This window comes from Lipophrys pholis (genome assembly GCF_963383615.2).
Source record: "Lipophrys pholis genome assembly, chromosome: 16".
Classification (NCBI taxonomy): domain Eukaryota; kingdom Metazoa; phylum Chordata; class Actinopteri; order Blenniiformes; family Blenniidae; genus Lipophrys; species Lipophrys pholis.
Window position 1 is genome coordinate 14,290,593 of NC_137634.1, and position 69,309 is coordinate 14,359,901.

Genomic DNA, 69,309 nt, shown 5'->3' on the forward strand with positions numbered 1-69,309 from the left:
GAGGCAATGAATGACAACACAGATTGACCTTCACTTGTTTATTTACTTCAGCCATATTTTGCCTGCTGCATCCCAGAGCCAAGTGAGTTTAAATGTGGTTTGCAGAGCATCTCTTTCACAAATGCTATAATAATCAGATGTTCTCAGACTTATGAAAATACATTACAAAAAAAAAAAGCTTTCTCAGTGCGATGCATGGACAGGAAGACTTTTTCCTTTTTTAACAATGTTTATTTCAGATAAACAATAGCCCCAGGACAGTGGGATGTCAATCCATCTTCTTTACTTTTCACACTCACACCTTCATGTAATGTAGAGTGAGCAGTTTAATTCCCTTTTGATTGACTCCCACGGGAAACCTGGCTACCCAGAGAAAAACCACAAATGTACTGGAAGTACATGCTACCTTAAAGAAAGGCCTTTGAACAGGCTCACATTTGGAGCACTAACCACACCACAGGACACTAACCCACAGCCACAATGGGGATTTAAAGGCATTATTAAGCCAAATGCTCCTACATATACCTAACACCAATTTGAGTAAACTTGTCAGTTCTGCGGGACATTATAAAAAAAAAATAACCCACCTGTGCATCTGAGTAAATCTGCTTTCTTCGGCTCACTGGCTGTATTTATATCTGAACACGGTATACAACATAGTACATCTGTATTCAAAGACAAATGAGATGACAAAGATTTTTTTTTCTTTATTTTAGTTTATTTTTCTCCACTATTTGACACACCAAGCGCTTCAACACCAATATTAACATCACAAACATCAAAGTAGTCCAACACAGCAGTGGCTGTTTCCTCGCTGCTCGCCGCCCCACACGTTGGTCCGTGTCGCGTGTCACGTCAACTGAAACTCATCCGATCTTCCCGTGGGGCAAGGCAGTGGGGAATCAGTAAGGGTCGGGGGGTTGACACACGAAAGTCACAGAATATTGACAACTTCACACAACTGAATACAGTAATTACTTGATGTAATTTAAAGCTAATGTTATATTGAGAACAGACACACAAGATGGTTGTTTTTTTCTGCATAATGGTGATGAGGAGCATCAGAACATAAAGATTAAGATGAAACGTGAGGTGTGTGTGGTGGCTTGTTACAGTACAGATTTCTCCAAGTGCTACTGCGGTCTCAAAGTACAACGAGCACTCTGCATTTTCCCTCTAAAACTTCACTATGTTCATCTTGCCATTTGGTCCATTAACAGATGTACTGCTACTGGTAATCGGTTGGTCCCACTGTCGTTGCTGATGTTAGTATAGCATTTTAAAATGAGCCAACACTGTGTTCTGACAGAAGCGAAACACCGACACACACATGCTGACCTAGTCTGCTTTGGAATGGTTCATGGAAGGGAGGAAATCTCATGTTGGGACATGAGAGACATAAAATACTTGACTGATCATCTTGGTGTACCGTTAACTCGTTTTCCAGCCACTAACCTCCAATCTCTCATTCTAATAACAGCGACACTTCTGATTAAACTCACCACTTCAGTCATAAATTGTCGCGAAGCCATTTTGATTGGTTTGATCAGATAGAAAAAGAACAAAAAAAAACCCAAAGCTGGTACCTTTAATACCATCGATTCACATTATGTCCCCCTCAACAAATCTATTGTCAATTAAATAACTAAAGTATAGTAGACAGCACAGGCCTGTGACTGATGGAAGAGTGAGAGGGAATAGCAGAGCAGATATAAGACTATAACTAGGCCATAGTTGCACGTGGCAGATTCATGTTTAGTAGGCATGATTAGCCACATAGAGGGATTTCCCAGCAGCGCCAGCAGTTCCAGAAGACTCGTACTTGCCGAGAGCAGCCAAGCCGTTTGCCTGCAAAAGACAAAAAAAAAAAAAAAAAAAAAAAAGTCTCATGAGTAAATAGCTTTTAATATGTTTTACGATGCGAGGACATGTTTGATGTCTTCTGTGTGTTATTTTCTGACCTCGGCACGCTTGATGAACTCCTCGGTGGCTGCCTTCTCATTGTTCAGATCGCCTCTCCATGCGTTGAGGGCAGAGGCCTGCAGGGCGCGGCCGTAGGAGAAGGTGAGGGCCCAGGGCTTGGCAAGTGGACAGGTGTTAATGGAATTAAGGTTCACGCTGGCCTCTTCTTCAGACTGACCACCTGACAAGAAGGTCACTCCTGAGGAAGGAAAACACAGGTTATCCACCTGCTCAAGTCTAATTCAGACTTTCGAGTAGTGTTTCTCTCCAATGGTCGAAACTATTTCACAGAATATATTGTATAATTGACCACAGCGATCGAGAATAGAACCGAATTAAATATAATAAAAATATTTTAATTCCTTCAGCTGATGGCATTCCAAATTATAAACTCAAGTAACTCTCAGGGAACAATAAACTAATGTTTTAAGTAAACCTCAATAAATAAATAAATAGAAAACCCTTCAATAATCAAGCATGCTATGTTACCGAGTCTGTAGGGTTAAACCATTTACTTTAGTCAATATAATTTTAGACTTGTGTATTAAAAAGTGTATTAGTTTTGGTATGTTCGGTGTGTGTGTTTAAGATTACTATACGATGAACTCTGTTACCCATATTTAGTCTCACAACTGGAATCACTTCTCACCCTCTAAATGAAGCTATTTTAGAAGAAATCTACTTTCAGAGTGCGCTGATACTCCTTCTGTTGGTCATCAATGCGCGTCTGACCTGTGACAGCAGGAGGCACGGTGCGGCGCAGAGCAGTGACGGTAGCCATGGCGATTTCCTCGCTGCCGTACTTGTTGGGGCAGGAGTGTCCGGCTGTAACCATGTTGGGTTTCAGCAGTGTTCCCTCCAAGTACACGTGGTGGTCCGATAGAGCCTTGTACACCGCAGCTAGCACCTGGCAGCAGGAGAGACGGGTGCAGAGGTCAAAATTTAAGCAAGGACCAACTTGGACAAAATCGGAAATGTATAGAGTTGACAGTAGTTTCAGTTAAATATACAACTACAGTACCTTCTCAGTGACGTACTGGCAGCGCTTCAGGTCATGGTCGCCATCGGGAAGAATCTCAGGCTCCACAATTGGTACAATTCCATTCTAAGAGACAAGATAAAAAATGGGAATATAAACTTCTGATTCTTGTAATTTGAGAATAATAAATGAGTTTGCTAAAACAGTGCATCGATCTTCACTTATACAATGTGATGAGTCTTTGTAATTTCACACCAACCTGCTGGCAGATGCTGGCATATCGTGCCAGAACATTAGCGTTCTCATAGATGGCGAGCTCAGATGGCGTGGTGTCGCTGATCTTCAGCACCGAGCGCCACTTGGCGAAGTCCGCGCCGTCCTTCTTGTACTGAGCGCAGCGCTCAGACAGCCCGTCCAGACCTACACACCACACAAACCCAGAACCTCCCTTTAGGAATATAGTAACGGTTTTTGGAGTGTGAAAGACGTTTTCAGAGCGAGGGTGGAGCAGACATTTTTTCTAGAAGGGGCGACATTGTGAAGGACCAAATCAGAGGCTGAGTTTGATTATACTCAATATGACTACATTTCTTATTAAACAATATATTACATGGTTTTGATCAGTTTTTGGAAGTGATTGAAACAGAAATTTGCAAAACTGTTGTATTAAATGCATCACGTACACTAATTTTCGACTGCTGCACATTTTCCCGTTGGGGTGAACTGTATGTGACCAGCAAGTCGTGCAATGCTTTGGCCTGTTTCAGAGAGTGTGATTCATCTGCTTCCTACCCTGAGTGGTGGTCTCTCCATTTGTTCCAGCCAGGGGCACAACGCCCTTATCAACCTGTGAAGAGAGAAAAAAAGGACAAATGTGACCAAACCAGTTGATTCTTGGTAAACGCACCTTTCCTGAACTAATGACCTTTAGCCCAGTTTATCCTTAAAACCTGCACTACTGTTGTGGGTGAGTGGCTCTGTGTTTATCTAAACATGTTGATAGTCCGTTGTTGTTTTGGGGTAGTTTCCAGTTTTACTTGTCAAAATGCCAAAGTTGTTTGTTTTCAAAGACTGATGATGCTCGCAGAACAAGTCATGTGACCAAGCGAAGAATTGAGACTCAAGCATGATGCGATTATCAATCGGAAAGATTATTAAACGCATTAAAACTTTGCTGAAATCTAATTTTTTTTTCCTCAGTAAAGAGATTCTAGTATGACGGAAGTGGTGCACTTGGACATTTGGTACCTTGATGCCCACTACGATGCCGCGGTCTTGGATGAGTTTGGCGAAAGGAGTGCCGTCGTCTGTGTTCTGGTACAGAGTTTCGTGGAAGAAGATGACGCCGCCGATGTAGCTGTCGATGCGCTGGTCAGCGGTGAAGAGCAGCTGGCGGTAGCGGCGCCGGTTCTCCTCTGTGTTCTCAACCCCGATGGGGTTCAAACGTTTCGCCATGCTCCCTGAAGACAACATGAGCGCACACACACACACACACACACCATTCACATCAAGCCTTCACTCATGTGTACAAAATGCATAGTTGTGGACAAATAAAGGCTCAGACATCACTTTCAATTTTAATAGAGCGACAGTTATGTGTTTCATGTCAGTTGTTTAACACCATTAAAGTGGATTTGGGGGTTTCTTTCATTTAAAAGTCAATTTGTCACTCCCAGCTGCCACATAGGAATAAATACAGATTAGAGATGTTTTCGTAATGTATTCATCTTATTACTTCATTTAATATTTGGGCTGAACCATATTGACACATACAATAAAACATTAAGATTGCATTTAGGAGTTTGGGTAATTTTTACCATGTTACAATGCTATAAACAAAACACGACTTATTGATTGACCAATTGTATGTTGACAGATATGCATTGTGCAGACTAATCTAATAACTTCTCTCATACTGGGAATATAGTTTCACATCACACTAGAACTGTAATACGCTGTGAGAGATACTCAATATAAAATGGTTCTGGTTTGGAAAACAACTTTAGTGAGGTTTATGATTGACATCTTTCATCTTTTGGGGAACAGAAATTTCGCATTTACACGTACCGGTGGACTCATCAGCTGCAAGGATGCCTTTCCCTGGAGCTACTATCCTCTGAGCGATGTCCTGCAGCTCCTTCTTCTGCTCAGGAGTCAGAGCGGGGTACTGGTGAGTCATGATGGCTGAAAGAGAGAAACAGAGCCACAGTGTTTCATCATGTGTCGACCTGGACGAACGCCCAGTCCTGGCCTCCCTCCGAGTCCTTCTATTGTTTATACAACATGGCTACCTAAAGGCAGCTATGGGCTCGTCTCAGTGGGGGCAGGAGGAGGGGCAAAAACGGCAAATCACCTGCACGACCCAAAAGTCACGATCCAAGGACGCAGGATGCATATCAGATGTGATAAAAGCGGCCGAGGAGAGGAATTGTTTCCTACTTGCTGAGAGAAAATGAGGAAGACGGCGCGGCTGTTTATGCTCAGTACAATAACTCATTGTGTGACTCACAAAACCAAACAACCTTCCTCATAGCCATTTGGGTGGTTGTACTGGAATAACATCGTCGTTGATATGCGGTGTGGTGTCGGTCACACAGAAACCGTTTGGCGGCAGCATCCGTGCCGACATGATTAAACGCACGCACAAGCTTCAGAGCAGATCACCCTGTCCTTTTCCCCACTCTGCCATAAATAAGCAGTTACATAAGCCCTCCCCTTCCGTCGCCTCCTGAGCCACAGAAGACAGAGAGAGGAAGATTACGTAACAACTATAGACTCAGTGCTCATTCTTGCAGCAGGACTGGATGCAGCGCGGCTCGTTTCCCTCTCCTCAGCAACACTCCGCCTTTCTTTTTTCTTGACTGATACATTACTGGTATTTAATCACACAATGCAGCCGACTGGTGCAGCACTGTGACTATCAATCATTCCGTCTGGGTGAACACACACACAGGGTTCGCAGACTCCCACTCTCACACATCGAAAAAACACATCACGCCCACGAATGTGGAGCGTGCACGGGAACAAGCTGTGATTTGTCCTTCTGGTCGACTGCACTGCTCTCACCGAACCACGTCACTTTTCACAGGCCTTTGTTCACAGCATCCCGGGCACTCTGGTATGTGCCACGATAATGGACCAGCTATAGATGAAACCGTTCAATGGGTGGAAGCTATGGGGTCAGCTCTAGAGGCTCTGAGGGTGCCGCACACAGCCTGACTCAATAGACAATAAACAGATATATTCACATAAACTTTCCAAAAGAAAATTAGTTTGGACTAAACCAGAGGTCAAACTGCAACCTGGAATGGTGAAAAGTGTAAAGTGTATTTCATTTACAAATCTCTTCTAATAAGAGGCCACAGCTCAACAACAGACTTGAAGGACAAGTGCATTCCCGTCCACGGCTGGTTTGTTATGGCAGGACACTGGATGACAGAGTCAGTATCCTCTGGGTTAATCCCCAGCTTAAAGCTGTGAGATAACGACTGTTAGAGAACATGGACGCCTCCCAATGAAAACGGAGTGCGGTTAACACAACACCAGCACGCCTCAGTGCTAAAGCCCACATTTTAGGCACAGGTGAAATTCAAGAGGTCAGGCCAGCGGGGTATAATGCGTCTCGCGAGGAGAACAGTAAGATCATGAGTCTAGACTCTCCAGTGAACAGAGAGAAGTATTTACATTTGATAAAAGGCCAACAGCAGAGCGCACGTATGATGTCTGGGATTTCACTGCGCTTGTGTGTGTTCAGTTCTGCTCCATTGTTAGTCATACAAATAGATCACGCTCAGCAAATACCTGCAATCTTTTGTACGGGACCTGCAGGCTTTAACAGTAGAAGTACTCTGACTTTACTTCCACATGAGGAAGTTTATTTTGGAAAAACCTTGCACAGCCTTTAGATACTCGATAAGAAATATATGATGCAACAATCAGCTAAGCGCATTGGAAAGTTACAAAAACGCATAGTTTTAGGTTTATTTTACAAGAACGTGAACACGTTGATAGATATTGCTCTCAGACTGTGGTTGTGTCCAGACTCGAACTAAACTAATCATACTTTATGAATCCCCTTTCAGCATTGACCAATCCTATTTCTAGGGTGTGGAGGTGTGGCTACATTACAGCGCTTCAGGGAGCCAATTGGGATCAAGGATCTTGCTCAGGGACTCACAGTGGTGACCTGTCCGCAGTGGGAAACGAACCTGCGAAATTCCAATCCCAAGTCCACCTGTCTAAACTCTATAATGAATGCATCATAAAACCATTATAATCTGTGCAGGTACAACATTTAGTTGACAGAATCAGACATATTCGGTTTTCTTGAGTGACCCATTGACGCAAATTGTGGCCACTGTTTGTTAAAACTCAGTAAGAGTATGAATGGCATTGGAGAATACTATTGTGAACATAATATGTATATTGCACCCATTACATCCATCAGAAACACAGTAGAAGACATCTCACATCAGTGAATACGACACTGGATGGCTGGAAGAGATGCTCTAACAGAATGGGTACATTAGTGTTTTTCTATTTTTGTGCCTGCTCCTCATGTGTCTCCAGGAAATGCTCTCTATCCACAGGGGGAACATTAGAACAACACCAACCCCTAGTTGGTGCCTCACATGCAGTTAATAATGAGGATGTTCAGCAGGACAGAGCTCCACTGATGTGAACAATCCAGTGTAGTTGATCATAATGTGCTTATCACAACATCAAAAGCAAATCTGATCAATTGTGCAAGGTTGAACTTGAATTTGCTGATGAATATAAAGCTTGCTCTAATATTAAACCACAACAACTGCATATTTAATGAGATGGACCAAACACTTAACTCCTAATTTAGTACTTGCACTGAGGAAGATCATGAGAAGCTTCAGCTGCAACAAACTGCTTTCCCAGCTGGTCACTTAAAAGTCACACCCATTTCTTTTCTCTGATACGACCAAGTTACTAATCATTAGAGTAAAATTGTGTCTTTCTCTGAATTGGATCTACACTACAAGTAGTAGATCCTAAAAAACAAATAATACCTGCCGCTAAAACATTTGGGCAACATGAATTATTTCTTTTTTCCAGCATCATTCTGGTACCCTGTTAAGCTCATGAATCAAAATGTATTCCTCTGCCTATTGCAATTCACTTCAGCAATAACTTCCTTATCTTATGCCTCAAGAACATCAGAGACGATAGTGTTGGTGAGGCTACTTCATACTCTTTGCACAGTCTACCTTGAAATCAAGGGCATCCCTGTATAATCTGATATATGCACCTTTCAATAGCATGGTATCCATTACAATCCCAATGTCTATGATTGTAGGTCTGTCTTAATTTTGCCTTTGCATTGTTTCTCAATAATTTCCACTTCAGCCTGTTGCTCATTGGTCAGCCAACCAAAGGCAAACACCATTTCTGCACTGCGACATCAAGATCTAACAGCCAACTCCCAACTGCGTCACTCAGAACTGCTTAAAACATGTGTGACGACAGCCCACAGCCATCACACTGTAGAGGAGACCCACTAAACCAAGATGGGCAAATTACCTAAATACCTAACATTTCTAACACCCAGATTTACAAAAAAACACAGAAACATCACTAGTAAACATGCTGGAGCTGGTCATTTGTGAAGCAAGCGATACACTAAAATATCTTTAAAGCTTGCATATTATAGTGCCTAATGTGTTCCAGGCAGCAGGCAGGGACTGAGTATCTACCTAAAGCCTGGCTGGCGTTGCAGTCATGCCACTTATTGATCATTTTATAGAGAGAGAAGCATGAAGGGGAATCTGTTTAAAAAGGATTTTTTGTGTCGTCTTTTTTTTTTTTGCATGGTCATACCATTTACCTGTTTGGCCATCAGGTTGGTTCTCTACATTGCTGCACGAGTAGGTGCAAGATTACTCTTTTGGGGCAGCACTACAGTAAAGAAGTCTGCTCGCTGTGCTGCGTTTTATTACCAGACGGACTGCAGGCCTTGGCACTGGCGCACGCTCCTGTACTGGGACTGCTTCTACCGTCAGGCCTGGATCCAGCAGCACTCGCAGGAGCACTGTTACTCACACAGCTCACTGATACAGCAACAGATGTCAAGGCTGCACACGTATCGCAGTCCAAAAGGACGTTGACACTCGTGAAACTGTGCAGATGACACGACCAGCATCATCAACCCCACATTATAAAACTGATATTTTAGATATGACAGAGATTATCAAGGTGAAAAAAAATAAAGAGTATAAATACAAAACAGCTAGTCTTTTTCCCCATTTAGTTGAGAGAGATACTAGATTACAGCATCAAACAATTCCATCACTCTTCCCCAACATCTAAAATGGCAAAAGGAGTGTTTTGTTCCGTTGCAGCCAATGATCTGCGTCAGTGTGCTTTAACACAAGAAAAACCCACAATCTGATTTATGGATTTTCCATCAATCACGAGAGGAATCAATTATTTCAGCTTTACCAAATTAAAAATTAAAACAGAATTTCGGATTAGGCTTATAAAACCCCGGTCTGGCTGTATGTATTTTGTGAATATATTCTCTGGCTGGATGAATATTGTTGCACCGTGTGTCTGCAGGCTGCCCCGCCCCCCATCACCACATCACTGGTCTACGTGCGCCGGCACAGATACACCCTGACAGGGCTCGAGCTGACGAGCACGACGCCTCATCATCACTAACCGCTGCCGCATGACGAGCACGTGAAAGACGTGCGAAATCAGGGATAAAAATCAACGCAAAATCATGTGAAATCAAATTAAAGAGACAGGAAGGACGCAACAGGCTTGTTTCTCGACTCCCACTTCCATCCGTGAAGGTCACCGTTACTGAACCCTCCCTGCTGTGTCGGTCGAGGAAATGCACATATTTAGAGACATTTCCAAAAAAGGAAACATGTTTACTAGTTTTAATTTTTTTAATTCATTATAACGTAGGCGTGAAGAGACAACTCTAGCAGTCGAATAACGGCTGACTAGCCAGGAAGAAACGGTTAGCTTCAGGTTATCAGCGTCACATCCTCCTCCTCCTCCTCCTCCTCCTCCTCCTCCTCCTCCTCATCATCATTATTATTATTATTATTATTATTTTCAGTAAGAGAAGCGGAGAGACAAAAGGCTGCAAACTCGTCGAGGGGACATTTTTCTTCTTACCTGCGGGGTGGATGTCGGAGCAGACGAGAGAAGACTGAGAGCAGGTGTGCTGCGTGCCGGGAGGATGCGGAGCGGTCTCCTGTTTCACTGCTGCAGCGCAACGTGACCCTTTACAAAACCTCCCCGGAGGGGGCGGGGCCGTAGCGACTGCGTCGGATGATGTAATCACGCCGTCTCGACGCTCATGGTGTGAGGCGCAGCGTGATTCTGCAACTTTTCATGAACGTGTCACCTGCGGATGTGAACCTTCACGAAACCGCAAACTACTGATCACATTTCAGAGCGATTTACACGTATTATTGTGGTATTGAATCTAAAAGCTTGAATTATTTATCATATTTGTTAGAAGGTAAGGCAAGGGAAGGGGAAATTGTTTAAGGCGCCAAACAAATGATGGTGCTTTACCAAGAAATTAAGGAAATATATTGAACCAAGGCAAAGAAGAATTTTAAGCTATAAAGATTATGTAACACATTAAATCAAAGCAATTAAGAAAGCCATTAAAAGGAGAATTAATAAAGCCTAAGCTTTGTTAAGATGAATAAAATAAGAAAAATCTATTGTTGAACTGAAGGCCTGAGCAAATAATAAAGTGTAAAGGCCTGATCTAAAAGAAGAGAGTGCATCACCAGTCCTCAGGTGTTCAAGAAGTTTGTTCCACAGGTGAGGAGTGTAACTAAATGCTGCTTCACCTTGTTTCTTCTGGCTCTGAAACACTGAGTAAACCTCTTCCTGGGGATTTCAGAGCTCTGAAAGTGTCATATTTTACAAGAAAAGTTGAGATGTATTTAGGCTCCAGAACATTCAAAGCTTCACAGACAGGAAGTAACATTTTGAAGTCGATGTTTTGGCGCACATGCAGCCAGTGCAGTGATTTAAGCTCTGGCATCATGAGATCAGCAGACATTTAACTAATATAACTTTCATACACAAACTATTGTAGTGTAAGTTGTATTGTGCCAAATACACCACACCTTTATTTAAATAGTCCTTGATAAGCCATTTTAATGTCAAGTTTTGACTTCACAGCAAAGTCAAAGAAGAATGGGATCAAATAAAATAAAATGCCACTGTTTCGGAAACAAGACAAGAAACAAGAAACTCTAGCGAGCAATGTGAAAAACAATGAATACAAAAATATATCAGAAATAAATTATAGTACAAATCGAATTAAAGGAACTGGGAGGTGATCGCACATCAGGCCTTGTTACTGTTTGATACACAATTAAGTAGTGGAGTAATCAATCTTATAGAATGATCTGTGAGTAATGTATCATTTATTCTCCTATTTGAATGTTTGAGTCAAAAATGAATACACCACCTGATTCACCCAGATTTTTAATATGTGGGAGGGGGATGAAGAGACTTCCCGTGGGCTCACCACCTGCAGGAAGGTTCTTAATGGGTGCAATGTGATCTGGGTGACGGTGCTCAGACTGTCACCCCCCCGACCCGGAATTGGATAAGCAGAAGAAAATGGATGGATGGATGGATGAAGAGACCCCTATCACAGAATTTCACCCAGTGATTACCACAATACTTCACACTAAAACATTTTTTTGGACAATTTGGATTATCATCTTTATATTTATAATGAATCCTGTAAATAAAATCCATCTTACCAAAAAATAATTGAACTAAAAACCTCTGTTCAAAAAAGGAATCCCCCTCACCCCCAGATTTTCCCCGGTAGATTCCACCCAGCCTTTATGACAGCTCCCCAGGGGAAGCCTCAGCCCAGCCCACTCTGGAGAACCACTGCGCAATATTATGTCACCACATGGACGCATGTAAGTAAAGAACAAGGAGCTGAACACACAGTTGTTGAATACAGCATACAGTACAAAATGTTCTTTTGTAATAAACCTGAAATATTGAGTACAGCATATAGTGCAAAATGATATTTCGTAATACACCACGGGCATGTTTCAGAGGAACAAAATGGCAGACACTGATAAGTTCAAAACTATCTGATAAACCCAAGGTGCACAGCACTGTATGGTATGAGTTTAATATTTCATCTGTGCTACATAGCAGTTACAAAAATACACCCGTAACATAGAACATCAAATAGCTTCCAAAATATTTTTTTTTTAATAAACTTTATAAAGAGTATTATTATAAATAAGCATTTCTGTGACAAAAAAAAGCAAGCTCAGGATAACACGTGAGGCATTCAGGGTACACAGATTTACAACTAATAGCCTAAAATAATCCAATCATTAGACAAGTGCATGAAGGTGTGATTGCTTCCTAAACGTATGAGAGCCTCGGACAGTAGAAAAAGCCCTGTATCTATAAAAATGTTAACTGGGGTAAACAATACTGTCGGTCATACAACTCACTGTCCCAGCTTGCGCACAGCTGGGTACTGACATGGAGTAAAAATCAAGGCTGGGAAAAACAGCAAGTCTTCCCCTAAGTCACTGGTTAAAAATTACAAAAAATAAATGAGCTGTTGAAGGCATACACATCTCAGATTGGTATTATGGTGTTTGACTTTTATAATAATGCAGTGGGGAAATGTTTCTGCTGCTACATAATTTAGGCAGCTGAGGTTTAAAGTTGGGAAAAGGTCCATCACAGCATGAATAAAGGGGTAAAGTTTAAAGGTAAAACACCAAAAAACAAATAAAAATCATTTGCTTTTGCCAGAACAGTTTCATCACCACGCCACATGATGATGAATGCAGAAGGTTACAAATCCTCTCACTTTGCTGAAGGGTTTGATTTTAGAGTTCTACCACAAAGAAAAAGATATAATGAGTTTCTACAGGAGGTGAATGTGATCTCATTTGTACAATATTTCCCCAACAGTGACGACCATTTGACATAAAAGGTTTGATGAACTAAAGCCCAGTTGTTTTCTCATAATCATTTAAGCAAAGAGCCTTGGCAAGGAGCTCGAATAAAAAAGGCAAATGAGCAAATGAAAACAAAATGTCTCAAACACATCGGAAAGTAGAATATAATATACTAATATGTGTGAGATGGCTGTGCTGTCTTTAGTTCACATTAATGATTTTCTTTAAAACTGTACTTTCAATTTTATGAGGTCAGTGATTTACTAAGTAAGACAAAGATGCTTCAAATGTATTGGGTTAGGGACCAAACTGTAAACTCAAAGAAAGTCACACAAACACTTCTCTGCGTAGACCTTTTTCCTGAGCAAGCTGCAGTGGAAATGCCGGCCCGGGCAACGGTGCAGCCGTGCGATGGTGTGCCTCTGGATCCAGTTGTGTCTCGGGTGTGGCGGGAGGGCTGAGGAGTGCATCGTAATCGAAGCCTCTGAGGGGCTGCAGAGACAGAGTGAGGCCTCGTCGAGCTTTGGCTGCTCGATCCGGTCTTTCTCTCAGTTCCAGAATCACCTGCAGAGTTACAGCGGTGACACTCAAGTCACTTTGTCTCTCCTTAGAATAGAGGAGACTCCAAAAATGAGTTCAATTAGCTGTATGTAAGTTACCTGAATGGGCTGCCGCTGCAATAGGGAGAGGTCAAAGGTTGTTCCATAGAAGAAAGTTTGCCGTTTGAAACGATCGAGGGTCCTCAGGCGGCGGGAGGGAGTCTTGCATAAAAGCTGGATGCGCAAAAAAGTCTGATTTACTATGACATTTCAAAAAGGCTTCAGATTTAGTAGTTATTTTTACAAGTAAAAAAATAATAATAATAATTATGTCATCCGCACGATTACTCTTCATGGAATTACCTCAGTTATCAGCAAGGCAAAGGGGGGGGTGAAGCCGAGGGGCATCTCATATGGAAAACTCCTCACTTTCCGCAGCATACTGCAATGGTCTGGCTCTGGAGGCACAGGGAACTGAGGAAAGGTGCAAGTATGTGAAGAGGAATAATCCATTATATTAAATGTCTCTCCATGTTTACCCAGAATCGACCCTGAGATAGCGATTGTGACTAACATCCACTGGATCTCACCTTCCCATTAACCAATGAGAAAAGAAGAATTCCAAGAGACCACCAATCAGCGGCGTGGTTGTAAGGTCCACCACTCAGCACCTCTGGGGCTGCAGGACACACAGAGTACGCAATATGTTTTTCACAAAAAGAAATAAACTTCATACCACGGGTTCCTTTGTAGAGACGAGTAAGGATGGATGTTTTTCTCACCCATATATTGGATTGTTCCACAAATGGTAAAGGCTCTTCCTCCTCTCTCGAGGCGGCGGGACAAACCAAAGTCAGCTAATCGAAGGTGTCCTACCAAAAAAACCCCAGAATAAATCGTGTATGAAACATGAAATTCAATGCCCACGGTGCAAAGTCAGAACATAGAAAGACTTTACATCAAGTAAGAGCCAGAAAGAAGACATCAACTTCTTCAAAATTCAAAATTGAATACGAGCGAAGAATGTCCCGGGTCTCTGTTATGTCTGCTAATCTTATCAAAACAGTACAACCCCTTCATCATCATTGTCATCATCAAAAGTTTGCTTCCTCTTGCAAAATGGCATTTCCATTAAATCCAGACATTGACTTTTAATTAGTGAAAATGTGCACGCTGAAGGTTGCAGGAATCCTGTGTTTTGATAACTGTGATGCATTTGCCAAGATTAGTCTCTAAGAAAAATAATTTTGTTGCAGTAAACGTTTGGAAAAAATTTGGAGTTGGAGTTAATTATAGGTTATTATGCTATAATTCTACTGGTCCAGCTCATTTAGATCAAATAGTACATGGCCTCCATGAATGAGGTTGATGTCTCTGTATTAAAATTTGTTTTAATATCATAATGTTTCCTGCTCAGCATTAATGTTGTGGGTGGGGGATGCACGCTGGAAGCCTCTGTGGTATATAGGAGCTATGCTGCTCTCTGCTGGGGACAAGCTTCCACTCACCGTTGTCTGTGAGAAGTATATTTTCCATCTGCGGAAAAAAAAGGGTAAAAAAAAAAAAAAAAAAAGGTAATGAGATTGAAAACTCATTCACCACTGGACAAAATGCTATAGCACAGTTTCTTAACCTGAGATTTTATACTAAACTACACAGTGCTGATAAAGTCCTATTTGACACACAACCTCATAAAGATGATTAAAAAGACTAAACTGGAGCCAATAAAATAATAATCAACTGCACTTATGCTGAATTTATAGATTTAAACAGCATACATATTATGTAATACAATGAACACAATCCATATAAAGACGGTTATTTCACAGAACACAAAGAAGATATTCTGTGAGAAAATAGATTATTGTGAGGGAAAATTAACATTTTTTGCATGAATAAGGTAGCGTTTGAACTACAAACAGGACTTTCTTCATCAATCACCACCAAAGTAAACTGAACAAAATTGAGGGATTTTAATACCTTAATATCTCTGTGGATGATCCCAAAGTCATGTAGAAATTCTGTCAACAACACAAAAAAGAACAAAAACAAAAACCCAATGCAAAGTTGTTTAAAGTCCAAATGTTCTTACTGGCATACTGATAAATAGAGTGGTTACTTGTCGGTCGGGGAAAATCCTCTGAGAGTTTATCTGATTTTAATTAGGCCTCCTTTGACAATTACTCAATATTAAATAACTCATGGAAACATTTGCGTTAACGATTTCATTGAGTTAAGATTTTTTGAGGACAGATGTTAACTCCAGGAGATGTATCATTCTCGATCTTCTTAGTTGTATCTGTGTAGCATACGCACCGAGTGCACATCCCAGCTCTGCGGCGAAAACTTGCACCGTGTCCTCCGTAAACTGACCAATCATCTGCCAGTAGGTGTAGAGGTCTCCAGCACTGCAGTAGTCACACACTGAGGGAGTAAAAGCTGCAATTAAAACCTGCTCCTGTAGTGCAAAAGACACAGGTGAGGGAAGGTGAGGTCAGCGGGAGGTGAAACTAACACACTGGTGAAATTAGGAGAGAGGTGTGTCGTCTGCATTAAACTATTTTCTGGGGAAGATGAAACCCCGTTAAAAATGAATGCCGTAAAGTGGTTGTGGCAATGATGTGTGTGTCTACAATAATGAATCAATAATCATTCATTCTGGATGTTGATGTGTTTAATTTACTGATATACATAACGGATCATAAAAGGTTGATAAAAATAAAACTGCAATTATTGCAGAAAACTGTCAACACTGATTTAGGTTGAGCCCTTAAAAGAATAGTAGAAATGGCCAACATCTTTATAATTATGCATTAAAAGGTACAGTGATGATTCACAGTTTATGTGAACAGTCGCAGTCTCCCTTTAGAAAGGCACAGGCGTTCTCGCTGAGCTGCGGCAGCATTCAACATCTGGTCTCCGGGCGAACACGCTCTCTCTTCACAGGGGGTGGGGAAGCAAACAAAGTGGGTCACATTTTCTGAGTCAGTGGCTAATTTTGAAAAAAAAAAAAAAGGGTAAATGCTCTGGAGGGGAGGGAAAAAGGGCAAAGCAGCGGCACGGTGCAGAGGGAACGGTAGAGAGGGGTGGTGGGGTTGTTCAATAAAGTCTTTAGGCAGTGTAAAATCGTGATCGGCGAGCATTTTGCTTTGGTTCATTGAGTTGTACGTGTTGGGTCGGGGGATTGCGGGTAAATCCTAGAAAAAGCTGCCAGTGTTTAAGTGGGAAAAGGTAACGTGACGGGTTTTGCACAGTGGATCTGGGTTGAATTGGGGCACTGGCAGCTGTCTGACTCACTAATGTAGAGATGGCGCTGTGTCTGCCAGCAGTCCTGCAGGTCATGGACAAATGGGTGGCGGACCTGACGCTGTGGGCAAAGGTCAAAGATCAACCTGGAAACTCTCATTTCTGACGTTTGATCAGAGGACGGTCAACACTTTCTTTTAAGTCTTCCGTGAAACCAGTTCTCAGGAGAAGACCACTTAAAATCTAAAAGACCTTAGATTTTAAAGAAGTTGTTAAACATACCCGAAAAGTTCATTCAGCTCATATTGGTAATCGTGGCAGATGTAAAGAAATATATATTTACATTTTCCTTATATAAATGTGTTTAACCATTTACATCAGCGAATTTATAGAAGAATAACAGGTATTTATAGTAAAATATAAAATACAGATTTTGACAAGTTTCTTGGAAAGCTCCAGTACACTGATGTTTCCAAGCTTTGTAGAGGTTTGAGCTGATGTTTTAAACAGATCTGCACATTCATAAAACCAACATTATGAGAAGGATTCACAAGCTGTACCAACCTGGACAATAACTTCTTCTTTAGATTGCTCTAGGACCCCGAGTCTCAGGATCTCAGATTTCGGTATAACCTGATGGTAAAAAAAAAATGTGAGTTGAAATAAGAAAACTGGTATTAAGTAATTTCTTATATAAATAAGCATATTTGTTATTTTAGTATTGATTCTACACAGAGAGAAAATAGTCCAAAGTATCGACAGTTCTATAAACCAGCTATTTTTATGATGCAATTTGAGAAATATCTATTTTCTATATGGATTTGATTTAACCAGTTCCAGCACTGTGGCTTTGTGAGCTTTGACTAGAGCGAGATCATCACATACACTCACAACTATAGGAAATTTAATGGGCAATCATTTCGCCACACACACGTATGAGTTTATAGTCTAATAGAAATAATGAAATGTATTTTTTATTTTATTTTTGCAGTGGACTCACTTTGACGGCATATGTCTTCTGTTTGGTCTTGTCCTTCACTTTCAGAATAGGTCCAAATGAACCTTTGGCAATGTAGCCAAGCACCTGAAGAGAGAGAGAGAGAGAGAGAGAGAGGGAGAGAGAGATTCACTACCACACAAACAAGAATGCCCAGTCCAGTCATATATCAGATACAATAATTATTATACTACATTCCTATATTGAAGACGAGTTCTACCTGAAAGTGTTCTTGTCCAGGCACAGTTCTGTGGGGGAACTCGGGCAGGAACATGCTAATAAACCCCGGGAGGCTCCACTCGGCTCTCAGTCTTCCGGGGCCGACTCCCGCCAGCCTCAGGACGTGCTCCGGGATCTCGGGGGCCTTGCCTTGGAGCATTCGCCGCTGGCCCAGCTGGAGGGCCTGGGGGGCCAGGCGACACAAGCTTGCTGGGATAGACAGGCCCATGCTTGAGAGGAAGCCGCGCCAGCCGGAGGAGAGGGTCTCATCTTCTTGCACTTCAGGTGACCTCTGTGGAGGAGAAAGACATAAAGGAGCACATTTAGTAGATACTGCCATGGTTCTATTGTGTTGTGGGTCATTTTGACACTAAACCTGCTGATAACCATAGTTTCTTAAAAAAACCAAAAAAAAACTTCCCATGACACAAAGGGAAATTTTGATATTCTCAATAGAATTTATCTTGCCTGGACTGTTTATTCAGGCGCTGTTTTATGAAATCTTCTACTTTTACTTGACCTTTTGAAAGTTCAGAGCTCATTAGGCAAAGTGATGCAAGCTTTTACAGTGCAAAACAATTGCTCAAAACCTTTTTCTTTTAGTGGTTCAAGCAGGGATTGTTGCATAACCATCGCTTTATAATCACACGCAGACACAATTTCTTTGCTGTTTAAAAGTCTGTCGCTGGAGTTATGCAATTCCAGAGATGCAACACAAGAAGATAAAGCATGCCTGCCATATCTACATAAATACTCTGGAGCTTATTCCTGCTGTCAGATGAGATGGAAAACCCTCGGTTTATCCAATCTGCAGTCACTAGGTCACACAACTGTGTCCCCCTGGGCCTTGTGCTGCACTACAGGACAGATCTGGGTGCTCTGCGGCGCAAGATGTGCGCATTGAAGCATACAGGATGTCATTATCATCTGAGCCACGTTAAGGGAGGCATTGGCAGTCACTGTTGGCTGAAATCCATGAAACACAATATATTACAATAGAACAGTGTCGTCCAATTTCATTAGGATTTAAAGTGTCTGATTTATGAGTCGCTCCAGAAAGTGTGCAGTTCTGCCTTCAGAGCAAAGGCGTTAATAATAAAAGCACTTAACGAATTAATTTTTTTAATTGAGGATTTTGAAAGGAGGTGACATTGAGTGTCCAATACAAGCACCGACTTTATCATCACTTAAAATGTCAATTATTTGCATCTTATTCACCAAGCAGATAAATATTACATTGAAGTGACGCGGAGGATTGACGCTGGTAGTCACTGCGTGTGCGCGCACAAGAAAAAAAAAAAAATCATCCCAACGGAGACGGGGAAACCCGAATGTGCGTCACACCTGAGCAAGCACGAGTTCCATTCAAACTCACCTTCCTGTTTTTACTGCCGTCGGCCCCCATTAGTGTGACAGGACATCAGCACTGTAACCCGAGTGCGGCGGCGCTTTCTCATCCAGGCGCTCACATCATCGCACTGCGCGCAACGACCGCGTCCTCTCCAACGCCTCACGCACGGCACGCTGATTCAAGGGTGGGAGAAGCAGAGATGTTGCAACCCGCAGCTGATCACGCTATCCGGTGTTAAATGTGACAGATATGGCGGCATAAAAACAAGTTAATCCCGAGTATGGGCAACGTCAGCGCAAATCCGCCCACATCCCCGCCGTCCAATGAGACGATTACCTGGAGCTCAGCTCCCCCTGCTGCTCAGTGTCCTTTTAATCAGAGCCACAGACATCAGCTCGGCTAAATACATTTTCTTCCACTTACTGCATCGATTGCATAATGTGCTTCTTATTTACAAAAAGGCATTTTCAATGCATGCGTGGAGAATTGTGCTCGTACTGCGCGCACATTGTGAGGCATTTCTCTACACTCGCTTATCTAAAAATAAACCAAAAGCATGCATAATTTCTGCTGCTTCAACATGTTAAGAGAAAGCCCAAAAGACATCATTAAAGGAGAATTCATACATGTATAGTGCATAGAGCTCCGTCTTGTTTGATCTAAAGCTCAGGAATGTTCCGCAGACCAATATGAAGCCGTTTATCAATTAGACACACATTACTTAGAAACTAAAGGATAAAGCTGTTAGAGATTACTAAGAAAAAAAAATACATTCAATACCAGATGACACAGCACAAGTGCTTTTATTTAGGGCTGAGAACATAAAAAGCAAAAACCGATCCATTTGTATGCTTTACTTTGACATATTTCTTTGTTAACCAATGACAGTCAATTCTACAAAATAAACCAAAACAGTTGAGCTTTAAATAAACAAGTAGAAAAAGGTCTGTGAATCATGTGGGGGTGTTCGTGATAAAAGGAGCATCATATTCAGTCATCCTCATCAAAATCCTTCTTGCCCTGGGGAGGTTTGGGTCCCCCTGCTGGTTTGGCCATGATGATCTGGGGGGGAGAAAATAAGAGGAAACAAAGTTTCTAATGTGCAACAAGGAAACACTTTGTTTCATACAACTGGATGGGTTAAAGGTGCAAAACAATCAACTCTACAAAAACACGATTAGATTGTAGGGAAGCTTTGGCAAACTTGAACAACCCAGCTAATTTATAACAAAACAAAACACAAATCGATGCAGACCAGGACTGACCTTATTTGCTCTATCATCACCAGAGTGCTAGATCCTATGCAAGAAATATTCAAATCTCTACATATACAGCAGAAAGCCATATATGGTGATGAAATTTTCATGAACCCACGTGGCAACATGTATGCTTTTAGAGCCACGGTGGAAAATGGAGGCAACACAAGATGTGTGAACACTTGTGATGAAAATTAGACGAATTACAACGATACATTGGAAATCAAGATATCAAAAACAATAAGGAGTTTATAATCCAATTTGTTTCCCAAATTTGTGTTCAACTTTTTTTCCCTCATGTCCACTGCAATACAAAAGGTGAATGAGTCCATGCAGCATGCCATCACACCACACAGTTATCCATTTGGTGCAGGTTTAGAGCGACGAGTCAATATTCTTAAAAACAGTCCTGTGAAACGGTGAATCAAAATGAACACTTCTTCTCAGTGAGTTGTGTTGGGCACTCGGTGTTAGTAGTGACGGGCAAAACAACCAACATCGCAGTGTCCTGCGAGTGCGCCGGTGCAGTTTGGCATTTAAAGCACATTCCAGCACCTACTAACAGAGGGTGTGCGTGTGAGCGCCCTCTACTGATGAGAGTCAAAATGTTCAGGTTCCTCAGTCCAATCGTCCTTGTCCCAATGGCCTCTCTGCTTGGGAGCTTTGGGTCCCCCTGCGGCCTTAGCCATGATGATCTGGATCGCACATACACCATATACATAGCAACATCAACACTGGACGGACAGAGGGAGTTCACAGAGCTTGGATCGCTCTACCGCTAACCAGTAATATTAGTGGAGACTCTAAAATTGATCACAACCCAAGAAAAATTCTGTCGATTTCAAAGCCAGAGACGGAACTCCAATCAAACTGTATTTATTTCTGCTCTATTCAAACACCCCAGTGAGTGATATACGAGTGCGACAGAGGTCATTCTCCAAATATCAAATGTAATTAAAAGCCTTGGTTTGTGAGATACTTCAAAACTCAATATATAACTAACATTAATATGTAACTGTGAGAATTATGGATTCCAAAACCGATCTATTTAAAAATGGAATCTACTTTATTTTAGTTCTTGAATGCTAAATCTATTTATAAAAAAACCTAAACATTTTGGTTTATGTCCAATAAAATTAAAACCCATGAAAGGTTTTACACCACTAGCTTTTACACACATCTGTCTGTTCAGATTTCAGAATTAAAAACATTGATGTAAACCTGTAGCCACACATAACGTTTTAATTATTCTAGTGGAAAACAAGAGTATACAGCGGCTTCTCCATTAAAGTGAGCAAAAAAGATGGAGTAAATCTTTGAAATCCGTCTCGAAATTCCAACATGTATTGGCTGTATGCACCTTTAACAAACATTGGGATTTCAACACTGAGGGGATTCTTGAGACTGTGCAGACCCTTGGGTGTCACTGGGGTTCCTTCACTCACCTGGTCGACCCGCAGGACTGTGATGGCAGCATTGGTGGCCATTTTGATGCCCCAGAACTTCACCAGGTATGGCTCCAAAATGCCAATTTCCAGCATGTCGTTCACAGCGGGACCTTCTCCCTGAGGGTGACAAGACCAGCCGCTGTCACATCCAAACAGGACACACACTTAGGAAATGCATCACGGTTGTTACATTTAGGGGGAAGAAACAAAACAGCAAATGTATAAATGTCTTATTTGAAGTTAATAGAGATTAAATGAAACATAGCAATATTAAACACAAGTATACATTGTTGACTATTGTGATTGTTTACACAATTAGCAGCACGGTGCCTGCAACAAAGGAGACATTGTGACTCTAAAGTCAAACTTGAACAGAGATATATTTCTTTGGAGTTGAATACCTTATTTTGTGGTGTGCGTGTGTTTGAGTTAACAACTTAAGATGAAAGAAAACCTCCAATTGTACCTACACAACCTTCAACCATGGATAATGGCTCTAGTCAGGCAATCATAAAGGCTAAAACGGTTGTTTTTTATTTGGACTATAAATGGGTAATCAAAGGCGAATCCTTTTTGCTTATACTTTAAATCCTTTTATCATATAAGCAGATTGGCAAAAATGACACGGGGAGCAACACATACAAACCTCAATGTCAAAGCCCATGTTTTTGTTTCCGTCATGATGTGCAGAGTACAGTTTTGAAATGAGTTCGCTGCCCTTCACGCCAGAGTTCTCAGCCAGGGCACGTGGCAGCACCTCAAACGCTTCGGCAAACTTTTTAATAGCGTACTGCTCCAGACCAGGGCAGGACTGCAGAACGGGAGAAAGCAGAGGGGTTATATTCCGGCAACAGGAAAATAAAAAAATGAAGTTTGATGTGAACCTGGCGGAGTCCAGTTATTGCACACAAATCTGCATACCTCCCCGTATGAGGTGATATTTTTGGCCAACTCGATCTCAGTGGCTCCAGCTCCAGGGACCAGCCGCTTGTCCTAAAACCAAGTGGGGAGAAAAAACAAACAATTGTGGTTTTTGTGAAGATCAAACTTAGAATTGGACAGTTATATGTACTAGTAAAGTTCATAAATACATCGGTCTTCAAAAAGCTTCTACTCTCCGAGCAACAGAAGAAACATTGATATAGTTTTTGGTACCTACCCTGACCAGGACCTTGAAGGTGTTGACTCCGTCATCGACAGCCCTCTCGATGTCGTCCATCAGGTTGTCGGTGGAGCCTCGGATCACTACCGTTGAGATGGCACCGTCTTCTTTCTCTGTAACACAGACAGCAGCGAGCAGAGTGTTAAGCCTGAAACTTACATGGAGCAAAACATTTGGTTAAAAATAAATAAATCACAATGAATGGTTGGCCTACCGTGTTTGAAGACAACCACCTGAGTGTCTCCCACCTCTGTCAGGTACACATCGTCACAGTGACCCATCTCCTCAGGAGTCGGGGGAGTCTGAGTACACAAAATGCATTTTAGACAACACAATGATTTGAGCAATGATGATTAAAAATAAATAAATCAATGAGTGAAGACTAGTCTCACCATCCTTGGCAGAGCTACAGCTCCCAAAGTCTTACATAACCTCCTCAGGTCGAATTTGCTGTTAAGTCTAAAATGGGAAATAAAAATTTAGAGGCTAAAAGAAGACACACAAAAAAAGTATAATTCTTTAAATATGTAATAATGATGACGACGCAATCCATAATCATATACATCATTTTTCAGGTGTGGATTTAAATTCAAGAGCTCCCACAGGTCTTACCTGACCACCATGAGCTTGTATTTGTTGGCATAGTGCAGCGCCATGTCGGCTACTTTCCCCCCGGTCACCACCACGTTGGCCCCAGCCTCCTTGATAGCCTTCACCTGAGCCTCCATCATATCCTCCTCACCCTTACTGAAGTTCACGAGCTCCTGGGCATTGTTAATCAACACCGTGCCCTGCAAAACAAATGGGATTATAAGTCACACACGCAGCATTGAATGCACTATGCATGACGGAAGCACAAAATCTTCACTGAAATGACTTTTGTGGGTCCTGACAGAAAGCGAAATGATCTTTACCTTGGTCTCTGTCACCATGCAGTCGAAGGGGCAGGAGAAGATGGCCACCTTGGCGTCTTTCACTGATGTGATGTCTCCTTCGGCCTCCTTCTTAAAGACCATGCCGTGGAGCATAGAAGACGCAGTCAACCCGCAACCCTGAAAACGGCAAGCCAGGCACTTAGAGGACATCGGGATAAACAAACAATCAAACAGAAAAATTTAATCTTGCTTACCAAAATCTTGCACACTCTCACGCTGTCAACATTGAAATTGCCAGATTCTGGGAAGATGGAGACTGGAGCCCAAAGTGGGTTGGAAAAGAAAAGAAAAAAATCAAATAGAGAGGTTATCCAAATGTCCAGATAAGCACCACTGACCATTAAAGTCAGTGCTTTGGGTCGATGACTCACCACAGGCCTGTGCGATGAGGTTGGCGAGGAAGTCTTCGTTGCCGTACTGTTTGCTCATCACCGCTGTACGGATGAGAGACGCTGCCTCGTTGACATCGTGGAGGTTCTTAGCTGAGGAGCAAACGCAGTCTGGCAGGATCTCTAAAGCTTTCTTACAGGCTTTCTCATAGCCTTCGATCACCTGTGGCAAGAGGGAAAGATGACACTCGTGAACTGAGAAAGTGGAGAAGCAAAAATCTGACGTTTGGTCCATACGTTTCTGCAATTTCCTGCCTATAAAGATCCTAATAATAATTAATTATACAGGAATAACTTGAAATTCTTTACTCAACCTACCAAATGTAAACAAAGATAAATTACGACCCAAAAATGTAGGATCTACATTAACTTCAGATTGTTTCTCTAAATAAAATAAATCTAGAGGAGTGATAACGGTTCAGTGATTTTGTCTGTTCAAATTGGATGAACGTAATAGAAAGCTTTGCTTAAGTCAAGCAACAGAAGACAAGAATAAGTTTATCTCCAAATGGGGTTTTCTTCTTCTTTTTTTTTTTTTAAAGAGAAGAGATAGCTGGCAAATCCTCACTAGTTCAACCAAACAAAGAGTGAATAAGAACAGTGTGGGCAGATGAAGACATACACAACATGGACATATCAAGTCATAGCATCAGAATTAAGGCTGCTTGCTGATCTGAGTACAGGTTGTATTAACACACTAAGTATGCGGCAGACATCATTTCTTTACCTCAGACACAGACAAGCCCATTCTGAGAAGCTCCTCGGCCTGTTCCAGCAGCGCTCCAGCAAACACCAGGACAAAGTTGGTGCCGTCTCCAACCTCCTGTTCTTGCATGTGAGATGCCATCACAATCATTTTGGCGGCGGGATGCTGGACCTATATAGCAAATGATACAGAAATAATCAAAATTTCACAAATTCAAATAGCAATGAACCTCAAGTCAGTGAGGTGAATAAACAAGTCCTTACCTCAAGCTCTCTGAGGATTGTTGCTGCATCATTGGTGACAAAGAGCTTCTCCAAGTGGTTGATGACCATTTTGTTCATGCCTGAAACACAACAATGCCACAGCGGATGGTTTTACAGTCTATTCAATGAAAGTGTGAATGGTTGTAATAAATCTGACTCCATCTACAATCATATATTGTACACATCTAGATGGGAAGTCAGCTTACCATTAGGCCCATAGGCAGTGCGTGTGGTCCGAGACAGCTCCTTGCAGGCTCTGATGTTACGAAAGATTGCCTCCTCAAGCCCGGAATAGTGCTGCAATGGGCAACATATTTATTCAAGAGTTTCACTTGACAGAGGGAAGGAAGCTCACACCAACGACAGAGGACGCACTAGAAATGCAGTCATTAGCATATGAGCTACATCAAAAACAGAGAAGTCATCCTCATCCAGGCAGACGTGAACAATCAGATCCACAACGATCTGCATGATAACTGGGTGTGACTGCAGTCTGACAGCCGGCCAATGTGACAGCAGACAAACTGCAGACACATGTGGCATGATAAACTGTTAAATCGGATAGGGAGACCTCGAAAAGTAAGCTGTGGCTGCCTCCAACAAGCCCCGGGTGGCGCAGCCACCAGCGGCCTAGCTGCTTTCTAGAACTCTCGCACATGACTGTGAATGAGCGCGAGCATGTGCTAACACGCTAGCAATCAAACACTGCCAGTAAAGTAACACAGAATCACCAACACGCGGCTTTTAACCTCACCTTGGCACCATCCTTTAACATCTGGGCGAATCCCGGCGCTTTGGGAACGTGGAGAGCCATTTTGCGATGGTTAGCAGCCCCGGTGTGTTGAGGAAGGTAGCCGCGGCGTGCTTTCAGCTCTGGGTACAAAGCCGGAGAGACCGAGGAGGAGGCGGGGCCAGCCGGGCGGTAGCTCAATACAGGAGGGGACGAGGGACAAAAAGATGTTCGCTTTGCACGCGCTTTAGCGGTGACCTACCGCATGGTGACGCTCTCGTATCGTGTATACATAATGTTTGTATGTATAGTATATGCAACCTCCCCCTTCATTAACAACTACATCGCATATATTCGTTTACCGTGAGTACCTTTTTGTAAGTTTCGTTCTGCATTGGTTGTAAGGGCACTTGATATGTAAAGAAAACAATTCTGTCAGATCTCATTGTTGTGATATTCATCTTCACATAGGACTGATGCATTAAACAAGTCATCCATCCATCCAGCTCAGGGGTACACTCTGAACAATATTATATGGAAAACATGTCATACCATAATAATATTGAATGAGCATTCTGCCAGGACATGGGAAAAGAACATTGTTTATGTCTATCTCTCAAGATCAGAGGTGGGCAATCTATTCTTCTGAGGGAAGCACATGAAAAACTAGGACTGAGCTTTAGCTTTTATACATTTCTGCTCGATTTAAATAAACCCCTTCATGAAAACAGCAATATGCTACAGTTTCTGCTCTGCATGAGTCATGTTTGTGTATGTATTTGCAGCATTTTGACTGATAATGGTGATTCAAATTATAATCTTCCAAAACAGCAAAATGTACACCCGTAATCACAAACTATCTAAACAGAAATAGATTAAGCTGCCACTTTCAAAGTGAAACAAACATGTTGAATTGCACTTGTCACATAGACTAATTTCCATTCTATTCCCAAGTACTCATTGGCCAGTGGCAATGTAAAGTAAACACAAAAATAATTCCCTGGTCAAGAACAATGTATGAATAATTAATACCACTTTAGGTGTGTGTATGAAAAGTACAACCTTTGGTTGAATAACACAACAGAGAAAACAAAAATGAGATAAACAATGGATTGTTGGAGCTTATAGTTTTTATTATGTAGATTTTTTTCCCCCCCTCAGTCAAACTCAATGTCCTTTTTCAATTTAAAGCCAAAAAAGGAGGTACGAATAAATGAAAAGCAGTGCTTTGCTTCCTCGGAGACCGATAGCTTAACAGTCACTACACTTTATTAAATCATCATCATCGCCCTTCATCTGGTAATGAGCCGGTAAATCTTCACCCCCATCACATTACCAGATGATTTATGTGTACAGTAGAGGTTCATGATTCATCCACAGACCATTAAAAGTGTCGGCCAGCATCCCAAGTAAAGTCCCTATTAAAACACTGCTTAAGTAAACCATATAAATCCCTCCTTTCATAGAAAATATACTTTAAATTTGGTATAATGAAATGTCGTATAAAAACCAAAACAAATGTTAGTAACATTATTGCATACTTTGAAGTCGAGGAAACGGTATCTCCCCCGTCTGTGAATTTAGTTAGTTTAGTGTTATAATTTTGGAATTGTGCAGCATCTCTTTAAAAAACAAACTTCAGAATAGTATAAAACAAGAGTGAAAACACAAACTAATATTAGTATTTTTAAATCTGTGACTAAAACATTTGGTTGTAGCAGCTATGACAGAAAACACAATATAGGAATCCCTTTGGCAGCTACAATGGAGGATATAATACCCATAACTAGCTAACCAGAAACATGTAAACACACAAGAGTCACACCGGTGCTGCCAATTTGCACCACATGGATAAAAAAAAATTAAAAAGAAGGAAGACAAGCTGCCATGTAACAATCTCCCCTGTATCATGACAACACTACATGTAGACGGAACAGTGACGTCACAGTAAAAACAGATGTAAAACATGGACTAGAAAAAGGTCTTGTATTTATCAAACAAACACACACACATGCTCGTGGTTCAGTTCGGTTTGCGAATAGTGTTCACAGCCGTGTTGGCCCAGCCGTCCAATGTGTCCGAAAGCTTCGTGGCTCGACGTGTGAGGTTTGAACGACAGAGTTTACCGCTGGGATCCAACTTTCTCATCACAGCACGACCAGAACGTTGTCCTGCACTGGATCTGCGAAGACGGAGAGATTCAGAAGAGAATTTTAGATTTCTTCCCTTTGTGCAGACCTCACAGTAACATGTTTAAAGTCACACAATACAAATACATTGGAAGTGTCACTTTTGCTTTATACTTCTAATGAGAATAAGTTTATTGGCCCTGTTCTTTGAAAACAATGTTTCTTACTTACAGACAGTGCACCAGATTGATGCAGTTAATTTCAAAATGAGAGCAAAAAACCCCCCAAAGCATTTGATATTCACACAATAAACGATGTCCATCTTCAGATAGTAACTCTCACTTAGAGGGAAATCTTGCAAATATTGGAGGACAGTAGTACACATTCGTGTTTAGGATGTGCCAATTTAATTTAATCTCCAAAAGCATCCCTGTGGATTTCACAGCGTTTCAGATTAATACTATTGGAAAAAAAAGATATTTATATCCATGTTTTCTTTACCTGCCAGAACTAATAAAAGTGCCATCATAACTTTTTTTTTTTTAAAAATGCAAACAATTAATCTAATGGGAATCTAATAAGAACTCACAATTTTCAACCAGCAAAACAAGAATTACACTTTGAGTCAACATATCTTGTCACAAAAAATATTTAAAAACTATTACGACAACAGAGAAAGTCAATATGTAAAGAAAGAGTTGTTAAGTCAGTCAGAAGAGCGAGTGTGACAGAGGAGAGGCACTGTGTACTGGTGCAGTGAGTTACTGGCTGCAGAAGAGAAATTTGTTCATTGTAAGATCATTCACTTTCATAAAACAGTCCATGCAAGGTTTTAGGTGAGCTCTGCCATGTCTTCTCACGCTGCAAAATTAGTTCAAGCAAATGTTTGTAGAACTCCTTGGGATTTAGTGCAACCAATTTGATGCATGTATTTACCTTCTGCTTTACTCCCCAATTAGGGAATAGTTGAACTGCCTGTTATTGGTGGAAAAGAAACACAAACAGTGTTTCACACGGTGTTGAGAGCAACTGGTGGCATGCACATAACAGACAAGGTCACTGGTCTCGTGCATTTGGAATGACACAGAGTGTCACTTTTTTGGACGGCGCATTAACATTTGGAATGTTAACACAGGAAGTGAGGGGAAAAACAAATCCCAACTTTGTCAAGCGCATTTTCGTCATTTCAGCTGGCTTCAATTCCCACACCCAAACGGCCTCCCACTCCCTCCCTACATGTCCAAATACCACAAACCGACCAAGTTTCAAATGGAAGCGGGAAGAATGTGGAAGGGGAGGGGAAGGAAGCCTGGTGACCCACAAGCTGTGATATGAATTCTTGGGGTGGGAGGGATGAGAGGGTCAGAGAGGGGGCAGTCATATGCATCTGTTGCCTCCTCTATGCACGGTACGGCTGACCAACATAACAGCCTGAAGGCTTTCATAATTACACACAATACTCTCATTCATCACCTACATAACATGCTCATTCAAATAACCCAACCCCACATTTTAAAGCATGCAGGCTTACTTTTATCTAGGACAAAATTATCCTTAAAAAAAAGAGCTAACATTACATAAAAAAACAGGCATTGCCTATTAAAACCAATGCATATATATAAATAAATAAAACTCACTTGTCGTCTCTGCCAATAAGATCATCGAAGGCCTTTGACAGATGTTTGAGCTTCCTGAGTCCACTGGAAACAGACTCCAAATCGTGATCAAATTTTCTATCAAAACACAGAAAAGGCATTTTATTAACAATTAAACATAAACAGTCCAAAAAACACTAAGTTAGGTAAGAAAGTATCAGGAATATTACCCTGAAGCATTAGACACTGAAGCTGTATGATGTGAGAAGGCAAATGTACAACCAGAAGTAGGGTATAAGATAAAAACTCTTACAGCCTCTGGTTCTGCGTGTTGGGGGAAGCAAAAGGACTTCGTAACGCAGCCATACGGACCAACTGCCTCCTGCCTCCGCCTGTTTTCACCCCACGTACAGATGCTTCAGGAGTTTTTTTCCTCCTAGATCCTGGAGTACTCCCGGGCCTGGCTGTGGATCTGGGTGTGCGTCTGGGTGTTGTAGTAGCACGGGCAGGTGTACGCCTTGGGGTGCAAGAGGTGGAAGCACCTGCATTTTCTCCATCACGACCTGGAGTCGTAACCAAACAATCCTCACGAGTGAATTCCCTGTTCCTCTGGAACCTCTGAGGGGGGGAAAAAAAAAAAAGAAGAAGAGCAAAACAAAAGCGAGGGAGATGACAAAGATGGAAAGGACATTGGATTTTCAGATATTTCCCCCCACACAAATTCAATCACTTGACATGGAAAGACCTCGAGAGCCAACCAGACCAACTCATGTACCTGATAAACTTCACTGATGGAGTTCCTAGCGCTGCGAGTGAACTTGCGAACCGTGCTGGGTTTTGCTTGCTCCTTGGGGTTTTCCACGGTCGGATTCTCCGGGAGGGAATTGGCCTGGACAGAACGCAGTGGGAGCCGCTTACGCAGAGACATCCGTAAGGAGTTCAGTGATGATGAAGATCGAAGCTTGCGGAAGCGGTCGGGAGCGTCTGGGGAGCATTCTGCCTCGTCGGACTCATCCAGGACAGTGTGTGCCCGCCATACTCCCACCATCACTTTACCAACCCCATCCATCATTGTAGACGCCATATGGACCGAGCTGAGTGAAGGCAACAAAACAGAAACTGCATCACAAACCATTTTTGTACATTGCTTCCAGGTCTCTGATTACAACTTCTGTCTATTTAATTGTTGGATTAGAAGTCAAACATTTTCTGATGCTGTTTAAACTAAAGCAAGTTTTACAGATATTGTTTAGGTGGACACTATGACCTCTTTCCATCAGTCAGGCTGGAAAATAGCTTGTCTTAACTTCTTTATTTGTTAGAGCTGTATATTCAGCTTAAAGAAAATTAGCTTTTTACCTTTTACAAGTGAATCACTGTTGACTTCTTTTTACAGATGATCATAAAACACACAATCAACATGCACAAATGGGACATTTTGTAGATATCAGAGTAAATTATTATAAAAACATTTTTAGGTTTTAACGGTAGTAAAACCTAAGTAAGAAATGACTTCGCAGCCCTGAAGAAATAAAAGGGAGAAATGAAGATGGAAATGACCCGTAACAACTTGCAGCAGCATTAATCATGTTAGTGAGAGCTCCGTGGCTTTTGTTTGAGACAACAATACTTTCCCAGGCTGTTTGACTTTGACCAAAAAACTTCAGACAGAAGGAGGATGGATGTCTCTTTAACAGCATCACCTACTCGTCAAACACCAAATGAAAAGTTAAAACATCTCACCTTTAACAATAAAACATTTCCAACATTAGCACCAGATCGTCCCTGCCTGACATTAACACAACAATAGAGCCGAAATAGGCGACGGGAAGCAAGTCGAGGTGCAGATAACGTCGACATTTAGAACAGAAAACGAGTCAACAGTTAATATTTCAGTAGATACCACGAGACATAGACTATCTCATGTGCGCGTGTATCTTACCTGAGAGTTTAGGTGTGTGAATCGTCGTGTCGTGAGAGTCTGAGTCGCCTGCTGCTCCTTCCTTTCTTCTTTCTGTTTGAATTTGGCGCTGGGGGAAAGGCACGCGGGGCCACGCCCTTTACGCGCGGATCAATAACGTGACCCGTGACGTCATTACGCGACGCCAAATTGCCCGTGACGCACACATTTTAAATAAAGTGTTTTTCATTTTCCGTTTTAAATGTTTCCCGGTACATTAATTTTATGAAATGCATTCTTATATTGAGTAAGAAGTTGTTAATAATTAATTGTCAAATTGCCTTTTTTATTTGATTATATTTTTTTGTTGTTGTTTTTAATAAAACATGGAATGCCGCATTTGTTAAGCTTCAAGTTAAGAAATGTGAAATATCCATATTATTTAACAGATATAATCTGATCTGCATTTTTTCACATTACCTAGTTATTTTATCCTGATTTATCAGTTTTTACTCACATTACCTTATATCCAAGCGGTTTCACAAAGACAAAAAACGACGAATATGAAAAATGGTTAATTCGAATCTGTGGATAAGTTTTCACGTTCTCCAGTGCAATGATAGCTATAAAATGGTATATCAAGCTGTATTAAAAATGGCTCATCTGTCCCATTTCAATGTGGGAGTTTGCATGTTCTCCCTGATTGTCTATCCTACTTCCGTTTCCTTGCACAGCTCCAAAACATTACTGAATGTGGTGCCCACCATGTCTATGGTGCCCACAGTCAGGTTGGATCAGCTCCCTGCAATCTCACTTCGGATCAAGCGGTATGGAAGCTCCATGGCTAAGATTAGGATCTGATGTCCTTGACATCGTAAATTGTGAAGAGATTTCTGGGGGAAGGGTTATAAAAGAACAATAAAATCAGTTTCAAAGTCTGAATTTAAAGGTAAACGTGCTGCGAGATTGCTGTGTCGTAACAGTACAGTATACAGATCCAACCATATTGAAGTGAATTGATTTGAAACAAACTGACCAGCAGATGTCACTACAGACTGTCATGTGGATCTTTCTTGTCTACTTTCTTGTGAGACCTTATTGACGTTGATAATCTGGCTATATGAAACTATTTGGCATTGGCGTCTGTACTGTTATTAAATCTGTTCATTTTCCATGAATCCAGGTATTCAACTGTTGCTGCAAACATATTTAATGGTTATACAAATGGTTCCCTGCCTAACTCACAACTACCACAGACAAAGCAACACACTAAGAAAAGTCTGAGTTATTGACACCAAAACCTGCATGTTTAAATCTTGAATATCAACTAGAAGGTTTATTTGTTGATTTTGGTTTGAAACCTATATTAAAGAAGAATACCCCCTGAACAGCTGTGTGATGAGTTCAAGATATCGCTCCTAAAAACATATTCCATCCCCAGAAATCTACTGAAAAATAAATTGTTAATTTAGCAATCAGAAAGTTTTATGGGGATTAAAAGATGCAAGCACAACCATATGTTTCACCATACATGTCTTAACTCAAAGAGTAAAACGGTCTCAATACACTTGGTCACTTCTTTGAAGTTGATTAGACCCTTGCACATCCTTTCCTTCTCTGTTCAGTATTGCACCATTTTATGTGATGCTGTTACGTGTTTTCTTTCATTGGCAGAAACTCAAACACCTAGTCCTTGAACTTCACAACCTCACAGTTTGTGTGCCTTTTGTCACAAACGGTAAATGTATAACAACTTTTTAACAAGCTTACAATGTATTGTTGAGTCAGGAGTTAAAGTTCAGTCTAAATGTGACAACTAGAAACCAAGACAATGTTTCTGAGGCAGCCCTTTTTATGAGCATTTATTGTGACACTTGCTTATTCTGTTCGTGAAGGAGTCACGTTGTTGAAATGTGTATCTTCTTTATTGATGGAAAGGCTAAGATCACTTAACGAGATAGCGAAAAAGTTTTGTTACTTCCTGCTAAATCAATCATTCGATCAGAATGACAAGAAAAGACAATGCCACTGAAAAGTCAGGACAGGTTTAGGTCTGGTTTATTTCAATGACTAGACATTGACAAGTCAAAGAAAAAAAGACTTTAAAAACCAACTTTTGAATCATTAAAGTCAGAGTACATCATGTCATGGAAAGTTAGAAACTCAGTGTTGAATTGCATGCTTTCAGAGGCCATTAATAATGATGAAATAAATATACAAATATGAACAACAAGAGATAATTTGACATTTTCTTAGAAGGACATTTTGGGGGAAAAAAATGCATATTTGCTTGTTGAGCAGAGAACTCGGTGATAAGTCTGATCCTTGTCTACGTATTAAATACATGCCCAATGAAATAAGGCTTAGCAGCAAGTCTTTCAGCTAAGATTAAAGAGAGAGTGCAGCTTCAACTTTAATATACAGATCAGAGAATGGCATCAACCCTCAGACTCTCACTTCCAAATATATCAAATAAAGCGTCCCTATAAAAGCCAGGAAACCAAAATGGTTTGTTGAACATTAAAGAAAGAGAGGACGTCTTCATGGCTTGTCTCATTTGGTGAAGGGGAGAAACCCTGTTAAGTTGGGAACATTTCACCTGCAGCACTGACAAGAGAGAAATAAAGAATTAGCCGGGCTGCTGGCACGTCCATGGTTAAGGCTTTTTGTGTACAGTTTGTGCGTTACCTTTGTGATTTTTTGCCATCTTGAAACAAAGGCAAGCAGGAGAGTAAAGAACACCACCACCCCAGCTGCTATTATAGGGTACACTGGGAACTTCATTGTGCTTTCTGCAGATGAGTAGAAGATGATTAACTCACCACACACACACACACACACACACGACCAGCTCATCCTTCACATGCACATAACACACATGCCATGAAACATCAAACGACACATGAGGCCTGAGTGACCCTGGACAGGGAAGATTCTGTGAACTGACCTGTTACTGTGACATAGAATAGTTTGCTGTAGTTTCCTTCTGCCAAGCATTTATATGTGCCCTTATGCACACTTTCCTTCACAAGGCTAATTCTTAACTGGCTTGTATAGCCGTCCTCAGAAATGGTGAAGCCGCCGGCTAACAGATCCACTCTGGTGTCATTCAGTGTCCACACCAAGTCCGTGATTGGTGGATTGGCCCAAATGTCACACCGCAGGATCAGTTCCTCCAGCTCCTCAACTGTAATATTCTGAGACCCCGAGAGCTCCGGGGCATCTGAAAAGTATCGGAGAAAATAGTCTTACTGCTTAGGTTTCAGAAGAAAAATTCATGTTTTCCTGCCTTCAAAAAAAAAAGAAAAAAGCAGCTATATCCAAACTGTAAATTTATGTGTTTAATCCATACTTCTTCAGACAAAAGGACGCCAGCAAATTGTGATAAGTTTGTGCAAATATGCAGTGTTTTAAAACTTATAAAAAGCAGTTCATATTTTAGAAAAGAATGTCAATGAAAAGAAACTTTACAATGATAATACAAGATGAAGATGTTTAACTAAAAATGCACATTGCCGAAGGGAAAGGGTTAACAAACTAACACGTTTTGAAAAGTTATTTTCAGTTGTTGGTTATTATGTGCCATTAGTATGATTACATCATTTTGTCATCGGTTCAATTTAGTTTCGAGTCATCACATTCCGCACAGAGCCGACACAGTACTTGTTTTCACAATGGCTGGACGTGTGGAACCTGCTCTTTAAAGAGACTCACGTCTGACATTCAGGGTAACGGAGTCCTCGAGTGTGTTATTCTTGCGAAGGTAACACTTGAATGTGGCACCGTTGTCCTCAGTGATGGCAGGTGAGACGCACACTCGGCTCGTTCCTCTCTTGTTTCCATCCGCAAGCTTAACAGTAGCGCCATTCCTGAGCCACACAATTTCGTCATCCTCAGTCTCAGAGCTGATCTCGTGATGGCAGACCAGAGACACCGTGCTGGTCACATTAACGTCTATGATACCTTCACTGCTGACTGGCTCAGACACGATTTTGATACCTGAAGACAGGGAAAAAAAGTTAAAGTCCTTATGAATTGGCTGCATGAAGGCGTGAAAACAGACAAAGTGTGGTTTAGTTTATTTTAAAATAAAAATTACTGATGAATTGTTGCATTGTTTGGACTCACCAAAAGTCTGAGTGGCACAATAGAAAAGTAAATGTAGAAGAGGGATTCGCCACATCGCCTTCATTTTAGATGAGTCTGGAACAAGTTACAAATTAAACAAAAGAGCACTCACGCCTCGTTGATTTACAACTGCCTTTTCAACCGAATTCACAACCGTGTAAAGATATTTCATCAGGGAAACAGTGAAGCAAAAGACTCAGATGAATAAAGTTTTACGCAGCGGATTTCTTGCTTGTATATTCAGTTGATGTCCTCGACCTTGTCATGCATAACAGTTCTCTGGGACACTTTGTGACTGCCTTCAAACACGTGTTTCGCCTCAGTTTAATTTTCCATTCCAAACCATCTACGTGTGCCTTTACCATCACACCATTGAGCATGTGATCGTGTTAAAATACCAAAGCTTCTAATTCTACTTCTTCGTGTAGTCTTTAAGATACCCAGTTAAAAGTGAATAACCAAAAACAGGATGGATGGCTGTTTTCTTGGGCAGTCTAAACTTTTCAAAAGTTGCCCAAATACTCCTTGGAGATTAAAGATTATCTTATGAAGTAAGGTGAACATTCACCCAGACTAACTTGGGAAATTCACGACCAGAATAATTCTCCCAAGAAAAGGGACCAACTTGTGGCAAATTGTCTCTCTTTGTCAAAACTATAGTTGTGAAAGTCACAAGAAAAGTAATTTTAAACTTATAGTAGCCTGTAAAGTTGTGCATTTTTTAGTAAATATTTGACATGCATGAGGAGAAGGTACTTACCTGAGACTGTTTGTTTCTCTTGCTTTCCTGTATGTTTTAACTAAGTCGTTCCCTGTGTGTGAATATGAGGATGTGAGGGCCTCTGAATCTCCGGTAGCTCTTATATGCTTCACAGGATGCTTTATTACGCCTGTTACTAAATGGCATTCTCATAATTTCATTTATCTGTTCCTGTCAACACCCATCACACCCTCCCACTTCTGCTCTGTTGTCCTCCGTTTCCTTCCATTTTATGCACACTTCGAATGTGCACACACAAGGATTTTTTTTATTGGCTGTAGTCATTGTATTGGTACTAAAACTGCTGGGTGTGGATGTAAAACGTGTTTTTATAGCACCCACTTTTATTTCCTTTTTTAGTTTTTTTCCACCCTCTTCTCAAAACCATAGAATTTATAAACATGTGAACTTTCACACAATTAGTTAATAACGCCAGTTAAAACATGTTAAGTATAATAAAAAATTTGTTTAAAAATTCATCTTTTTTTTTTTACATTCAATTCAACTTTGTAATCTTTCACGGCCGTTATGACACACACACGCACACACACACACACACACACACACACACACACACACACACACACACACACACACACACACACACACACACACACACACAAAGGGTTGAACATTTGAAACAGAAGTTCCTCTGTTAAACACTAGAGAGAGGCACAGACCTAAAAACACACAATTATAAAGAAAAAAACCAAAACCTTTTGCAGATAGTTAATGAAAACTAAAAATTACCACCTTCCTTAGGTTTGTTATCTTGCCCTGGCATGTTATGTTTCTGTGAATTTTACAGTTTCTTTTTGTTCATCTTCTGTCAACCAGAATTGATATTAAGAGCTCTCTAAAAATCACCATTATTCTTAAAAACACATTTCTGTGACAAGAGGATTTATTTCCCCTGTTTTATTCATCAAGGCTCCGTCAAAAGCCATGCTCGGACACTCATGTACTGAGTAGTACATGAGTGTCAGTCTGTGACTTTCTATGAAAGCATGTGCTGGGTTTTCAGTGACAGTTCAAAGGTTGCCTGCAATTGTTACTCGGGGTATGCAGTGCTTTCACAATCAGGTGTTGTTTGAGTTGCATTGCGCAATGAACTAGTTTATTTTATGAATGCTCTGTAAACTGAAACATTAACTCCTCTTTCAAAACAGGTTTGCATGAAAGGCTTGATTTTATGATTTAAATCTGTGATGTTATAAAATGACAAAGCATCTTAATGCACTTAAGGTTTGTTGTTTTGTGTTTTATATATATATATATATATATATATATATATATATATATAGCCTTTGAATCAGTGGTAGAATTCCTGCCTGCCATGTGGTTGGCCTGAGTTTGATTCCCGGCCCACACAAAATAATGTTTAGTTCAGTGCAAGACGCAGTTGTGTGTATCTTTATATTTTTTGGGATCGGCTAGCCCCCAGTGGGTTCTTGAGCACCAGAGCACCCATGGGAAGAACATGCAAACTCCCCACCGAAAGCCCCGGCCAGTATTTAAACCCATGACTTTTTTTGCTGAGAGACAAGAGTACTATAAGAGGCTATAAGAGGACAATTCCAGAGATAAAATCAGGGGTCAAAGTACACCTTTCAGGCAGGCAAGATTAATGAATATCTGTATGAAGTACACAAACGTCTATGAAGGGAAAAAGCAAGCCTGCAGACTTCAGGTCGCCAGAGCTCATTGTGTGTACACCGAGTAAACAGGCATTCCTCATCAGATTAATATAGAACCCTCCAGGCCCTCGCCGCGGCTCACACCACACACACTGAAATAAGTACTGACCCTTATACACTTACTTAATCAGTGGATTCACAATAAAAACACTCAAATGTACTTGACCCACTCTTAGTATATCAGCTAACATTTATCAGTCTTGCTCTGACCCTTGGATACAAACAGACTTTTGCTCTTTCACACCCACCATTCTTACCTGCCCCCCTGACGTTTATTTCTGCTTTCCTCCAAACACTATGAAAAAGTAACCTGGAAGACGAGATGTGCCGGATTAGTTAACGATCTTCTATTCCTTTTTACCCTCTCCCCCCACTCCCTCCTTACCCACCCTCCTCCTTGCCTGTTCTCCCCTCCCTCCGGTGTTCTGTCGCTTCCCCTCCCTCCTCTTTCTCTCTCTTTCTCCCGTCTTTGAATGGAGAAGCTGGGTTCCCCGGAACCTGCACAGCCCTTGCAGGGTGCGGAACCCGATTCCCTTGCCAAGGCAGCAGGGGTTGTGGGAGGCGAGGCGACGGGAGCCGCCCGCTCCAAACTCTCTCAGTGTGCATGCATGAGACGTTGGCTCCCACTGGCCTATAGAGAAGAACTCTACCAAGTCTTGCGACTCACAGGCCCGCTGGTGAGTAGGTTAAAGTTGAAATGCTTGTGTGGGGGGAGGGGGTGTTTTTGTCGCCCAAATAAAGTTGTTGAGGTGCACTTTCTCACTGTATTTGTTTGTTGAGGAATGCCTGGTTAATGTGGTTGTGACATAGTGCAATCCTGACAATGCAATGAGTTGGCTGCTGTGAGCTCCACAGTATGTTCTCCAGTTCAATCCCATGATCACTATATTTATGTTAGTGTACTCTCGCACGTGGTGATTTCACAACACTGCTTTCCAAACCGAGGACCCAGTAGTACTCAGAAATCAGTTGATAACAATGATTTCAGTTTCACAGGATACATGATGGACCCTCATACTTTTTTCTTTTTTTTTGGTCTTTGTTTTTTCAGGTGCTGTCTCGGATACTGAACTTTCTCCTGCCATTTGTTGTAACGATATTCTGCGGTCACATTGGAAATGCAGAACTTGCCGGATACGCTCTGGCCTCAGCGGTATGATCGATTCAAATGAACGCAATTTTATGTATATAGTGCCAAATAAAACACTGTCATCCCGCAGCACTTTCACAGAGAAAAAACAAACAATTCCTCCTGAGCAAACAACAATAAATGTAACACGATTAGGGGAAATCTACTCTCTACTCACCGTACTGCTGCTCCGGCTACCACTACTTTGAATTTCAATTGTGTGTCGAAGTAGTAGCAGCTACTTCTTCAACTCTTCTTCAACTCAACTTTTACTATTATCATGATACAAAGATTTCCTAATTTTCCTAAAACATTGGAAATATAACATGTTGTGACTGAAGTATCGCTTTAAGTTTTTGTGTTTTACTTTTCAGACCATCAATGCGTCAACAACTGCAACAGGTTATGGCTTCGCTCTGGCTTGTGACACGCTCATTTCCCAGGTGGACATACCAGCTTCACTCTCTCGTTTTTTTGTTTGTTTTTTTGCTATTGAGTAAGATTTCCATTTGTAATGGCCCGTTTGTCTTGCAGACGTTCGGCAGTAAAAACTTCAAACGTGTTGGAGTCATTCTGCAAAGGAGCTCGCTGATCCTCTTGCTGGTTTGTATGCCATGTTGGGCTCTTCTCATCAACTCTCAAAACCTGCTCCTCGTCATGCTCCAAGACAGTGAAGTAGCAAGGTAAATCCTTTAATACTGGTATATATGATATATACACACAGTAAAATCTCTGATGTAGGGATGCCCTAAAATCCAAGGGCAAGTGTCCCCTGAAGACAGGTGTCCTACAGTGACGTGTCGGCCCAGTACAGAGCGTCCGCTCTTACCGGGTCCACTTGTCAGAGGTTCTACTGTATTTATATATATTAAGCATGGATACAACAGATAACTGATTTATTTTGATTACATTGTTTTGATACTGGAACAGAACACAAAGTCCTCGTTGTTGAAGTGTTTTCTCCACAAAGTGAATGTACATTTTGACTTCTCCTTAGAATCGCTCAGCTTTACGTGATGGCATTCCTCCCAGCTGTCCCGGTGAGTGTGATGAATTGGAAAATCTCTTTTGAGCCCAAAATAATATTTTGACTGAGACAATACAGTTATGTTGTTAAGGTCAAAAGAGGTGATTGCAAGAAAGTTTAAAATCATTGTGAACTCAACGTATTCTTTGTTGGAAACTGAAAGCATATTCATTCATCTATTAGCGAGATAACCCTCAGGATAACAATCTCGTTTGTAAGGGGGTCCTACAACAAGCATTTCGAAACAATAATCATAAAATAAAAAAAGAAAATGAAACACATAGTATATATATTAAGCTGCACAGCATTATTGTTATGTCCAAGCTATCTTTGTGCTAAAAAACAAAAGTAATTATTATTATTATTATTATTAAATTGAACAAATCTTGGTCTCTTTTTGCCACAGGCCATGTTCCTGCACCGGCTACAGGTTGCGTATCTACAAAACCAAGTAAGTTAGAACAAGAACACTGGTGCACTTTTGCTGATGTCATGATAATGGTGTCACTCGGCTGCTACCTTTTACACACACACACACACACACACACACACACACACACACACACACACACACACACACACACACACACACACACACACACACACACACACACACACACACACACACACACACACACACACACACACACACACACACACACACACACATGATTTAAAGGGCCTAATCCTGAAGTGGTTTAAAAATTTGCGCCACATGAAAACATGCCACACAGAGGCGACCTCAGAAGGGAACAGCTGAAACACGACGGAGAAGACGCTGATTTAATTTTGGGGATATTGAGTGAAATGTTTTCAATTGCTGTAGTACAGACACTTATCTTGACAGAGCAAACATTTTCTAAAACATTCCAGACAAAAACAAACAACCTTCTGTTCAACGGAGCTTTGATTTCTAACCAAAAATCTCGACTCCATCTATGATTAGCTAATTACTTCACGGTATCACCATCAAGCTGATAGCATTACTGCATCACTTTATCCCTGAAGAGTTGCCTTTTAACTACATTTGCGTTGGGGAACAAAATCTAATATAAGCTATATCAATTATTCAGATACATATTACCTCTACAGACTGGATCGCTCACTACTGTATGTCTTATTTGTCAGGGGATCATCCTGCCTCAGATGTACACGGCAGCAGCAGCAAACATCATCAACTTGGGAGTCAACTATGGCTTGATCGTCACCCTTCAACTGGGTGTCATGTAAGTGTGTTTCAACCACCTTTTAATGTTTGTTGTACTTCGAAGCGTTTGATAAGGTGTGTTACACTTGAACGTGCATGATAGATAAAATACACAATTTGAGCATCAACAGCTGTGAATTGATTAACTTTCTTTCTCTCAGATGATCCCGACTGTAATGTTTAAAGAAGAGTGGGTGAGAATACTACTCAGCCAGGTCTTTAGAGGAAAGAGCCAAAGAGTTGATACCACCTCTAATGCGTTTTCCCTGTTGTTCCTTGTGGCACCCCATCATGTAATAATGGTGCAATATGTAATAATGTAATACATTTTCATCTTATTATGTAATAATATCGTGTTTTGTAAGGAGTCTTGAACGCATATTGTAATAACTTGTTACATATTGCAACAGTTAATACAAAATGCGGCTGTTCCATTTTTTTTAATAAAAAAATGTAATAATCCCCGGGAGGTGTTGGGGTTTTGGGGCTGCCCTCCTGCCCCTCTGCCTCGATCTCTTGCCCTCTCGCCCTCTCCTTCTCCCTCCCGCCTCCCGCCCCCCACTACCCTCAACTTTCACCCCTTTTCCCCTTCCCTTGGCGGGCCTGGGGCTCTTCTCGATGCGTGGGGGCGATCCCTGCGGACTGGTGATTGGGTGTTGGCCGGCCCTGTGGGTCCTGGCTGGGAGGGGATCCTTGCTCTGGGGGGATCTGACCTCGATCGGATCCTTCCACAACGGTTTCTTTTCTTGGGGGCGCCCCGGGTGTGTTGAGATTGCGGGGGTGTGTGGGGGACCTGTCACCGGGGTATCCAGTGGCCCTCTGTGTTGGCCTGCCTATGGTGGTGCTGGGGTGGCTGCTGAGGTCAGTGAGCTGGGCTCGGCGTCACGATCTGTGTCGGGGTGGGGGTTTGGGGTGGTCGGTCCTTTAAAAGCAAAACTGCATATTTCAGAGTGGCCTTTTATTGTGACCACCCTAAGGAAAACCTGTGCAATATGTATGCTGTCTTATCAGCATCTCGATATGCCACACCTGTGAGGTGAGGTACAAAGGAGAAGTGCTCACTAACACAGATTTACACAAATCTGTCACCAATATTTGAGAAAAACAGGCCTTTTGCATACATAGTAAAAGTCTTGGATCTTTCAGTGCAGCTCATGAAAAATGGGAGCAAAAACAAAAGTGTTGCGTTTATATTTTTGTTCAGTGTAGATTGGTTGATTTTTTTTTTTATGTAACAAGCCAATCAGTATTGCCAGCAGCCATTTATTTTTTCTTGAGTAAATGAAACCACAATTTAAGTGCCAGTGAGTGCATTTAATCATACTTGTTTCTTCATGTTTTAACATGAAAATGCAAAGAACTGTATGTAAAACTGATTTAGGGCCCTGCATTCGACTATGACAGGACATGAGCGAAGACTGACATATAATGCTAGTCCAAACAGGGAATTTAAATGTATCCTCATTCTTAAACATAGATCCATGGATACGGATAAAGGACAAAGTTTATTACATAATGCACCAAATTATGAAATTTTCTTTAAAAACAAAAATGGAACACCCACATTTTGTAATAAGTGTTGCAATATGTAACAAGTTATTACAAAATGGATTGCTATTACATAATGAGGTGAACATTTATTACATTATTGCATATGGCACCATTATTAAATAATGCGTCGCTTTATTCTTTCTCTGAAGAATGACTTGTTTTTTTAAAGCTGAGGCAGTGCATTGATGTTCATTGTTTTTTTTGTTTTTTTGTAGCTTTTTTCAGCAGATGGGGGCAGCACAGGGCAGAGAAAGAAAAAGAGAGCTCTGACAGGAGTTGATCTTTGTCCAGCTGGACAAACATTTTATCCTAAGTCTTAACAAATTAGGCCTCTGGCTTCAGGTTATCTCTTACTCTCCTTCTCTATTTACTTGGGCCACTGTCAAGAGATAGCAATATGCACAAAACCACTTAGCATCTTGAACTGTCTTGACCCACACCTCCTCCGTGGCCCATCTTTACTCACAGAGCAGGTGAGATCATCGTTAATGGTGGCAGCCATTGCTTCTTTTTCGTAAATAAAAGAAATAAAGATGGGGTGCCATGTGTGTTTGCAGTGGGTCAGCAATTGCGAGCAGCCTTTCTCAGATCACCATCTGCCTGCTCTTGTTTATCTACATCAAATGGAAGAAGCTCTATCAGCAGACATGGGATGGTGAGTCCTACAAACAAATGTCAACATCAAATGCCAAATAACTAAATAAGTATTTTTGCCACTCATGTGGACTCTGCCAGGAAAAATGATATATGCGTTTAAACTTTGTGCAGGCTGGTCCACCGACTGTCTGCAGGAATGGGGCTCTTACATGAAGCTGGCTGTACCCAGTTTGTTCATGGTCTGGTTTGAATGGTGGATCTGGGAGATTGGAAGTTTCCTTGCTGGTCAGTGTTGTGCACACCTGAAAACTGTAACCACACTGATATATTCTGTCCTTACACTGAGCATATACAGTTTGTGAGGCAATGGTCTGCAATAGTATTTCTTTATGAACAATAACAATAATAATGAAAACAAATGTATGGAGCATTTGTTACTCGTTAAATTGAAGAGAACAACAAAATCTACAAACTCAAAATCCAAACAACAAACCATTAATTCCTTGCTGCCCCAGTGAGGTGCATCAGTTTCTGGTCGTTTGTCCAAATGAAATTCAGAGTTTTATTTTATTCCAGTAGTTTATCATGAAAAGAACCGTTGACAACCACATTTTGTGATAAGTTCTGTCTCATTATAAATCTTCTTATTACTGTGTGCAGGTTCTGATGAGTCAATCATCTCTACAATGGTCAAGACAATTAAAAAAAAAAAAAGTCTGTATCTGAACTTGACTTTTTATCAAACCAGGTACACTTGGGGAGGATGATCTTGCTGCCCAGCACATACTGGATGAAATAGGATCCATAGGATATATGGTATTGAAAATGGGTTCATTTATCACATCATTTAAATAGATGTTACCATTTGAATATACATCCAATTTTTTGGGGTGAAGTGATTCTAATCGGCGGACCATGCAGTTTCCTTTAGGTATTCAAGCGGCTGCCTGCGTGCGTGTTGGAAATGCTCTGGGTGCTGGAAATACTAAGAGCGCCTTAATCACCTGCAAAGTGACTCTAGTTCTTGCAGGTATGAGAACACACATGAATATATTGGACTTGTGAACATAAACACAGGTGTTACATAATATGAATATCAAGCATTATAAAGTGTTGACTCCTACAGGATATCAGGTGTAGTCACTCTTACTAAAACACCGACAGAAGTATATTCAATGTGGATGAAATACAGCAACGTGAGACCTAATGTCTGCCACTTTATGTCTCACATAGGATTGTTGGCAGTGATCCAGGCTATTGTCGTCACTAGCTTTAGGACCCTCTTTGGCCATATATTTACGACTGATAAGTGAGTTTTCAGATCAACAAATTTTCATTCTGGTGCCATGAGAAGGTAACTTTGTTCTGATGTTGGTACTCTTACTGTCTGCAGAAATATTTTGGGAATTGTTGCAGAAAACCTCAAAGTCTACATATTTCTACAGTTCTTTGATGCACTTCTGGTATGTTTTTGCGCCAAAGAACACATGTTTGTGTCTTGTCTTACACTGATTGCTTGTGTTCAATAGTACACAAACCTTGTTTTGCTGAATCAATGTCTATTTTCCTTGTTTCACACCGTGTCTTTTCAGTGTGTCTCCTCAGGAATTCTTGTAGGCGCCGGGATGCAGAAAATTGCTGCCTTGTCCAATCTGGTGTGCTACTACTGCATTAGCCTGCCAGTGGGCATAGCTCTGATGTTTAAAGCCAAGCTGAGGATATTAGGTAAGTTGTTCATCCTTTTCTATATATGCTTCTGCAAAAAAAAAAAAGAAGAAGTGTGAAATAAAATTGATTCTAACAAGCAAAGCACTTATTACTGGGACCTTCATAAATGTTTTCCAGCTTAGGATCTTAACATTGTGTGAGAAAATCCTCACTACTCTATCTTATTGTCTGTAGTTGATGACTGATGGTTGAATGGTGTAGTGGTTAGCACATTTGCCTCACAGTTAGTTTTTCCCTGATTTGAGCCCTCTTGTGCAGAGTTTGCTTATGAGTTTGATTAGTGACCCTAAATTGCCCCAAGGTGTGAATGTGAGTGTGTTTGCCTTTGATGGACTGGCCACCTGTCCGAGGTGTATCCTGCCCTCGCTCACAGTAAACTGGGATTGGCTCCAGAGACCCTGAACAGGATAAGCAGTAGAGAAGATTGATGGCTGGATAGATTAATGCTTTGCACTGTCCCCTTGACAGCGTCACCAACCTCTCACAGAAGCCACTACATTAATTATCCATCCATCCATCCGTCCTGTTCAGGGTCGTGGGGCGCTGGAGCCAATCCCAGATTACTATAAGTGAGCTTAGAGTACACTTGGACAGGTGACCAGTCCATTGTTATTGCCTAATGGTCCAGCCAGCTCTGCGTGCAGTAATCTGGTTATCTTATAGAAAATGCATAACTAAAGCTAATTTTGAATTAACATTTACGTCCACACACAGTGACAAATATTGTTTGATTCCTCGTGTGACCACGTCACACTGTGACATGTGTTTTCTGCCTCCATGATTTATTTTACAACAATTTCTTGTTCGAGTATTTCCTTCTAGAAGTTGGACAAAAAGGACCATGACTCCATATTAAAGTCCGGTGTCATTAGTAAAGCCCACATACACACAAGGCTCTGCTGCAGCACCAGCGAACCCTTAATTTCTTTCCCTGCAGTCCGCCATTTACCCCCCGCCAACCTGGAGTTCTTTGCTGTCAACTCAAAGAGCAAGTGTATTGATGAACACACACACACACACACACACACACACACACACACACACACACACACACACACACACACACACACACACACACACACACACACACACACACACACACACACACACACACACACACACACACACACACACATTCAGTGCAAGTCACTCCTCTGACCTTGGGAAGTGTCTGTATTCTTGTGTGAGTCTATATTTCAATTAGTGACCAATGAACAAATGTTCACTAGGCATTCGATTTGTTCATGGAAAGGAATGTGACGAGTGGACCAGAGGATCCCCCAAGGTTGCCCAACCTTAACACCAGATTGTCTGTGTTTCAATTTGTAGATATACAATATGGTTAAGAATAGTTCACTAAATTAGGTAAGACTTGCAGAGAAAAAGAAATGTGAATTGATAGCGGCATGGCACTACGACTGGTGCCGTATTTTTATCATAGCAATATTTATATCCAGACTGAATGATATCGATGAGAACCATGTGGAGTAATGAACATGAATCACGTTTAATAAACTGAAACCTCGAGAAAAAAACAAATCATGTCACTAATTTTGCTCCCATCAGCTGTGCTTTGTGTGTAATGCTAAGATGTTCATACTAACCTGCTGTGGTGAACATGGTGTACGACAGAAGTGCTTCAGTGCAGCCTCAACCACTTATTTGCATTTATGTGCCGTTGTTTTCTCTTAATAGGCTTGTGGTTGGGTATCTTCATATGTGTTGTCCTTGAGACGGGTTTCTTCATTGGACTGATCTTTAAACTCAACTGGAAAAAAGTCACACAAAAGGTGAGATGTCTTTTTCTTTCTTTCAAAGCCTACATCTCATTGAAGCAGGACGACTTAAAAAAAAAAAAAAGAAACTTTCTTTTTTATAACAGATATTTTGTTCTTAATAAACAGTGTATTTCAAGCACGGTTTAAAAATCTGTTTAACTTAAATCTTTTCAAACCAAATTGACTCCAGAGAAATCAATTGCGCTTTGCTTGCATCCAACACTGATTTTAATGCAATGTTGAACTTAATTTCTAGTGGGCTTCTATCTTTATAGTCCAGAACAGAAAGCACTGTGAAATAGTAAATAAGAGTCATTTACTTGACCACACTGAACCACTGTGTGGTGCTCGCGGGACAAAAGTCAACATTTTCAATTTGTGGATACTTCTGGTCCAGCTGGCCTCGTGTGAAACTTGTACCCCCAACTGATGTGCTGAGAAAATGTTTGGATACGAGTAAACAGTGAAGCAATTGACCATGTTCCAAGAGAGAGAGCAAGAAAGAGAAGAGCCTGATCCAAGCAAAGGCTTCAGACTACAGCGAAGCGATCCTCCATGGGAGATCTGACTCTCTGGATCGTAACTGTCAAGGACTCCAAGGGTCTGAGGCACCAACAGAGCTGCCCATGTGCATCGTGGTCGTTACAACTTGAGAATGCTTAGTACCTGTTTCATTTGTAAATTTTTGCCTGTTGAAACCCAATTTGCCATGTTTGCTAGGCCCAACGGCGAGCTGGAAAAAAAAGTCTTATGACACCAAACCGCCCCACTAGTGCATTGTTGAGTGAAGCGATGCCGGACGTCCCTGATGACCCAGTAAGTGGATAAGCAGTGTGAAGTTCAGTCAGTGTGTCCTCGCTTTGTCTCTGTTGTGTTATGACATTGTCGATCAATTAACATGTTCACTGACAACATCATTCCCTCCTGAAGGCTCAGCTGTCAAGTGAGGGGGCTTCTACAGCGGACGGCTACAGTCCCGTCGATACGCAGAATAAGGAACTGAAAGACGCTCATGAGGCCGAAGTCAGCAACGCCAACGCAGGAGAGAGGGACGGGGTTGCTGGGCAGAACACAAACGCTTCAAAGAAGAAACCTGAAGTACCCCTCTCCACCACTCAGCTGATATTGCATCGTGGACTCGCCCTCCTGATTTCAGCTCTTGTTTTGGCCACAGGTGTGATTTTTCATATTGCTTTCCCACCACCAGAGCCCAGATCCAACTTCAACCTGACCTGGGCGAATGACTCCACTCCCACAATGCTCGCTCCGCTCAACATGACCTCTAGCGTTTGAATCATTTTTTGACCTCTTAATGTAAACATCCCACTGGTGTGGGCAGTCCTTCAAAACTGATCGTTTATTCCTTCGAAGCAGCACAACGCCTCGAAATCCGATTTTACATCATAACAGAGCCTAAGCTCAGCTGGTGTGTTGACAAAAAATGTCTCCGTGCCACACTGCTGAAAAATCCACACAAAGCTGGAAAAATTATCAAATGTGACACAAACTGAGAAAGGCCTTGTCGCAAAGATCAGCCTGAGACACTTAAATGGGACAACAAGACAAGTTGGAAGTCTCTCTCGGAAATCATCTGAGCATTGAAGAACAGAAATTTTTACAGTGAAAGCGCTGTCTAACTTGATTTAAACACCACGGAAGAGGAGACTTTCCGATCCAAAATCATTTCCTTGTTTTTAACTAAAGGCTGTAAATATCTGCTGTAAAATGTTCATGTATATATGTAATACAGTGTGATACTAATGGAAGCAGGTGATTTGTCATTCCTGTATGGCTACACTGTGACATTTTCACAATGCCTTGTTATTCGTCAGGACAAAAGTGATTGCTAAATAAACTACTTATTTTCTATCAATACAATGTGCTGTGATTGCACAGTAATCAATACAGAAAACCTTTAAAGCGTCTAACAACTACATTAATCACAGGGAAAATCAAATAGGAAAGACTGCGGTGGCCACATTTCCCAGAAGTCTCTACAAAACACATCAAACATCTGTAATTTCATATGTAAGTGTTGCCACTTCACAACAGTCTACTGTTAAAATAAAGTCAGAAATAAATTCAGTCTTCGCACCGCATTTCCTTTAATCACAGAGATGAGACCATGACTCCGTGGTGCTGGATACATACATTTGTCATGAAACAGGACTAGTCTATTCGAATGTAAAAACACCTGTGAGGAAAGCAGAACATTTTCTTTTCATATTAACATTGCCTGAACGTTTTCTGATCCACCATAGGGACACGATGTAAACACACTAACCTTGCTCAGTTGATGAACAACATAGGACCGTGGGATCGTTTACCAATAGGTTACCTGTTACACAGAAAAAACCTTCTCAATGTGGTACTCAAACGGAAACGGTGAGATTTTGACAACTGATAACACATACTGGTAAAACAAATTGTGATTGTTTTTAACCACATAACCACATAATTTGCTACCTCAAGATCTACCTCCACGATGCAGCCATTCATTAACTTAAGTTACTGGTCCATTAATGTACCGCATGATGACACAACCAAGAAGTTCATGTTAGATTCCTTTCGCCACTATGATAAGTTCCAGTCTAACAGCGCTGACAGCAAACCTCCACACAGTTGCTCGTCACTTGTTAATGATGCCACAGCATGTCACTGATTGCAGTCTCTGGGGGTGAGCGAGCTGAGATTATGGTCTCTGTGAGGAGCCGGCTGCATCTCCGCTGATGAGCAAGACTGAAGCGCAGATGACTTTGTAACCATGCATGAATCAATCCTGATTTACATGTTGAATAACGTCAAATTAATATGCAAGTTTTTATGCCTGTTGCAACAATCAATCTGCTGCAATTGCAGTGGCTTCTGACTGCATTGGCATCACAGAGGCCAGAGCGGAAACTTTCATGGATACCGCTTACGTCAAAGCTCTTTTGAAGTTAGCACCTATGGAAATAAACCAGAATATGCAGTGGTTAGCCTGCTCTCTTCACCCCCCCCCCCCCCCCCCCCCCCCCCCCCCCCCCCCCCCCTCTTGAAGAGAGCCAGAGTGTCCCCTAAATTCACTGGACTATGTGAAATGTTCTTTCTGTTGATGATTGCTTCCGATAAAATTTATGAATAAATTGATTTGTTTTTCAACCAATGTGTGAGAGAATAGATATATTTTCATCAACTTGAGCTGTTCAATTATGAAAAGCATCTACCTTTTTTAGAGTTTCATAACAAAACATTAAAGAGATGATAAGCTAACTTTGTGTCACAGTATGGAGACATGGGTTAGCTTCTTGGTTTGAATTTGCATGTCCTCCTTGTGTCTGCATGGGGTTTTCTCTGGTCTGTCAGCTCTGTGATGAACTGGCACTCTGTCCAGAGTCCATCCTGTCATTTTACCACATTCATACCTGTTACATGTGTTTCAAATCCCTCTGTTGGATGGAAAAAAATCTATCTGAATGCAGTTGAACTGGGAATTTCATCACTAGAAGCTCATAGTCATGGGTCTGATGATGGTTTTCTTGAATGTTGAGAAATAAGCTTAATTTGTGTGGGAATAAGTCACTTTGCCAGTATAAACTATGACACTTACTGACACCACTTCAGACAATAGACTTACCATTTGTAACAGTAAAATTTTATTGGTTGTACTTTGTATGTATCAACAGAAGAAAAAAACAACTATCATATGACGAATAAGTATAGAGCATAAAAAGTCATGTGAAAATAAACTGCAGCATGAGAGTTTCTTTTCTTCCCCCTCTCGGTTCCTGTATGCGATGACAAACTTGTCTATAAACTGGGAAACATGACCTTCCCAATAGACAACTATCCCAGTTTCCAGCAGCATGTAAGCTGGGATAGAGTCCAGCTCCCCAAGACCCATGCACCAATATCCACACTATTGTAAACGTGGCCATAATAATTCTCAGCACTGACAGATGCATAAACACATATAGCTTAACATTTGTGAAAATAAACATTCACATCAAAGCATGTTTTCTGACAAAGCTGATTAATTGGGTACACACATAAGCATGTGAGCCATGGGGTTGTTGATGGTCAGATTCAGCAAACGTTGCTATAATGAGCTCCCGTGTTTCAGATGACATGTAAACGACATATTGACACGAGTGGTGTCTTTTCATGCAGAGCTTCTATTATAACAGCTGTGTAGTACAACCAAACATATGCTGTTAGTTGTTGGCCGTTGACCAGTGTGAACGGTCTGATTTCTGACAGAGTTAGCTGGTTATCTGCTCCTGCAGAGGGAACAGGTGGCTGATTTGCTCAGGTTGACATATCTTCATCCGGCAAGCATGATGCAGTGTGAGCTAACAAACCTTTCATTATCATCAAATTTAGCCACACAGATCAAAGGGAGGAAAAATCCGCTGCAGAAGGAGAGCCGTCTTTGATGATAAAAGCTCACAACCACAAATGCGTCGTGACCTAAATTTAACATTTAATCAAACTATTTCTAATTGTGGAATCCATTCTGGCTAGAAAATGTAGGACGAGAACATATATTATCAGTGTTGTGATTGGAGCCCATCTTACACAGCAGGTTTCTATTTAAAGGTGCCATGTCTATACAGTAGGTTTTTTTTCCAGGTCAGATTTTCATTGGCTGTCTCAAATAAGTTCTGTTTCTTGGTAGATTTTCCAAACAATGACTAATAACTACAAAGATGCCATTTTATGACGTACATAAGAAAGAAGTTTGAGAGATATCAAATACTAAAACAAAAAAACACTTTCTTTCAGAAATGATTAACTTCATGTGATGCCTGATAATGAAGTTAAAAGGATCTCATTAGCCTTCCAGTAGGCTCATCTCATCTCTGGTCAAAGGAGCATAAAAATGATTTAAATTTTGTGAGAAGTTATTTCTTATACCAATCACTGGGTATGGGACCTGTGACCCAGCTGTACTCTCAAAGTTCGACTCACAGAGTCTCATTTTGTGCGCCAAACATGTTCACCTCAGCATGGTCACCCATCTGAGTCAAGCACTCTGCTGAGCATCTCACTAATGACGACCCCAGCAGCCAGGATGACGAACATGAGCACAACAGTGAGTCCACGTCGTACCACCAGTTGTCTGACCGACAGTGCTGCGTCGGCAGCTGTCTGCTGTACTGATCCTGCTGCGTCCGTCCTCTCATCTGTTGGACTGTGAGACGTCTCACTTAAGTCCATGGCTGTGAGGAAAATATTTTTGACATGCAGTTATTCTTGGCTCTTGTGAAGATGACTTCCTAATGTTGATTTAAGTAAAACAGGTACCTTTATTATTCATCTCCACAGAATTGACTCCTGCTCTTTGCAGCGCCTAGCCAAGGACATTCAAACCAGTCACAAATGTTTTTTTCATGTGAGAAAGGTAATGAACTCACACCATTAGTTTATTGAATTGATAATAACAATATAATTAATATTGACAACTCAATGACACAATATCCAAGTGGTATTTCATTGTTCATATTTCTATATTTCCTATAAAAGCCCTTAACTGTTCCAGACCTGATTGGCATTTTCCGTAGCTGATTGTATTGAATATGTGTTGTTCACTCCAACTATTTATAGCTGATGTCTGATGTTGGAGTCACCTCACTAAGCTGGTTATGTATTTCCACTGGATGCAGGATAGGAAAGTGCAGGATGAGTCATCAGACACGTTACACAGATTCATCACAATACTGTTTTTTCAACAATGATTTGGTACAGATCAAGAGATGAACAACCAATAACCTGGTAAACACAAGATAAAACCTTGTAACACTTTCATTTAATGGTCTGAAATTCTTTGAATTTGCCAAGTTATTTCAGTGAGAGGATGTTGCTAAGTGACTCACCTCAACCATGGCTTTCTTCCAGCTGAATTTACACAGGTAAGCTATGAAAACTATTGATTGTAATGAAACGGAAATTAAAAGTCCAATCCAAAACCCTGTGACACAGAGAGGAGAATGGATGATTTAGAACATTTTTGTGAAAGAAATTATGATTCAAACATTTATTTACTAGGTTGAAAGTCTGTCCACACCTGTGACACCCAGTTTGGCAGGGAACATCAGAGCGATTCCAATGGGTAACCCAATGATGTAAAATCCCACAAAGTTACACACGGCACCAATACCTTGTTTTCCTGCTCCCCTGACAATGCTTCCTGTCACCCCCTGTAGAAAAATAGGAATTGTATAAATATTCAGTTTGAAAGTGCAAAAGTGTATAAAGGCACTTTTCATGGGATAAATTCTCACCGCAATGGCCTCAACAATATGAATGAAACAGTACATCCCCATAATATCTGCCACCCGAAGTACAATGTCCCTGAAAGTGAATAGATATAACAAATATTATTAGAAATAGATAGGAAAGTTAAAAAAATATTCATTAGGTTGCAGACTGTGACGGCACAGAAAACTAAAATTCAATGATACCAGCTGTTATGTATTACATTTGACAAGTGTACCCAAAGTAATGATTGTCAAAGAGGCACGGGTCTGTGCTCACTTCTCTGAGGTGAAAATGTAACCAATTACATTCTTAGATACACCAAGACAGGCTCCAATGACACATGAGAAAAAACCTAGAGTGGACACAAGAAACACGTTCTTTAAGTAAAGCAGGACGACACCTTAAAACATGTATCACTAAATGGTCGAGGAGACGTTGTGATCATCATCTCATTCATACATGCAAAGATGCTGGAGACCTTGGCAGACAGCTTGGCAAGCTCTGTGTTTCCAGCACCAAGAGCATTTCCAACACGAACACTGGCACTGACAGAGAAACCCATCGGAAACTGTGGAAGAGCATCATTAAATCAAAACAAACATTTCCAAGCCAAATGTGCTGCAAACGTTTTTGTAAGGTGCTATACCTTACAAAAATGTTTGCAGCACAATGCCAACAACAGGAAAATTGAACTAAAGCAGTTACCATATAAAGAAAAGCTGCCAGTTGATAAGCTACCGACTGAGATGCCAACTCAGTTTCACTGACAACCCCCGCCAAGACCCCCGCAACCTCGTACAGCCACCACTCCAAACAGAACATCAGCATGCTGGGGATGGCCAAGTGGAGGAAAGGGCCCCATTTCTGCAGGCAGTCTAGTGACCAACCTATATAAAACGGAAATGATCAGTATGAAAGATATTTCTTTCGGGAAGGTGTTTACAATTTCCTCTTCTTCAGCAAGGATAAAAATCAGAAATGTTTTCAGCTGAGTATATTTCATGGTGTCTTTAACAGAAAAGAAAAGGGTGCGGAAAATGTGTATTCAGGTAAGACGACAGGCAAATTGCTTCGGTTGTACTCAATTACAAGTGAATGGGAAATGGATTTTTTTTAAAAAGACTACGATATCCTTAGTCTGTTGTTCTTCTCTTTTTATAATTGAAATTAGGTGGCTCTCATATCTGGTGAAATCAGTGATGCTGCATGTGGCCTGCAATCCACCAATTCTTGTTTAGAACAACAGATTTAATAATCCTAAAACACACATTACCAATTTTCGATTGTATTCTTTATTTTGCAGGGATGATTGACGGCTGAAATATTCTGCAGCAGAATACATGTTTTGTTTGTTTTCTTCACACTTGTTTAATTCTCGAAACTTACCATCCCATGTTGCCTTATGCAGTCCTTGATAGCTGATTTGAACCCACAAAAACACGGCCAAGGAATACTGTGAGATGACATTGGCAGCTGCAGATCCACTTTATGAACGTCAAGTGATTCAAGCAAAGGAAACAAAAGAAAAGCAAAGCCCAGTCATTGCCACTTCATCATACTTTGACTAATAATCTGATTAGTGTAATCTAAAAGGTTTAGACAATGAGCAGGTTTAGACAATGAGCAAAAATATGTGCAATACTCATTACTCACGCGAGTCCCAGATCCAGAACACCGAGGAAGATGTAATTGTTTACTGCATTTACAATATTTCCCATGGCTCCACAGATCACCTGGGGCCATATGATACCCTGTGAACACAAACAAGATGTATGAATGGACAAGAAGTTTAAACATTAGTGATTCAGAGGTCTGTCAGTTTCTCACAACACACAGGGTAGTTTTTAATTTGAAAGATTGTAAAGTTATTATGTTACAGTTGTTAAAAGCACCTGATTCTGAAGGTATCTTCCTTGCAGCTGGTACATGAAGGTAGCCTGCAGGATTTCATCCATTAGATGAGATTATGAGTTAGACAAAGATGCACAAAATTCATCATTAAAGTGTACAGTATAAGCATGGACTAATTATAAAATGTCTTTAAAGAAATACACATCAGTCTTTCAATCATAATAAAACTATTGTGCTGCGATCCTCTGCGATTATGTTGAAATCTTCCTGTTGGAAAACTGTTGATTGATGTAAAGCACTATGATGATATCAAATAATGAAGTCCATTTAAGAAACTTGAAACATATCGGTGTTTTGAAGCAATATAGCCTTCCTCTTTGGTGCACACTGTATCCAGACAACACTATGATCAGTCAACTAGTTTAGGACGTTAAACTCACTGGCAATGCTGGCATGAAGATTTTCACATACAGCTGGGCGGCCCTTAAGAGGAAACAGGAAGTGTAAAGAAATATGCATGTGTAATGTAGCACTGGAGACAATTTGTACTATACTGTATGGGTATGATGCAGTTATATTGAGGACTGTAGTGTAGAAGCATTACCTGGCAACTTCTGGACTTTGTTTGACAGCTAGCAAAATGGGCTGAGTGTTGATAAGGATAGCCCAGCAGGGGAAACAGGCTAAGAAAATAATCAAAATTCCTCTTTGCAAAATCACTCCTACACGCTTTAAGTTACCACTTCCATAAATCTGCAAAAAAAAAAAAAAAGGGGCAAAAAACAACAAGAAAAAAGTCAAAACTGAAACTGGCATTGTGTTTTAAAAATAAATATAGAAACACATAAATAAATATGTAAAAATAAAAATCACAATGTCACACAATTGTAAATACTGAAGGCTGATTTCACCACATTTTAGTTTGAATACCTGGGATATGAGAGTATCACATGTTGAGGACAAACCGACACCAATGGAAATTCCTGTGACATTTATCACCTGCACAATATCAAATATGGAAAAGTGGTTCAGGGAGAAGATATATAAAAAAAAAAAGAATACTTTTGCACAGCTACAATACAAGCAGAAGAAAGAAATTGTAACACGATGTCTCACAGCTATCGCCAATGCGCCCCCCGCCAGCTCTGTTTTCCCCAGGTGACCACAGAACACCATGCTGACGAAGCCGATCAGGTAGCTCATCAACTGTGAAATGATCTGAAAAACAAAAGTCAAGCTCCCTCTTTTTCACAACAAAGGAAACATAAATGAACTCCATGAATGAAATATTCTAAATGCAACACATAAAGTAGCTGCTTGAGTTAATATACATAAATCTGAGTTTCGAAAGGCCTTGAGGTAAGAAAAAAAAAGCTCTTATTTGCTCTGGCAGATGACATGTGTCATGCTTTGGATTTTTTTTTTTTTTTTTTTTTTTTGCTGCAGCTCCTTTGTATTTCTAGATGTCTTTTACTACTTCTCTTTTCTTCTTCAGAAAATAGTTCTTGTGATTGCGGGTGGAGGTTTTTGACAGGTTTCTGGCATCAAATGGTTTGTACAATAGGAAACTAAATGCCCTCATCTATCAAGTTCTGGGTTTGTGCAATGAATAGCTCTCAGTGAAAAATGGATACATGTTGGGTTGCTAAACTATTTTTCTCCCCGCAATATAATTTTCTGTTGAGGAAGCTCTTGCTCTTACCTTTTTTTTGAATATTGTCGAACATTCAAAATGTTGTTTGGAAAACATCTTTTCATTCATATGCATACATGTGTAGGTAAAATGATCGCAGATGGATTTCAAGGGATTTTCGAGGTTATCTGAAATCATGATCCATTTACATTCGATTGATATAGATTCACCTCTTGCTGTTACCTCAGCTTCTTTCAAAACAGTGATAAATAAGACACACAACTAACAAATCACAATGTACTTGCGTGTATTTTTTAGAAAAGCATCCATTTAGCTTGGTGAAAGAATCAAATTTGTTTTGCTTTAGTTTCTGGACTCTCCTTTATAAGTTATAAGTCAATTAATTTTCGATCAAATCCTGATGGTGTGGAACCGTCGTCCTGTTAACTGCAGTTGTAACAAGTCAAGTAACAAATTAAAATGTTTAAAAAAAAGTTAGTGGTGTATCACAAACCTCAAGTTAAAGTTTTTTTTTTTTTTACTAATATGAACACAATCTTACCACAGGTCCGGCCAGTTTTAAACACTGAACTGCTTCATTCTTGTAGTCCGCAGGCACTCGGCGCTTGATGCTTTTCAAGCAGGAGCCGCAGCATGAGTCAACACTGTGAGCAGTCGGAGAAGACGACTCGTACTGTTTAGACGGTTCTTGCATTGTGCTTTTCGCTCCTAAATCTTCCATACTACAACGAGATGTGGCATAAAACTAAGCTCAGTCCAAAACTGAATGATGTTCATACAGCAGAATTCCCTTAAGACACAGAGAGGAAGGCTGCGAGTAATCAATAACCAATTACCAGGTTAATAATCAATAACCCTGGCAGTGTCCTCACATCTTGCACGATGAGTGTGAGAATGGACATCTGCAGGCTGCAGGAGGACTGACAAGGTGCTCTCTCCACCCCTGACCCACCAACAAGCTCTGCACGTATCAAGAAAAAAATATGTCAAAATGGAGGTGCTCACAGAGACATTACTAAAACATTACCTTTTTCTTTCTCCAATGCAATTTCAAAATAATTTGCACAATTTAAAAAAAATAAAGTGTGTATTTATAACCATTTTTGAGACCTAATTCTGTTTACAAAAAAAAATTGAAATGGAAAATAATCAGTTTATACCAAGAATAAGTTAAGATCAGGGTTAGGTTTTTAGTAGATATGGCTGGGTTTGGAATAAATATAAATGTGCAGGTAAGGATTAAAAACCAATGCATTGTACCACTGTGTGCATGTATGTTCTTGTTTTCCTGCACTCATGGGGACATCAATCAAATTGCAGAGTGACCCCTGGGGACCATTTCTCTATCTTGGAGGCCCCCTTGAAAAAAACATACTTTTTAGGAGAAAACATTTTGTAAGACTAAATTTAGGCTAATGATGAGAATAGAGTTTGGGTAATGAGGTGGGTTAAGTTTAGAGAGACCCAACAGACAATGTGTGAAAATCAGTGTATTGTCCCATGAAGAGATGTGTGCATGTGTGTACATAGAAAAAGTCTATTCGACTTAAACTGTAAATGAATCTTCACTGGAAAGGAAAGGTAAAGGGTGCAGGTACATGATATGTATGAATGAGAAAATTGAAAGACTGTCATACATAAAACATTGTTGATCTTTTTTTTTTTTTTAAATTCTTGCTTACGTATATGTTCTTAATTACTTCAACGATTCCTGTCAGCTTTAACGGTGCAACAGCTTTGTTGTGACTGAAACCAAAGCAACATATTAAAATATGGCAATGAAATATGAGAATGTGCAGGTTTAGCGTTTAAGTCCCTGAGTATTTGAAACCACAAATGACCACATTTACTTTACATATAGTCTTCTGACTGTTCAGGCTCAGAGACTTTGTGTGGTTCCAGTTGGGGTTAGGAGATAGGAGAAAACAAGGTAGGACAGATTTTTGGGAGGGATTCGAACCTTGGTTCAGATAGTGGGGAGGGTAATGTTAATTTCAAGTCTAAAATGCAGACATGAGCAAGAGATAAACAACATACTTTTAATATGTGATGATTATGAGAGTTATGTATGCATTAAGCAAATAGAATTAGTAAAAATAGATCAAAATGAAGCATGGATGAAAGTTCTTGAGCCTGAAATGATAATATGTCAAGGAAACAACAAATTCAAATCATTAAAAATTCAAAAGCAATAGACAATAACAGCTGCAAAATGTTTGCCTGAATCTAACAAACTCTTTGATTTTGGGGGTCAACACATTTCACTAGATGTGAGAAAGAGCTGCCCCCCCCCCCCCCCCCCCCCCCCCCCCCACACACACACACACACGCACACACCCCACAAGATAAATTGCTGTCAGTCACAGGCACACTTGTATCCTGTCCACTCCTCATGTATTATATTATGTTCTTCCTGCCATAGTAACAACTCACTGTGAGGCGTTACTGTTTCTAGTTGTGGCTATGAGAACCTGCCATCGGGTGGTGCTGTTTTGCTCTATTTGAAACTCAAACATTTTCTCACTGGGACGCTTCACTGAACTTTGAATGGATTTTTGCTCATTAAAACAAATATTATAGACATACTTTTCTCACAGTGCTCATTTAAATTACAAACTACAGTCAAGAAACCATGAAACATAATGTCGAACATATGGTGATACAATTAATTTTTGCAGTTTTAACTGGCTTGGGGGCCGAATTTAAAAAAAAAAAAAAAAAAAAAAAAAAAAAATCAAACAGAAGAAAGGAAGGAAAATTAGCAGAGGCCAACGTAAGAGGAAGGGGGTGACACCGAATGTAGCCTTTCATTCATTTTCCTGGTTCAGTGATGCAGCAAGGCTCATCGGGTCCACCCACCTACCAAATTGTATTCCTCCGTCTCTACCATCCCAACCACACGCACAGAATCACACACGTAAATATGTTCGACCAACCAGCGGGCCCGGCGTCTGCCATGACGTCACACTGCAGTTCTTCTCGGGCTCCGCTGGATGACAGTGGCAAGTCGCCGCTTACACACGATGAGCCGTCATTCTAAATGGCGACCGCTCAAGAGTGTGTGTACGTGAGTGCATTTGTGTACGTGCTGTGTTCGCGTGCATGTGAGTTTGGGTGGGGTTTGTTCTGGATGGGGAGTGATGGGGTATTGAGTAGGTGGAGAGGGTTTATTTGGGGGGGGTGGGTGGGTTGGTGGAAGTGTAGGAGGAGGGGGCGGGCAGTAAAATCGCAAATGAGGGGAAATTGTTTTGAGTCACAGCAGATTTGGTGAAGGGAGATAAGGGCTGATGACGGTGGTGGTGGTGTGATTAGGATTAGGGTGGGTGGGGGACTGAGGGATTGAAGAGAGTAGAAGGTGGTAGATGTTAGGAGGAGGTGGGGGTGAGTGCGTGCATAGAAGAAGGTTTCGGGAGGGGTACGAGTATTTGCACGCATAGCGTGTGTGTGTGTGTGTGTGTGTGTGTGTGTGTGTACGGACGTGCGTTTATCTGTGTGTGTCGGTTGTGAAATTTTTCCTGAGTACGAGAGAGGGGAATTGAGGGAAAGATGAGGAGATGGGTGGTTTAGATAATGGCGGCCGCGGAGAACGAATGAGGGCAGCGGTGTCACGCAGAAAGATAGAGTGCAATGGAACAAGAAAGAGTCGCTGAGACAAAAGAAGTGAATATTACATTGAGAGGTAAAAAAGGAGACAGTGTGCAGAAGGTACACCATGAGGGTGGGGGTGTACAGGCCAAGAAGGAAAGGAGGAACACTGAAAGAGTGCCAGAGTGATTTTTGACGTGTGCCCCCCCCCCCAACCAAAGCCTTTGTTGGTTATGTTGTGGACAGCTTTGGCAGCAAGAGCTTTAGGGGTTTTCAGAGTGAACAATGACGCAGGGGGACCCGCCGTGTCTGCTACAGCTGATAATGATGATCCATAAAAGCGATAGCAATAATAAGTAGCTTCTCATGAAACCCCAAAACCGTCGGCACGTGATGCACACGTCACAGACTGCCACACATGACACCCTGGACACACAGACATGACTATCTCACGTTGGCAGTGTGTGTGAGGGTGGTCAGAGGGAGTGAGCGAGACACAAAGAGAGACAGAGGTGGAAACAGAGACAAAAAGGGGGAGCGGGGAGGAAAACGGATTATGTCTGTCACCTGCATATACTTGACATTCGCATACGGGATGACAGTGTACGAGCTGAAAGTGAAAAACAAAATGAACGCATTTATAGCCGCCCCTTTTGTTTGTGGGCAATCTTGTGTAATTTTGCTTTTATCAGTACAGACAGAGAGAGAAAAGAAAAAATCAAATGCAGCCACTCAGAGAAAAGCTGAACCCCACTGAGAAGCATTATTTTGAACTGTGGTAAAATCTGAATGAGATGGTGGGAGGTGTGAAGCTGGTTTGTCTAACACATTTCTGACTGCATTTTCAGTTTAAATCTACACAATGTCAAGCGCTTCATTTAAATTTTAGACGTTGTCAAAGAAACCAATAATTGAAGCGTGGACTCATCCCACAGAGAAAATGACGATACAGATGAAAAGTAATTCAGCCATGACTAAAGCAGAAGAAAATTTGCTGTCTGCTCCTTTGACGATGTATGAGCCATTGAATTTCTGTGGTGAGTCATATAGAAATGGCTTGAAACGCCGCACTCACATCGTAAAGTAGGTGGCATGCGCATGATGTGATGTTTTTGTATTTAATTAAAACTTTCATCTACAGAGTGAAGGCAACGAAGGATCGCTATTCTTCTACAAAACAAATTACAGCTCTGACTTGTTACTGTCAAGTGTTTCAGGTCATTAGGTTAGCTGATTCATTGATCAATCCCGCGTCTGGTCCGCTAAAACGGGCATCCTGAGAATCCCACTGTTGATTTTGTGGCGGTGGCCTGATGCAATGGACCAGCCTTCTTAAATGCCACCAACCCTGATTTGTCTTCCATGACTCATCCAGACTCCAAAACAATGCAACGTCGTGCAGCTCGGCCCCTCATGACACACTGTCCTTTCCATAGCACCCCCGATGAAGCTGCGGGTTCGTCCGAGGGGGGTAAACACAAACAGACAGCGCCAAAGGGTGTTTCAGGGGCAGCTCGCACAGGAAATGACAAGAAGAGAAAAAAAAAAAAAAAAAATACATGGAAAAGACCAGAAGTAAACAGGTTTTTGAGGTCATAAGTATGAGTCACTCAAAAGTCTCCCATTAAGCTCCTCTGTGACTGTGTGGTAATGTCAGGTGCAGGATGGGGTCGGGGGGGGGGGGGGGTATTATCGATGACAAATTCAAGGTGGGAAGTGAATCCGTGCTTTGTTGTCTCAGTCTGAAGTGGCTCATTGACTGTGGCAGCTGGTTGACCTTGGTGAGAAGGCAACCTGTTTCTCCTCTCTCGGTTTCCGTTTTACCTCCTGGAGATGGTTTTTTTTTTTTTTTTTTCGGTCTTTGTATGAGGAAGTGAAGCGGGAGATGTACGTTTTGACGTGAGAGGCGCAGGAGGAGTGTGGCACCGCGAACAAGCTCCACACGTCACACCTAAACCACAGCAGCAGCTTGTGAGAATTTAAGAGTCTCTCAGCTTTTAAAATCAATTCCTACATGCTGTGAAAAGTGGTGCGGCATCTTGTTTGGAGAACATATTGAGGATAGTTATTGTATCTGCTCATTCTCAATGTTTCGCGCATAAATGGTCTCTGAGCTTGGCAGCCTTTATAACAACACCGGCACAAACCTTTACCTATAGGAACCAGGACATTGAAACACAAATGTTAAAACATTACAAGGCATGTAACAATTCAGCTTTCAGTCCGTGGATAAATCCTATAATAGTTTGCACTGGAATGTTGACCATTTGTGACATAGCGCACATGATCCCAGATCCAGATTCACCTGGAACTGCCTCAGTATTTAAGATGGATTCATTAGCTGGACATGCGTTTCGCTTGCATTTATTTTTCTTAAACTATAACACTAAAGAAACTTTCTGCTTGTGCAGAGACTGATCAGGAAGATATGATCGCATGTTTATGCAGATGTTTTTTCTTATAACACTGCTCATGTAGTGCCACATGCCGACATAGCTCCTTCGGTTGCAAAGAAATCCTATGTATCGTTGACATGGAATCTGATCAGATTATAGACAAGATTACACCACATCCAATAGAGGCAATCTAATCAGGTAGAAATGTTTAAACACTAATCTAATTAAAATCACTTTATGTAATCAGATTGCTCATGCTCCATGTAACCACAGCCACTGAGACACAGAAGGCTGCAATTCTCCAAAACCAAATGCAGTGCTCGAAAAAGAGTTTGAAAAGCTGCTTGAAAAAGAGGATTAACAACAATGTCATACAGTGTGTATGTACTAAAACCAAACCAAATGTAAATAATACTGCAGAATTTTGGTATTTTGAGAAAGCGACAGACAATTTATGAGCAGCACAAAACTAAGGAAAATAAACAGATCTGTCGATTTTCAAATATTTAGAAATGGTCACTGAAACCATGATAGCAGGAAAGTAGTCTATCAGTCAGATGAGACTGGATTAGAATGGGAGGAGACAATGAAGACAGGGAAATCAATTGCTAAAGAAGTGCTCAGCCATTGATGTGGTCAGACTCAGGTCCATTTAGTTTTACTTTCTTCTGTTCCAGTTCCGCCTCCATTCATTTCACATTCCGCAGCCTTCAGTGGACTGAAAATATATCTCAATAGAAAATAAATTAACAAATAAAAAGCTTGATTGTAATGTGCAGTTTGCTGTCGTTCCTGACGGCGCCGTATCTTAACCACAATTTTATGAGAGCAAATAGAGGAGCCTTTAATGCAGAACCACCCATAAAGCCATCTTAAGGTTTATAAGCCGGATTTTGCAATCATAATGATTCTTTAACTATTTAAGGACCTCCTATGGTGAAGCCACAAGTACTGTGTAAAATATCAGTTGTTTCTTGATCCCTCTTTTTTTTTTTTGTGCCCCAATATAGCATTAACGGCCATGTCTGATTATTTTCTGCACATTGTATGAAAAAAACACCATTATAATCACACAGATCGAAATACTTTGATTCTCAAAGAAACCACTCAGTAATTTACATGGTTTTAAACCTCTTTTTACTTCTTTGCACTATTATTTAGAGGGGTAACCAAGGACAGGCATAAAACAGGTAGACTTTTTCACAACCTTCTCCTTTAAACTCCACTGGTTCACCTCCAATGTGTGAGACACTGATGAATCTGTGCAGCTTTCACAAAAAATCGTGCCCAGGCCAGGCCAGGATTTGGCCCAAGGCGGATGTTTGTTCACGTGTTCCCCACCGTGTTTGAACAGAGGATGATCAAATATATGGCCAGACTCTACAGTTAAAGGTCACCATCAAAGAGCATGAAAGACTGTGACCAGGTCAAACACTGATAATGCTTTGCCTCTCCAACAATGTATGGCTTCCAACCTTGTCCGAAATGAAACAATAATAAACAATATGCTTGTCATTGACACTGTTGCCATGGTAACACCGTGATGAAAGCTAATCACCACTCTGTGATCTTTCACACGTCAATGTTTCCGGTTACCTGAAAGTTGCATTTAACGCCGAACAAAGAACTTAATCAAACTAGTGTTTGTGTTCATGGAATCATTTGTTCAAAAGTTGTACAGCTGCATGCATATTCACATGGGAGGAACTAGAGCAAGCGCACACCAGCGAGGCTACACCACGAGAGGAGATGGCTGACAAGAAGCAAGCTCCCCCTGAATTTAGGTATTCACTGCTGGCAGCGGACCTGAAGGAGCACGAGCAGATACTACTATTACAAATGGACAAAATTAGTCTCATTCTGGTTCAGGGACATGAAAGTGGATGGGAGAAATTGGAGAGGGAGGCAAGGTGGTGGTGTGGACAGGCAAGGGAGGGGGAGGGGGAGGGGGGGGGGGGGGGGGGGGGGTTAGTGCTGCATGTTGGTGATGAGGCTTGAAAAGAGATGAAGCTCGACGGGAGGAGGAGGATTGGAGAGTGAGTTAAATGCAGAGAATTCGAATGAATGATGACGAGATATACGCCTTATACTCACTTAAATGCTTAACATCAAATTAATTTTGCAGCTGAAAGCTTACTGGACTTCAGGTCAGGCTGCACTACAACTGCTTATTTTTCTTTTTCAGCAATAATGAGCCAGTTTATCATAACGCTTTGCTAGAAAGTTCTGTGTGAAACACATTTCAGAAGCTGGAAAAAAAACAAAAAACATTTTCATTAATACAAGAAGCAGTATCATTATGATCTTAAATTTCAGAACCCAAAAAGAAAGACAGCTGTCTCGTCAAACTTCACAGTGTAATCTTGATGACTCTTGATGACTTCTTCCCTTCTTCATCTTCCCAGCATTATATCTTTAATACGGGCTGAACATCTTCACGGCTCACGTTGACCACAGTCAAATTCCTGGATTTTTGGGGTGTGACGTTCAAAAAGTTTCTGTGACTTTGCCCGTCAGCCTCTGAGTCTCAACAAACATGTGTGCAAACTGTAAATTTGGCTGGCAGAGATGTGCTCCCATGAGGTGGTGGTTCCAGTTTTCCACACTGACTCACTGTCTGTGTTTAAAAGCACTTTCAGCACTGCGCTGATTACTGTTGAGCCTGATTAGTCAACCATGCAATATGTCCGCATTATGAAAATGGGACTGCTGAATGTGTCTACGGTCCTAAATTGTAGTAAACTGTATATTTTTAGGTTGTGGATGACTGGTCAGGCACCACAGAGCCATGACGACACCCCCCTTTTAGTGCAGGATATTGTAGTGGATTTGTTTTTTTTCCTCACTGCTCTTTCATGTCTTACACAACAAACGATTAATTGAGAAAATAATAAGCCGATTACTTGATGATGAAAACAATAATTAGTTGGAGAGCTAATAGTTTTCTCCTGTGTATCTGTGTGACTGTACATTCGGTTGTGTGAGAAATAAGAATGGCTTAATCGTTCTGATCGCAGCACCACTGATGTAACATTTCATGCACAACCTAAAGAGGAAGCGCAGATGAAGTTATGTATACAGGATACAGATGATTGATTTCATCTGAAGATTTTATTTCAACTAAGCTCAATCCCGACAACACCACACTGGCATTAAACTGTCTAAAGGGTCGTTTCTTTTCTTTCATTCACATCTTATTCAGCAGTTCAGCATGTTAATCATCAAGTGATATCTTGAATTTAACAGAAGGGCTGTAAAAGGTTGAACCATTCAGTGGTTTCTTTTTTTTTTTATAATTTTTTTTTTCTTATTCTATCGTTTGACTTTGAGCCATGCTTTCAGGAGAAGATTGTGGTTCAGACTTGACAATGCAACACTTTCGGTGGAGGCAGTTCATGAGACAATATGGCATTGTGACTACACAGCTGTGGGCTGTGACTGCAAAGCCTGTCTCTTTTGGGTTTCTGCGTATATATGTGTGTGTATGAGAGAGAGAGAGAGAGAGAGAGAGAGAGAGAGAGAGAGAGAGTTGCCTACAGGTGACTCATCGCACTGCAGATGACCACAATGTTTTTCTGCTACTTCTGAGTGTTCATTGCTCACATTCTACCTTTCCCTCTCCCCTGGTTCTCATTGCCTTTCTTCTTTTCTTGCGTTTCTCCACTCATCATGTTGTAAGCATTTCATATCCATGTGTTGTTTTGGTGTAAGAAGTCTGTAACTTCAAATTACAAGTTGCCGTGCCATGTACAACCCAGGCAGGATGCTACAGGGACGAGATGCAGGAAAGAAATTATGGAAAAAAAAAAAAAAAAAAGAGAGACAGATGGAAAATTTACATTTGGAGGACATTTCGTGCTCCCCTTTTTCCTTTTGTGTGTGCTACATTGTGCCAGGAAAGGCTGGCCACCAGCATTAAAGCATGCAGCCCAGGTACAATGAGCCACAATGTCATGTTACAATCTGATTGACATGGTGAGCGTCATGGTGAGGGGAGGGACAAGGGGCTGGTGCAGAGAGAGAAAGAAAGAAAGCAAGAAATAATTACAGTGATGATGATGATGATGATGATGATGATGATGATGATGATGATGATGAGGGGCCATGAGTCGAAACAAAGGCAGAATCTATATCTATATCTATATATCTATATCTATCTTATATATCCTTATATATCTATATCTATATCTATATTTAGATAGATATAAAAAACAGACAAGAGGATGCCATCTAATTTTCTGCTACACCACCTCTTTCTCTTTCTCTCTAAGCATCAAACTCACATCAATCACACATCCATTTACCCCGTCCCTCTTGCCCTCTCAATTATGGGGCTCTCCCCCACTCTGCTGTCCTGTCAACAGCACCCAGATTGCTATTGCCTAACATCACCTTAAATATGGACTCTCTGAGAGAGCAGATGTTATTGAAATTTGGCTTGGAATAAATCTTTAGTTTCTGTGCATTGTGCAAGAAAAAAAGAGAAGATAAACCTTAATTCATAGTAAAAAGTAAAAAACAAGAAAAAAAAAAAAACAAGTGGTGAGGTAAAACAAATCACATGTGCACAAACCAGATATGTGACTGCAGAGATTATTGCAAACAAAAAATGTATAGTTTTTGTGAACATGTGATTGAAACTGTCAATATTTTTGCATGAATTTCCTAGTATAAAAAAATACATAGCTTAATAACACAACACAAGTGTAAATAACAGACTTTATATTAAGGAAAATAACTGTGATAAAGTAACAATGTCCTGCGCAGGTGCATCTATAACAGTGTGTGCTCTTTTTTTATTTCCTGCATAAATAACTTTCATTGAATATTCAATTAGCTATTTGAATCAAAGCTTGCTTGACAAAATGTAAGATTGTAGCTGTGTACACACACACACACACACACACACACACACACACACACACACACACACACACACACACAGCATTTCCATTGTAATTACCCCTGAGCCTCTCGGGAGGTCCCAGAGGGACCTCAGACTGAAGACGGCCTCAGAAGAGTCCCAGTTGTCCCATTGAGGAGATCATTAGCCTGGTTAGAGTAATCCACAACAATCTGTGTGTGTCTGTGTGTGTGTGTGCGCACATGCATGCATGTGTGCGTGTCACTTGGGTGCTCATGCGTTAAGCGGCTGTTAAATGGACTCCGCAGCCTCTCGTGTCCGTCGACATTAGCTTTATTGGTGTGATCTGAAAAGTTATTTAGACACAGCTGGGATTTCCCTCCCTGGGGATGTAGCTCCTGACGACTCATGATAGCAGACATGAATGAGAGGGGAAATGGGCGTTAAATTGAAAGACCTTGCAAACTGCTGGAGAGAAAAACACCTCTGAATTAATTAAAAAAGAAAAAAAATATATACAGATACAATTTTGATACAAAGATTATTAATATCGGAGAAAATTGCTTCATTGCTTCATAAATACACAAAGTGATATTTGCAGTCAACTTTTGCTAACTTTTCTATTTTTTTCTTTAGAAGTTCAATACAAAAACTATTATTTATACATACATGTTGAAACACTCACTAATAAGCTTATGTAGGGACACTGTATATTTTTGTCCAGTTTGTTTCCTCCTCAGTAAGTAAATGTATGTGTATGACATGAATGTGTTTTATCTTCTTGAATTGTATCTCAAAATACAGAAGCTGTGATCTCCATTGGGTTCTTTTGTTGTAGCCTCATTTGCGTATTTGTGAGCATCACAGGCAATGTTTTTGTGTTTTCTGTGTATTTTAGGGATTGGAGAATTTGTGCCAAGGGTTGCACAGCAGCTGTATGTGGGCCCATCTCGGCTTAAGACAGCAAACATCTGCATGCTGCGTTTGTATTTTCAGATGTGTCTCTGGACTCTGAACCGACGTGACCTGACCAACTAACACCCCCCCACCCCCCCACCCCCCCCTTTCTCTTTCTTTATCTCTTCTTGCCTCTCCTTTCTCCTCCCTCTGCCATTCTCCTCCCCAGCGCTGTTGCTGGGAAAAATTATCCTCCCCGCTGGAAAAGAGAGCAGAGTGAAGAGGCACACAGAGGGGGGAGTGCGAGAGAGGCCAACTGATTGCTCCTATTGTTTAAGAGTGAAGCCTGCTGCCTCTTAGAGGATAATTGGTACACAAGGAGGGTAATGTGTTTGGACAGGAAAGGGAAGTTAAAAAAAAAAAAAGAGAGAAATTAAAAGAAAGGTGGTCTT

At 41.0% G+C, this 69,309-nt stretch overlaps 7 protein-coding genes across 10 annotated transcripts; 1 reads left to right on the forward strand and 6 right to left on the reverse strand.

Moving 5' to 3' along the window:
* Positions 1-683: 683 nt before the first annotated feature.
* aldocb (aldolase C, fructose-bisphosphate, b) lies at positions 684-10,213 on the reverse strand. Its single transcript, XM_080483661.1, has 9 exons — positions 10,100-10,213; positions 5,009-5,125; positions 4,190-4,401; positions 3,734-3,788; positions 3,201-3,361; positions 2,984-3,067; positions 2,695-2,869; positions 1,962-2,161; positions 684-1,848 (listed from the first exon to the last, which is right to left on the reverse strand). The coding sequence occupies exons 2-9, from the start codon at positions 5,118-5,120 to the stop codon at positions 1,756-1,758; spliced, it is 1,092 nt and encodes a 363-aa protein (XP_080339787.1). The 5' UTR covers positions 5,121-5,125; positions 10,100-10,213; the 3' UTR covers positions 684-1,755.
* Positions 10,214-12,095: 1,882 nt separating this feature from the next.
* rskrb (ribosomal protein S6 kinase related b) lies at positions 12,096-19,309 on the reverse strand (the record flags this gene model as incomplete). The annotated part of the gene is made up of 13 exons (XM_080483382.1): positions 12,096-13,467; positions 13,563-13,676; positions 13,806-13,916; positions 14,033-14,121; positions 14,225-14,314; positions 14,951-14,978; positions 15,423-15,463; positions 15,759-15,866; positions 16,740-16,809; positions 17,253-17,321; positions 17,689-17,772; positions 17,906-18,196; positions 19,280-19,309. The coding sequence occupies 13 exons, from the start codon at positions 19,307-19,309 to the stop codon at positions 13,231-13,233; spliced, it is 1,362 nt and encodes a 453-aa protein (XP_080339508.1). The 3' UTR covers positions 12,096-13,230.
* A 725-nt stretch (positions 19,310-20,034) lies between these two features.
* Positions 20,035-26,332, reverse strand: cct8 (chaperonin containing TCP1, subunit 8 (theta)). 2 transcript variants are annotated; one of them, XM_080482968.1, is made up of 16 exons: positions 26,169-26,304; positions 25,621-25,711; positions 25,415-25,494; positions 25,173-25,322; positions 24,428-24,608; positions 24,251-24,312; positions 24,036-24,173; positions 23,734-23,912; positions 23,514-23,580; positions 23,336-23,423; positions 23,119-23,234; positions 22,881-22,952; positions 22,606-22,770; positions 21,957-22,076; positions 21,071-21,206; positions 20,035-20,317 (listed from the first exon to the last, which is right to left on the reverse strand). In XM_080482968.1, the coding sequence occupies exons 1-15, from the start codon at positions 26,226-26,228 to the stop codon at positions 21,099-21,101; spliced, it is 1,677 nt and encodes a 558-aa protein (XP_080339094.1). In that variant the 5' UTR covers positions 26,229-26,304; the 3' UTR covers positions 20,035-20,317; positions 21,071-21,098. The 2 variants fall into 2 exon arrangements, with proteins under 2 accessions (XP_080339094.1, XP_080339095.1); XM_080482969.1 differs by lacking the exon at positions 21,071-21,206 and having other exon boundaries at positions 26,169-26,332.
* A 909-nt stretch (positions 26,333-27,241) lies between these two features.
* pimreg (PICALM interacting mitotic regulator) lies at positions 27,242-31,900 on the reverse strand. 2 transcript variants are annotated; one of them, XM_080482660.1, is made up of 6 exons: positions 31,811-31,888; positions 30,644-30,962; positions 30,182-30,486; positions 29,911-30,006; positions 29,210-29,248; positions 27,255-28,326 (listed from the first exon to the last, which is right to left on the reverse strand). In XM_080482660.1, the coding sequence occupies exons 2-5, from the start codon at positions 30,950-30,952 to the stop codon at positions 29,218-29,220; spliced, it is 741 nt and encodes a 246-aa protein (XP_080338786.1). In that variant the 5' UTR covers positions 30,953-30,962; positions 31,811-31,888; the 3' UTR covers positions 27,255-28,326; positions 29,210-29,217. The 2 variants fall into 2 exon arrangements, with proteins under 2 accessions (XP_080338785.1, XP_080338786.1); XM_080482659.1 differs by lacking the exon at positions 29,210-29,248 and having other exon boundaries at positions 27,242-28,326; positions 31,811-31,900.
* Positions 31,901-33,798: 1,898 nt separating this feature from the next.
* On the reverse strand, positions 33,799-38,775 carry tmigd1 (transmembrane and immunoglobulin domain containing 1). Of its 2 annotated transcripts, none has more exons than XM_080483799.1 (6): positions 38,611-38,775; positions 35,897-35,971; positions 35,483-35,767; positions 34,716-34,991; positions 34,457-34,560; positions 33,799-34,375 (listed from the first exon to the last, which is right to left on the reverse strand). In XM_080483799.1, the coding sequence occupies exons 2-6, from the start codon at positions 35,958-35,960 to the stop codon at positions 34,364-34,366; spliced, it is 741 nt and encodes a 246-aa protein (XP_080339925.1). In that variant the 5' UTR covers positions 35,961-35,971; positions 38,611-38,775; the 3' UTR covers positions 33,799-34,363. The 2 variants fall into 2 exon arrangements, with proteins under 2 accessions (XP_080339925.1, XP_080339924.1); XM_080483798.1 differs by lacking the exon at positions 38,611-38,775 and adding an exon at positions 36,657-36,905.
* Positions 38,646-49,463, forward strand: slc47a1 (solute carrier family 47 member 1). Its single transcript, XM_080483797.1, has 17 exons — positions 38,646-39,030; positions 39,405-39,506; positions 39,857-39,925; positions 40,017-40,165; positions 40,480-40,522; positions 40,916-40,960; positions 41,638-41,735; positions 43,825-43,922; positions 44,036-44,149; positions 44,613-44,680; positions 44,786-44,894; positions 45,098-45,173; positions 45,258-45,327; positions 45,457-45,589; positions 47,288-47,382; positions 48,091-48,186; positions 48,301-49,463. The coding sequence occupies exons 1-17, from the start codon at positions 38,827-38,829 to the stop codon at positions 48,661-48,663; spliced, it is 1,932 nt and encodes a 643-aa protein (XP_080339923.1). The 5' UTR covers positions 38,646-38,826; the 3' UTR covers positions 48,664-49,463.
* Positions 49,464-52,362: 2,899 nt separating this feature from the next.
* Positions 52,363-57,779, reverse strand: LOC308121857 (multidrug and toxin extrusion protein 1-like; the record flags this gene model as incomplete). The annotated part of the gene is made up of 14 exons (XM_080483383.1): positions 57,657-57,779; positions 56,578-56,679; positions 56,392-56,460; positions 56,066-56,214; positions 55,902-55,944; positions 55,503-55,547; positions 55,264-55,361; positions 54,997-55,094; positions 54,316-54,497; positions 54,070-54,178; positions 53,887-53,962; positions 53,634-53,703; positions 53,417-53,549; positions 52,363-52,571 (listed from the first exon to the last, which is right to left on the reverse strand). Exons 2-14 carry the CDS (start codon positions 56,662-56,664, stop codon positions 52,363-52,365), a joined length of 1,368 nt encoding a protein of 455 aa, XP_080339509.1. The 5' UTR covers positions 56,665-56,679; positions 57,657-57,779.
* Positions 57,780-69,309: the final 11,530 nt, after the last annotated feature.

What these genes read in the sequence shown, in the direction of transcription:
- aldocb (XM_080483661.1), bottom strand. Translation starts at nt 5,120, where the DNA reads ATGACTCACCAGTACCCCGCTCTGACTCCTGAGCAGAAGAAGGAGCTG. An exon ending in TGCAGCTGATGAGTCCACCG is followed by an intron (nt 4,402 to 5,008) that starts GTACGTGTAAAT and finishes TGTTGTCTTCAG; the next exon opens with GGAGCATGGCGAAACGTTTG. An exon ending in GCATCGTAGTGGGCATCAAG is followed by an intron (nt 3,789 to 4,189) that starts GTACCAAATGTC and finishes CTCTCTTCACAG; the next exon opens with GTTGATAAGGGCGTTGTGCC.
- cct8 (XM_080482968.1), bottom strand. Translation starts at nt 26,228, where the DNA reads ATGGCTCTCCACGTTCCCAAAGCGCCGGGATTCGCCCAGATGTTAAAG. An exon ending in CACTGCCTATGGGCCTAATG is followed by an intron (nt 25,495 to 25,620) that starts GTAAGCTGACTT and finishes GTTGTGTTTCAG; the next exon opens with GCATGAACAAAATGGTCATC. An exon ending in CCTTCAAGGTCCTGGTCAGG is followed by an intron (nt 22,953 to 23,118) that starts GTAGGTACCAAA and finishes ACTTGGTTTTAG; the next exon opens with GACAAGCGGCTGGTCCCTGG.
- pimreg (XM_080482659.1), bottom strand. Translation starts at nt 30,952, where the DNA reads ATGGCGTCTACAATGATGGATGGGGTTGGTAAAGTGATGGTGGGAGTA. An exon ending in AACACGCAGAACCAGAGGCT is followed by an intron (nt 30,007 to 30,181) that starts GTAAGAGTTTTT and finishes GTGTTTTGATAG; the next exon opens with AAAATTTGATCACGATTTGG. An exon ending in CTTATTGGCAGAGACGACAA is followed by an intron (nt 28,327 to 29,910) that starts GTGAGTTTTATT and finishes CCGTCTTCGCAG; the next exon opens with ATCCAGTGCAGGACAACGTT.
- tmigd1 (XM_080483799.1), bottom strand. Translation starts at nt 35,960, where the DNA reads ATGAAGGCGATGTGGCGAATCCCTCTTCTACATTTACTTTTCTATTGT. An exon ending in TTGTGCCACTCAGACTTTTG is followed by an intron (nt 35,768 to 35,896) that starts GTGAGTCCAAAC and finishes CCCTGTCTTCAG; the next exon opens with GTATCAAAATCGTGTCTGAG. An exon ending in CGTTACCCTGAATGTCAGAC is followed by an intron (nt 34,992 to 35,482) that starts GTGAGTCTCTTT and finishes GATACTTTTCAG; the next exon opens with ATGCCCCGGAGCTCTCGGGG.
- slc47a1 (XM_080483797.1), top strand. Translation starts at nt 38,827, where the DNA reads ATGGAGAAGCTGGGTTCCCCGGAACCTGCACAGCCCTTGCAGGGTGCG. An exon ending in TAGGATCCATAGGATATATG is followed by an intron (nt 44,681 to 44,785) that starts GTATTGAAAATG and finishes CGGACCATGCAG; the next exon opens with TTTCCTTTAGGTATTCAAGC. An exon ending in AGTTCTTTGATGCACTTCTG is followed by an intron (nt 45,328 to 45,456) that starts GTATGTTTTTGC and finishes GTGTCTTTTCAG; the next exon opens with TGTGTCTCCTCAGGAATTCT.